Here is a 72,089-nt window from a genome sequence, read left to right as displayed (position 1 = left end):
GCAACAATACCTACCCAGATTCCATGGCAGGATTTCGACGTGGTCGATCATCGATTGACAACGTAGTCGACCTGGTCACCTACGTTCAACACGAGAAAGGCCGAAAGCGTCTCTGCGCTTCTTTGTTCCTCGACGTCAAAGGGGCGTATGACAACGTTACGCATGAAGCCATCCTCACCGCTCTCGAAGAGGTAGGAATAGGCGGTCGGATGTTACGTTGGATACGTAGCTATCTCTCAATGCGGTCCTTTTTTGTGAGCACCGAGGACGGCCAAACATCTCCACATTATAGCTACCGTGGCGTCCCTCAGGGCGGCGTACTCAGTCCTGTGCTGTTCAATCTTACGCTGATTGCCCTCCTTGAGCACCTGCCAAGCACAGTTAGGCTATCAATGTACGCGGATGATCTCTGCATTTGGACGTCCGCCGTAACACGCCTACAGTTGCGGGCGAGAATTCAAAGAGCTGCCACTCAAACTGCCCATTACCTCCGTAACAGAGGCTTGGAAATTTCTTCCGAGAAGTGCGCTCTCGTGGCGTTTACGCGCAAGCCTATGAATAACTACAGCGTAATAATCAATGGCCAAGCTATACCGTATATTCGATCGCACAAGTTTCTGGGTGTCATAATTGACAGAGACATATCATGGAGCCATCACGTATCGTACCTAAAAAAGCGGTTGATTGGCATTTGTCATCTGTTGAAGTTTTTCGCTGGGAAGACTTGGGGAATGTCCCCAAGTGCCATGCTACAGCTGTACAGGGTACTTTTTCTCGGCTTCCTGCGGTACAGCTTGCCTGCATTAACGAACGCAAGCAAAACAAGCCTACGAACGTTACAAAGTGTTCAGGCCCAGGCACTCCGGATTTGCCTAGGCTTGCCTCGTAGTGCATCGACGGCGGCTTCTATAGCGATCGCCGGAGACCATCTCATCAAGACACACATTGACGTTGAAACACTCAGGACACATATAAGGCATCTGGCTCGGACTCCCCGCCACCACCTAGCCTCTTTACCAGCAGACAGACCACACGCATCTTTTTGCCAAACGGTAACCGCGTATCGCGAGTCGTTACCAACATGCTTCATGCCCGCCGCGAGACCTTCGATTCCTCCGTGGTGCCTGACTCAGCCCAACATCAGCCTAACAATACCTGGCATCCGGAAAAAAGCGGAAATGTCGTCACCTGCCCTTAAACAGCTCGCTTTACTCCTGCTATATGAGAAGTACCAAGGCTATGTACACGTATACACTGACGGATCCGTTTTGCCAAACAGCTCAACTGCAGCAGTTGTGATACCGATTAAAGCCACAACAATCAAATTCAAGACCTCCCACCTTACGACATCGACGGCAGCAGAGCTCGCAGCACTTCGTGTCGCATTACATTTCATAAGTGATGAACGGGCACAAAAATGGACTATGTTCAGTGACTCCAAGGCGGCACTACAGTCTCTTCTGTCACCTTTACGACGCGGCCCGCACGAACAACTTGTATTTGAGATTGCAGAAGAGACGCACCATTTAACTGAGAAAGGGCATGAAATAACTTTTCAGTGGCTTCCAAGTCACTGTGGGATTATCGGCAATGAACGGGCCGATCAAGCTGCCCGTTCCGCCCATACTGAAAACAATCAACTCTTAATACCGCTCTCCAGAACTGACGCTGCACGGAAGCTCCGCGTGCTTGCTCGCCAACTCACCACGTCGCAGTGGAACAAGCCACACTTCCAGCACGCACGACTATATGCCCTAGACCCAACTCTCAGCCTTCGTATTCCCCCAGGACTTCGTCGAGGTGACGCTACCCTTCTGTGCAGGTTATGGTTGGGTGTCGCATTTACCTGTGCGTACGCGTTCCGCATAGGAATGGCCGACACCGCAGCTTGTGACCACTGCGGAAGTGATGAAACAATTAAGCATATTCTGTGCGACTGTCCACAGTACTGTTCGCAGAGACAGTCGCTTTGCAACGCGCTTGACAAATTGGACGACCGAACTCTTTCGGAAGAAAGAATCCTGCGCCACCGACAGGATTTTACGTTTCAGAAGAAGGCTGTGCAGGCGCTAATGCGCTTTCTGCGTTCAACCGGGCTATCAGAACGGCTGTGATAGGACGTCCTGCATGTGTGTGCATGTGTGCATGTTTTGTTTTGTTTTTATTTTATCTCCCTCTCTCTCTGCCCTCTTTCCGACCCCTATATCCCCACCCCTGCGCAGGGTAGCAAACCGGTCGCTCGCACCAGGTTAACCTCCCTGCCTCTTCCTTTTCATCTATTTCGCTCTCTCTCTCTGACGAAGCCACTGATAACATCGCTGATGTCGTTTTGTCAGACGGTAGGTGTTGGCGGCGCCATCAAGAACACCTGCGGCCGAACTTCGCCCCATTTAGTGCGCCTCCTGGACTGCCGCCTGAGCGACAGACTTCTTCACCGACGCCAGTGTTACCGCCTGTGTAACCAGCTACGTCAACTACGGAGTGCGTGTCGGAACGGGCGGGTGTGCAACCGGCTAAGCAGCTAGTTCCGCTACCCAGGAAGTGCGAGTCGGAGCGGCCAAATCCAGTTGCTGAGCCCTGTCCTGAATCATGCAGCGAAAGTGGAACAGCAACACGCGATCTGGTTGTGCCTACTACCCATGACAGTACGCCAATGCTGCGAAGAAGCACGAGGACAAGAAAACCAGTCGTGCGTTTCTGACCACGAAGGCCGCTGAACTATCGTTTTTTTGTTTGTTGGTGGGGAGGAGTGTAACATAGTAGCCACCGCTACACGCGCTGATATGTGATGTGTGATATGTGATATGCATCGTGTTGCGTCATCACCAGGTTGCTATAAAAGATGAGTGCGTAGGAAATAAAGGGCAGTGTCTTTCCACGGTATCAAGCGTGCTGCTTGTTCCTTCAGCTGCTCTCCGCGAGTTGGCTATGACACAACTTGTCTAAATTATCAGCAAGCGTTCGGTGCTATCACTTCCTCTTTTCCCGTCGTACGCTGCTGTTTTCCAATAATTGCGGGAGTATCTTTTGCAATAATTGCAAGAGACACAATCAAAAATATCTTAAAACGCAAAAGCGCTGTCGCGAGAGCAGCACGCTAGTTAATATGTACGAAACGAAGAACAGCCCAATAGCGCGCTCTTTGTTCTCGACGACGTCCTGCGTGGCAGGAGTGTGCTTCCCACACTTGGAGTGTTTGCGGCTTTTTCTGCAAGTTGTAGTTTTTTTTCCTTTATTTTATTTAGTTTATTTATATACACCAAACATATTGTCAGTAGGTCACTACAGATCATATATAATATTTTTTGGAGTTTTATGGAGCATAATTCATATGATGAAAACATTTGTCAAATATAAACAGTACATAATGATCATGCGCAGGCACCATACACAAGAATATACTGATACATAAGAAATGCGCCAATATTAAGTGCGGGTAAACATATGTACTTCATACGATCGCCACATTTACTAAGTATACACAATAATTTATCACTACACACGACAAATACGCCAGATTTAACTGGGTGGTAGGCATGTTGTCCTAAAGTAAAGTTAGAAATTTATTCAGCTCGTTACTACTATATATGCGTTCGCAAATACTACTATATATGCGTTCGCAAATCTATGTCGTTCTGCAATCGCTGGCTTGAAGAAAGGATATTAGCAATGTAGACGAAAATAGAGAAGTGGCTAGGAATATATATTTTAAGAAGTATAGCTGCTGAATGGAGAAAGATATGAAGGAAACTCACGATGAAGTACTGCGTCATTGAAAGTTCGGAGTAGTTTTCATAAAATAAAAACGAACAGAGAGGGTGAATTGCATATGAAAAGTGAAAACAAAGATGGCCGTGAATATTCGCTATGGTTAGCGAAAAAGAAATCACAAGGAATATTGGGTGCTATAACAGAAAGGACACCACTTTACAATCTGAAGCCAGAGCTGAATGAACGCAGATAAAAACACACTGCAGTAAACATTCACAAAAAGGAGGAGGCATGCTTCTATCGTAAGAAAAATCTGAATGCGAGGTGTACTGCACTGCATTGCGGTCCTTAAAGGGGAAAGAGCCGATCTCAAACGCGTTTACCGCGCTTTCATTTTCAGGTTGGCTTTGCTGCACGATTCGGTGACTTTCCTAGAAAAAAAAATGTTTAGTTGAATTACAGAAGGAAAGCACTTCATAACACCGTGCCAGTAGCGTTTCCTTGAATAAAGTGAATGTTCACGAAAAGTACCAAGACTAAATGGCGCGATGGTGCAAGCTGGCAGAAAACGTGTGTTCGACAATACTCGAGAAGCTCGTCGAACACTTTTTTTCTGAGACGAAGTTTACGAAATTACAGAAGTATGGCTTTCGTATTGTTTACGCTCAAACGGTCAACACCTCGAGCAGTGTGTCGGAACGGAAAGAACAACAACAAAAGATAAAAAAGGATATTTTTGACTAGAACAAAACGTATCCGACACTTTGTGCATTATTTCGTTCGGAGTGAAACCGAAATTTTTAAATTTTTTTTTCGTTTCACAAGAAAACTTGGCAATGCGGAACAACTGAGGTAATGCAACGTGAGCACTTATGCATCCCACTGGGTACAATATTTGCGCGTACCTCAGGCAGGTATTAAAAAACGAATACATGTTGAATTGTGTGAAAATCGAAAACAGTGGCAACAAGAGATTTTTATATTGACGCAAGTGGACTTTTGCGCGCTTTTCACGCAGGCCACCATGGAGTGGACAATGTCGGCGCTTAAGTTTGTTACCGCGAAAGCTGTTTGAGATCACAACAGCCGATTTTTGGGCCATAGCTGTCCGCCGCCGTCGGTGTGCGTAAACGCTGTCGCGTGAGATAGGAAAAAAACATGGTTGATCCCTACGTCATATGAATTGGAATAACACGAAAGTAAAACGTGCCCTTATAGAAGTAACTGAATGTTTACTGTACGTTGATATAAGATAGTTTACACAATGTATATTGATGTCTGGCAGCTAAAGCACTGTTTAACGTGGATGCACCCACTTTGATGCTTGGTGGTACATCTCCATGCCGACGACTAACGTCCACGTTCAGTGATTAAAAGAACCCTTGTGGTAGCTGTTGTAGTTAACAGTGAAAGTGTAATCAGAGAACGAGTTGTGATAGCCAGAAGAGCGTCGCATATAGGACGCAGAACTTGGTCGCCATCCTGCGGCATGTGAAAATGTGATTGAACACCACGACCGCACTATAGAGGGAAACGCAAAGCGCGTCGTGCCGACCCGGTAGCCCGGCCGCAGGAAGGGTCGGTTTCTTCGTATACCTCCCATAGGACGCGAAATTCAAACGCTCCGCCGACGCAAGCGCCGACAGCGCCGAGAGCGCTATTGAGGTACGCCCCTTGCAGAAGGCCGCCAAGCTCAAAGGGCGATGACGTAGCGATTACGTTGCTTACGTCGTCAGGGCAACAGTAACAACAGCCGCTCGCCTCCACCCCCTCTTCCTCCCTCTCCGCGCGCAGTTTTCTTTCTATTTTTTTTGTGCGCTTGCTTTTCCTCCTCTCCCATGCCGCGCACCGTTTTTTATTTTGTACGCTTGCTTTTTCTCCTCTCCTATGCCCCGCGCCGGGACTTTTTTTTTTTGTTCGCGTGCGCTCGCGCGCGTGCTGTGCTTGGCCGCGCATTCGCGTTTGCCCGCAGCCAGCATGTGCTAGAGCATAAAGGATGAATCCACCTACAACATTTCTGTTACCTCTTTTTATTGTTCTGTTTCCGAAACTCAAGATTTGCATGTAATGGGGCACGATACAAGTTCAGGAGAAGAACAGAAGGGAGGAATTCACAGTGTGTGCATGACTAAACACAAAAGTTCATTGTAAAATTTAGAAATTAAAAAATCGAACACATTGGAAAGTGTAGACCCTTTGACGTACACACATATAAGAAACACGATTTTCATTTGGTGCAATACCGAGCAAAGTGCAGAGGAGCCTCTGATGAGAGGTAATCATGTAGTTTAAAGAAATGTCAGTGCATGACAAAAACATAACGAAGCGCAAAATATGTAAATATCAAATAACATTGCAATGATTTACTTATTAACCGTTGAAATGATACGAAACACAAAACAACCACTTACATATTTGCTCAGATTTTGCACAAATATACATGAAATGCTGGACACCTTCACCAGATAAACAAAATGAAAAAGATAAGATTTAGCACAGTAAGTAGTACATTGCGCTAAAAAGAGCAAGACACAATATATGGTACTTGAACACTACTTGAAAGTTAGTTGGTGGCAACGGGATGCAGGCCATGGTCAGTTTATGCAGCAGCACATGACATTCGAAGAAAAGCGTGTTACTCAACGACCAGGTGAAATAAGCCTATACGCAGCTTTTCTTTCACCGCGAATACAATGCCTAGCTGAATATAACGCCACTGAAGGGAGGACGTCATGTTGGGTACACTGAGCACTTCATTGTGATAAACACAAACAGTAAAATACTGCATATAGGACATGTCTCATGCCTACACATGAATCCTTAGAGCGGTTTTTCCACAGGCAATAACAGAGACAATATATAAACACACAAACTACTTCTTCAGCCGTAAGTACATAGCATATTCACGCACCGAGAAGAAGCACTGGGGGCAGGGTAGAAAGCTGGCCCACTTGAGTTGCGGATCGAGACTTCGCAGAGCGCTGATTCTACAGCTGTTAACCCCTCCTTGGGCAAACGCATCAGTTCTTGCCTTCTCGAATACTCCGAAAACGTTTCCGTCCTGAAATAAAGCAACTGAAAACTATTAATTCCAACGATACAAATTACGCAGTCGCATGAGGCAAACGTAGTTTCGTCGTCTCGGCTCAGTGCAAGCTGCGATACATTAGGCAGTTTTAGAATAGCGTACGCTATTTTAGCGTTTGCAGCTCGCTATTTCCGTCACTACGGGAGCCCGCAAGCGGTTAGCGTACGACGCATGACAGTTGCGCGAAAAGCCAACGCAAAGCTTTTCGTACGCTATTCTAAAACTGCCTCAGGAACGCGTATTTAAACGATGGCGAGTGATAAACAGGCAAAAAAAGCAAAACGCACTTCCATCACGCAGTTCTGTCATAGACGCAAAAGTTAAACTATGAGTCTCAAGTTCTTTAATTTCATTCCATCTAGGAACAGCGATATTAACTGCAACATCGTGCTATTCACGATTCAGCCGTAATTAAAAAAAAACAATAACTGTGTTGTCCAACTAAATGTGTGGCTGCGAACGCAAGCCGCATGCTCACCTTTAGTTTTTCGGAACCTCGAAGAATCTTGCGGAACTCGGCCGGTCTTGAAGTATCCGTGCACCGTTCCATGATGTACGAATGGTGCGTGCCGTTAACCACCACGGCGGCAAGAGCGCACAACACGCAAACACCACGAAAACTCCACACGCCGGCCAAAGCCCGCTTCATGTGACGGAACATCACGAAACTTCATGTCAAGGCCAGCGACTAGGACGGGCTCCTGTATGGCGGCGACGGAGCACGGCTGACATAACGACCACTCCAATAAGTCTCAAGAGCGAACAATGACCCGCTAACCACAACGGAAGACTTGCAGGTGTCCGCCAAGCATAGCCTCCCTGCACGGCCAGCCTGGTGCCCGCTCTCAGCACTCGCTCCATGCTACAACGGTACTTTCGAGGAATTCAAAACTAGCGTCGCGGCGCGCGCGCGGCCTCCGCGGCCGGCGCGGGGTGCACGGCTTTGCCGGCACGGCGGCAGGCTGCCATTGGCTGCTGTAATTTTGAATCTCCATGAACACTAGCGCCAATTTCACCTTCAGTTACGGCCCCTTTCAAAAGGCCGCCGAACTAGCAAATTATTCAAGATGGTGTCGGTGACGTCATCATGACGTAATTCTTTGGGACGCTGGAGCGGCAGTGTTTCCGGGTATTGGCCGCAGTTTTTCTCGGGGCGAGCGCGTATGCGGGGAACGCCGTGTTAGAGCCAGGTGAGGCAGGCGCGCGTCGCAGAGCTATTTTTGGTTTGTTTAGCGGATTGCTATGAGCGAGGCCGACGCTTTTACGACGCTTGCGTTAAGGTCGCCACCTCAAAATTGTACTTCTATTGAAAACGCGCCGAATGGGACTAACCTATAACGCGTTGCAGGTAGTAATCGCGGATGCCACAGTAATGATGAAGTACTTTACTTTGCCGCTCCCACAGCGCGACACCACCCCCCCAACCGGGAGACTGGTACACATATAAAAGGCGCGTTTGAAAAGCCTCTAGCGTATGTGACCGTGGCGCAGTGGATAGCGCGCCCGGCATCTGTTGTTGTGGACCGAGCGGTCGTGGGTTCGATGCCCGTTGACGGAACTTTTATTCTTTGCCGTCTGATTGCGTACATTTTTTCGACGTCATTTCCGTGACGGAAATACGTCACTGAAGTCTTGGTGGTCCCCTGCATAAAACACTTTCGTGTTAAAAATTGGCCGCGCATCTGCGTGCTTCGCTGCAAATGTCGTCTAACGACGATAGAAGAGGCGCTGCGTGAGATATGGACGCCATCTGGCAATACGTCGGGAAACATGAGTGCTGTGCTGCCGGCTGGTAGTCCCGGCGCAGCAGCAGGCGAAGACCGGCGGTGACCAACGCGACCGGCGGGGACGCCAGCCAGCCCGAGCACGCGGTTTGGCGCGAAGCGCTGAAGCAGAGGAAACGTCCGCACTCAACGAGTACTCTCCACACACTTTTATTTACACGTCACCTAGGTAAAACAGGAATGCCAGAACAGCACCCCATGGGATTCGTACAGTGCAATACAGAACCGAAACCGAAACACAACAATGAGCTCGTGCAGAGGGCACGGAGGAAGGCACGTTTCAGCGCAGTCTCACTTTCAGCGCAGCTTAAGAAACTAGGGTCTTCAGAATTACGTATGTATGCATTTTCTATTAAAGGAACACACCACCTAATACTTACCTAGTGATGTTGCGCCTCAGATATGCGTAATGTTTGCTTTTTGATCGACAGTGTACACAAGTATGAACCTAGTCGGCCGTTCAAGATGGCTGGCCCTTCGACAAGTGGTTCAACTTTGGCCGAGTGGCTGAATCGAGTGACGGGCCGACAAACAGAAAGAGAGACAGACCAAAATTTCTCCGTTTAAGTATCCCAAGAAAGACTATCGTCTTTAAAACTTGGCTGATCCCCCTGTCATAGGAATCGGTATAACACGAAAGTGAAACATGTCTTCGCATGGGTAGTTGAGCGTTTATTGTGCATTGTTTCGCCACAATGGCGAAGGAATGATGATGATGATGATGATGCAAACTTTATTGGGGTCCAGAGAAGACGCAGGGGAGACCCCCACGTAGGAATGCTGTAGCAACAAAATATAATGTCATCCGAATAACGGCATGCAGCTCGAAACATGCAGCGCGCTCAAAAGCAGAAAGGATGCACGGAAACAACATATACAGGACGAGCGCGAACTAACCGTCAGAATTGTTACTTCTTTGCGTGTGAGCATCGCACTCTTTCCGGAAACGCGGCCACAGCAGCGAGCGAAGTGACCTTCGTTCTCTCTGAATCGTCAACGGAAACTTGTGGTGAAAGGACAAGACGTTACGAGCCGCCCCCAACATGATCTAAGCGCGTGCTCACGAGAGACACCCCCTGTAGAAGCGCGCTCGCATCGCGACGCGCAGGGGGTTGACCTTTAAAGCGGGCCCTGCACGCTCTTCGCGCCTTCTCGGTAGTGATAACAAGAACACGCTGAAGTCACCGAGCGCTGAATACCGCGAACGGTAAATGGTGTATATAAATAGGATGCTGTTAGTAAGCTTAAGGACGTGCGCTCTGTGGCCGTGTGGTTTCACGCCGTGCGCTGCGGAGCGAAGGGTCGTAGGTCCGACTCCCGGCAACGCAACTTTTTCTTCTAGTTTTGTTTTTCTTTGCCATCTGTTAGTATACATTTAACAACGTCATATCCGTGACGGAAATACGTCAGTGGAGCCGTGGTGAACACCGGCATATAACACTTTCGTGTTAAAAATGAAATCAGAAACAAATTTCTAGGATCGGATGGGACTTTAACCCGCGCCCTCTGCGTGGCAGTCGAGTATTTCACCACAATGCCACGTTGGCACCTGTAACTCCTTCGCAACAATACTCTATACAGGTGTCATGTCGGGCAAGGAATTGTGTTAACATATGCCATATAGCATGGCAGAAGAATAAAATAACAACCTGGTGTCACACAATGCGAATAGCGAAATCTTCCAACCCGTTACAAATGGCTCAGCTGTTTTCTTGATCGTCATCAGCCAAAGCACAAAGTGCACATAATGCCTTACAGATGTGTAGCGGGTGCTACGATTCTCCGAAGAATGACAAAAAAATGGCATAGTGGGTGCTTCGCTACACCAGAAAACTTATGATAATTTATAGCGCAGCGGGTGCTTTGCATGTGTACTTGTACTAGGTGCCCCAAGAGAGTATACAACGGGATCTAGACAGGCCGCTTTCCCAGATTTCGCTGTGGCTGTGCTGCGTGTTCCGCCAGGCCTGGCGATATTTTTGAATCAGAACAGCGGTCTCGCACATCGGAGAGTACACTCAATGACGTGCTGCTTCTGAGATTGGGATCACTCCCTTGACAAAAAGCATTGAACCCACTAAAAAAACGTTAATGACTTTTGAGAAAATAAATACGATGACATTGAAGGGTGTACTGGTTTGTGCTAGTTGGTAAGAATTCATGGTACAGTTACTTGCGCTCCTCTGAAGAACGTGGCAAGAACGTGTTTTAACCCTGTCACTCTTTTTAAAGAGGATGGCAAGTAACTAATGATATTTACAATGATTTTTATGATTACTTTATTATGAAATTTTTGCATAAAAAAAGAACCCTTACGAACCATTACGGAACATTCGTTTTTTGTTCCGGAACAGAAACGGAACATAACTTTTCGCGGTGGAACGAAACTAAAGCCGAAACGAAAAACATTTTGTACCGACATCCTGACCTGGAGACGCCTTATGCCTTGAAATATGTTATAACACACGTGGAGTAATGGTGTTCAGGAGCACGTGGCATCTACACTGCGACTACATAAAGATCGCCGGATTTAGATTGAGCGAAGAGAATGTTGCATCTTTACAACGACGCTCTACATGACTAATATCCCCGGATTTCTTCGACTGCAAAGCCATTACAGTAGACAGAAAACCACCAACGAATTCAAGCGAAAGGTGGCATTGAACGCATGGGAAGCACAGGCAATTGCAATTCTATATATGAACGGAAACACACTCAAACTGTCACTCCAAGAATGGAAAAGCCGATACAAACAAGAAAACCAAATGATAAATAAGTTTATCAAATTAAGCATAGGTTAGTTTTGGAATACGTCCGTAAAAGTTTCGAAAAACTTTTGAAGCTATGAAGCGTGGCATATGTTTCAGCTCCACTTACGTGAGACCTGTGGACGGGCAAAGCATGCAGTTCTCGCTCCTTCCGAGCTTACAGTTCAGCGTCCATCGCGGAACAAGCGTTTCCGGAGCCAACGCGTGCAATACGCTCCCTCGCGTCATTTGGCGCGCGCTGATTTGGCGCCGGTGAAGTGCCAGTGGGAAGAGCAATCGCGCCCTTGCTGAGGTGGTGGCGCCCTCTCGTGCGTTGAACCGGTTTTATTCTTTTAAATGAGAGGCTGACCTGCCGCAAGTTGTCTTCGTGTTAGACACCGCAATGTGCTACGAAGCATTGTTTACAGCAGAACACATGGCATTTTAAACCAATTTTGAGGGGGAATTTAACAATTTTCTGTTAAATATTGCGATTGCATTCTAATTATTTGTCTATAATAAATTAGTGTCAGTCAGTTTAGTTTATTCTGAACCGGTTTTGACGTATTATACACTTCTTTTTGACCATAGTCTGACAACTTCACTTACCGTGTCAACGACGTGAGACGCCAGCAAGCCGAGACTCTGAGGTGCTTCGCCCCTAAAATGGTTGACAATTCAACATACAATGCGCTATACTAGGGGAGAGCGCAAGCCAACCAAACACTGGAGTCTCATTGGAAGCGTAACGGGTTGTGCTTCACACAAACGTGAGCGGTTCACTAATAACAGTTGCTGGGGGTTGAAGAGGAATCGAAACCACGGCTTGATTATGAGGATCGTCATCGTATAGACTCCGGATTAGATTTGACCAAGTAGGCTTGTGTAACGTGCATGCAATAACTAAGCGCGCATGTGTTCATTGTACTTTGCGGCATCAGAAGTGCGGCCGCAGTGACCGCAAATAAGTAAAATTTTTCAAAGGATTACGAGCTGCACTACGGTTGAGAGACCTAGAATAGGGGGAGTGTCCAAAGCGCCACGCGAATACATGGGAGCCGCGCGGGCCTTTTGCGGTGAACTCCGGCGCCGCGGCGCTGCCATGCCAGACCCGTGGAGTTTCTCCGCGGCGGAAGCCGCGCCAATGCGTCGAGCGCCTGCTACGCGCCTGATATTTTGGCCGCTACTAGCCAAAATTGCGGGAATTTGGCCAATGTTTTATACTGCGTCACTGCAACGTAGTACTGCAGCGACTCATCGCACAGAGGACGCGTTTGTGCGTTGTGAAACGGGGATGTTGTATATTTCCTCTCAGCTGGTTTGTCACCGCAATGGTCTACACTTACGCAGCTGTTTGAGGAACGCCTTCTGCGCACTCCTCATCTTGAGAGAAGGCGCTTAATTTACTTTCGTGTGGAATGACGAACGTAGACTTGCTGTAGGAAAGAATAAAATGGAAATAACCAGGAGAACGTAGCAGATATGCGCGTAGTAAATGTCTAGCTCATGCTAACACGTTTGCACCCTTCGTATCCTTTCTTTTATTTTGTGCGTTCACTTTGTTTTACAAGGCTGCCTCGTGTGCTCTGCTGTTTCAAGCCTTTTCATGCGAAGCCAAATGTGTCAGACGGCTTGGCCGCTGTACCAAAAGTAAAAAAATTACTCGCGTAACTCGCGTCTCGTTCACTTGGTATACACGAAAATTGGCATGTAGGGGCACGCATGTATGTCGAACGCGACCGATAGGTCACAGCATCACTAACTTGACATGCTTGCCATTTGCGTAACGACTAACAATAATAATACGGCGTGTGGCGCGCAAACCCGCTTTTTTCGGCCAGAAATAATTCTGACGATGCGTGGTCTGACGATTTGTCTCCGTCAGGTGATCAAAACGCGGTGGTCACCAATATCGATGTCAACGTGTAAGACTTAAGTTATGTTCGGGGGAAGATTTCACCAGTACGGATCAACAGTGACTAATCGCTGACGGCGCCCGACGAAAAGGGGTGCTCGGAAAGGCCATTAGGCCGTTCGCCTCTACCCGCGCCTTTGTAGCCGAACCCCGCGACCTTTTGTCGACCGCTCCTTTCGCGGCGGAGTCACCCGTGTGGCGGAAGCGATCTCACGGAGACTGACAACGTAAACAATGTGTCGCCGTCGCGACGGTCCTCACTGAATGAGCACCGACGTGGTTTTGCAGTAATTGCAACAGGCGGCGGCATCTTGTCGCAGACAAGGCTCGAGACTGCATTGTAAACTGGGCACGTTGGTGGGGTGTATTTCAGTGTACTTTGAATGTGTGATTGATGGCGTTTTTAGTTGGCTTGCCGCATAGTGAAGGCAGCAAAGCGTGGGAACGCGGAGGCGGAGACACGTCTCTGAGAGAAACAAAGTTCTCTGTTTCATTGGTGGAGTATCGAAAACGGTTGGTCCCGTAAGGCGGTCTCAGACGAGACAGGGTGGATTTAAAGGAAGAAATAGGAGAGGAGAGAGCTTGGTGCTCGATGGAGAGGTTGCGGAGGGGACACAGGTCGTGCTTGGCGCCGACTCTGATCCAGGGATGAAGAACTTAGAGATATTCTCTTAAGGGCTTGAACGCTTGGTGCGGGCCCAGCCCAGTTGTTGTCGCGAGAGCTGTTCAGTGGCCGCTCCGGCCTTTGGTTTGTCTTACAGTGTAAAAGTGTATAAATAAACTCAAGTTTGCCAGGATCTGAACAACCGGGCCTGTCCAGTCCTTCAGCGTGTCGCCACGATCATCCGAACCATCGGGATCACCTCCATCGACCCATATTTAACTGGCGCAGTCGACAGGATGACGTGGCGGCTTCCTGGAGGACAATGAGACATCCCACAGTCCTGTGTATACGCACATAAACCTCAGAAAAGAGAGGTGGGGCGAAGAAAAATAAGGCACCTCGAAACGGCGCATGCAAGTATGCAGCTCGAGAAGGCTGAACCTGAGACAACACCGGCGGCAGTCAACTGAGCTGCAATCAAGATCGGCAGCGTCCTCTCCCCGGACATCGGCACCTCACCCGGAGCGGCTGGCGACTGCTGGAGCGACGAGTACTGCGAGAGTCATTGCACGACCGGCCGTCGTCCCAACCAAGAAGACAGAGACTGAACGGTGCGAATCCGTCCAAGTACATCAGAAAGCGGCTCCCATGAGCTGCTAACTGAGGCCTCGACGAGCAGCCAGCGTGGCGACGCAGCTACCGACAGAAATCACAGGTGGGTCCCTGTTCTGTTTTCTCCGGGAGCACCATGACGACCAGGGTGACCAGAAGTCAGAGGGCAGATGGGACTAGTGAGAACCACGAGCTAGATCGTGATGAGGCATCGGTAGATACTGATAGCGCAGATGTGCGTGCTGTAGAAAGCGCCGATCCAGCTGTACAAGTTCGTGTAAAAGAGCCAGAAATAGAAGCGCTAAAGCTCCAAATCGAGCTACAAAAATTGAAGCTTCAATCGCACACGAGCAATGAAGTTGGGCGGAGCGACAGGTGCACTTTGGCGCGGTATGCGGATCAGTTGCGAGCAGTTCTTCCGCCAATGCCAGTTTCCGATGAGCTCGTGCCGGCCTGGTTCCGGAGCGCTGAAAATATGTTGAGAAGCTGCGAGATCCCTGACGAGGTACAGGGCCCTATCATTGTGCCGTTCTTGAACGAAAATAGCCGCACATTGGTGGCAAATCGGGCAGATGACCGAGTGCTTTCGTACCACGAGGTTCGCGACCTTATCCTGCATGAATTAAAGCTCACCCCTGAGGAGTACAAGCGCCGCCTCTATGCCTGCCGGAAGGGAGATGAGACGTGGGGACAGTTCGCCACAAGGCTCGAGATTTTACTAGATTATTATCTCCGCAGTAGAGAGATTAGTAGTGTTCAGGAGCTGCGGGCATTGCTCATATCAGACCGAGTCGAGCAGCTGATGCGTGAAGACATGCGTGCGTATGTGCTACAGCACAAGACGACAGAATGGCTGAGACCTCATGACCTGGCGAAGCTAGCACAGAAATATGACGAAAGCACGGGTACTAGAAAGTCGAGTAAAACAGTCATGAGTAGCTCGATGAATGGCGAAGTGTTCAATCGCCGCATGACAGACAGGTAATTGCAGGGAAATGAGAGAATGGGTGTCCGATGCTATGCATGCGGCGAGAACGGGCACTATCAGTGGCAATGCTCACAAATGACAACTCCAGCCACGGAGCAGGGACAAAATCGTCTCCCTCAGGAGAGGCTCGCTGCGAGGGCAGCATGTGAACCGGCGGCGGAGAGCATAACAACCGAAATGGGCACAGCTGGTAGGTCGAGCTTAACATGAATAGAGTTGGTAAGTGCGGGGCGCAGGTTTAACGCGTGATTAGGTTCTGGAGCAGACATAACAGTGATCAGGGGAGAGTTAGTTCCGGAAGTAGCGAAACTCCAGGGAGTAGGGAAAGTGCGTCTGAGGGGAGCATTCGGGCAGGCTGTCCCCGCTGATTTGATGTACGTCCCTTTGGCACTGCACATTCCAGGGGGAGATACTACCCCGGAGCTGATGGAACTGTGCGCGGTTACTGAAAAAAAACGCCAGGCCTGCGCTGAAACCGCAGCACAGTCACAGCGAAAGCTGGAAGAGCGGCGTTTCTAGAGCCCGTTAAGCTCTCTTGGGGCTACAATACAAGTACACTAGAAAGGTACCCACTACGCCATAAATCACAATTTTTGTGAAGTTTGGAAGCACCTACTAAGCCATTATTTGTCATTCTGCGGAGAAGCGAGGCACCAGCTACACGTCTGTAAGGCATTATGTGCACTTTGTTCACGCGACGACTGATGACGATGAAGAATTATGGCTCAGCCCTTTGTAATGGGTTGGAATCTTTAAACGGCCCACCAGTTATGTAATTTGCATTGGGTGACGCCCGGTCGCTATTTCCCTCTCCCGTCATGCTGTATAACATACGTTGACGTGGGAAAGAGACGGGGGGGGGGGGCGAAGAACTTACTGAGACCCAGAGGAAGTGGATCATGCGCTTATGGGCTTCCTTGGCAACCAATCCAAGTGCACTTGCGAGGAACCCACTACGCTATAAATCATTGTAATTTTTGAGAAGCAGGGCAGCAGGCACTCTGCCATTTTTCGTCATTCTACGGAGAGCGTTGGTTCCTGCTAAACCCATGTAAGGCATTATGCGCACTTTGTTGATGCTGTGCCTGATGACGATGAAGAATTATGGCAGGGTCCTTTGTAATGGGTTGGAAGCATTCAACAACCTACTCGTTGCGCATTTCGCATTGTGTGACGCCTGGTTACAGAATTCGCGTTGTGCGACGCTTGGTGCTTATTTTACTCTTCTACTACGCTATATTGCATATGCTAATGTGGTTCCTTCCCGACATGAAGCCTGTATAGGACCTTTTAGCAAAGCAGTTTCAAGCACCGGCATGGCTCAGAGGTTGAATACTGGGCTCCCACGCAGAGGGCCCAGGTTCGAACCTCGTTCCATCCTGGAATTTTTTTCTTTAGTTTTTTTTCTTATTTCGAGCGATACTGGTTACGGACACTGGCGGCGGCGGCGGCGGCGGCGGACAACTACGGCGCCAAAAACGGCCGGTGAAATGATCTCATAACAGCTTTCGCTGTAAAACTCGCTGAAGGAGTAGACGCCCTCTTAACACCGGACATGCTAGAGAAGCTTGAGCAGATTCAAAGAAACTCGCGGGAACTGGCGAATCATATTGTGAGGGCGGAGCGGAATGCCGCCGAGGAAGTTGATCACGAAGATGAAGTGAGTGCTCAGGAGACGCCGGAGCACCGGCTAGATTCAATGGGGTCTACAATAGAAGGACAAGCAACGACGAATGAGGCGGGTAATGAGATGTTCGCAAAAGAGCAACGGGAGGACAGCTCCCTGCGATTGCCATGGGAGCAGGCACGTGAGGGTACACACGGAATGTTCATAGAGGGTGGGTTATTGCTCCACCGGGAACTCTTGAACGGGAGGCAATGTAATCAACTTGTCTTACCTGAAACACGTCGCAGAGAAGTGCTGGAGCTCGCTCATGATGCACCTTGCGGTGGCCATTTCTCAGGAAAGAAAACGAAAGAGCGCGTTCGTAGTGCATTCTTTTGGCCAACAATGCCGGCGGACATCAAAAAGCATTGTCAATCTTGCCTTACCTACCAGAAATTCGCGAGTAGAAAGGTGGCCGATCGAGTGCCAATCACCCCCCTCACACGACCGCAAACACCATTTCAGGTGGTATACATCGACTGTATCGGTCCCATAGAGCCCGCATCTTCACGCGGCCACAAGTATGCTTTGTGCATGATTGACTTATGCACGAGGTGGCCCGAAGTCGTTCCGCTTCGAGCTTTGACCGCGAGTGCAACTTGTCAGGCGCTGTTAGATATTTTCTCGCGGTACGGCGTACCTGAACTTATATGCAGATGATCAGGGCACGAACTTTACTGCAGCGTTGACTAAGGAGCTGACAGAAAGACTGGGGGTGCAGGTATGGTTTTCAACGCCAGAGCACCCGCAGAGTAACGTATTAGTGGAGAGGTGGAACGGAACATTTAAGGCGATGCTGAGACATGTTATACACGACCATGCGCGAGATTGGGACCGCTATATACCATGTGTCCTGTGGGCGTATCGCGAGATTCCTCATGAGATAACAGGCGTGGCACCGTTCGAGCTAATGTATGGTCGCTTGGCCCAAGGACCATTAAACATCCTACAGAAAAGCTGGACGGGAGATTGGCAGCCGCCAATAGGTCTAAATAAAAGTGCAACTGCATATTTGACGGAGCTCCGTGAGCGAATGACAGAAGCAGCGCGTGCAGTTGACAGCCGCGCGGAACGAATACAGCAGATGTACACTGAGAAGTATAACCTTCGAGCTAGGCCAAAGGAGTTTGACGCGGGGGAGCAGGTACTGGTTCTTGAGACAGGATACGTGGGAAAGATGCAGCCGAGGTGGAATGGACCCGCGGAAGTGGTGCAGCAGGTGCGGCAAGACAACTACATCGTCAGGTTTCCGGAAGGTGCGGAAAAATGGGTGCACGCCAATCACCTCAGAAAGTACTACGTCCGGGTACATAACGCGGCTGTAGGGTTTGAAACAGACGAAGAGTTCGGCCAGTTGGAAACAATTCCGGAGCGTAAGAGGAGAGGCAATGGCATACTTATAATACTCCAGGAAGGTACACACCTGTCGAAAACGCAGGCACACGAATTGAGTAAAGTATTGAAGAAGTAAGAGCACACCTTTTCAGAAAAGCCTGGAATGTCTAAAGTGGGTAAACACAAAATTACCCTGCTTCCGGGCCCGACGTCAGCGAAGTCCTACCCCTACCGTGTGCCGGTAGCGCTGAGAGCAGAAGTGGAAAGACAGGTATCCGAGTTGAAGGATTGGGGCTTGATTTACCCCATCGAAAGCAGCTTTGCGCACCCGGTTGTATGCGTTTCGAAGAAAGACGGTACAATGAGAATGTGCGTTGATTACCGCCAATTAAATACAGTCACAGAACCAGACAATTTCCCAATGGGTAAAACGGCGGAATTGCTTTATGAAGTGGCTAAGGCTAACTACATAACGCTACTCGACATGACTCGAGGCTACTGGCAGATACCGGTCGAAGAGAGCTCGCAGAAGCTTACCGCATTCGCGAACACAAGTGGTCTATACGCGTGGCGAGTAATGCCGTATGGGCTGCGGAACTCTGCCGCGACCTTCGAAAGGATTATTAATGAAATACTGCAAAGGCATAGAGGCTATTCGTGTGCTTACATAGATGATGTAGCAGTGTACTCGGAAAGCTGGGAGTCGCATGTACGTCACTTGGAGGCGGTGTTGGCCGCTATAGCGGAAGTGGGTCTAACGATTAACCCGGAAAAGTGCAGGCTCGCACAAGCGAAGGTTAGGTACTTAGGGCACATCGTTGGTTCAGGGTCTCACTCCCCCGACCCCGATAGGGTAAGTGCGATAGCGCAGTTGAAAACACCGCGTACAAAGAAAGACCTGCGAAGCGCGCTGGGGCTCTTCAATTATTATCGGGAATATATACCCGCGTACTCAGAAATAGTGCGCCCTTTGACAGGCCCGACAAACCGCCGTGTACCCAACATGATCCCGTGGAGCTTAGAAAGTGAAAGGGCATTTAATGCTATTAAGCTGGCCCTGAAGGCCGTGCCTTCATTAAGTGCTCCACACCTGGGTAGGGAGTTTGTGCTAACGACAGATGCTTCGGAAAGGGGTGTAGGGGCCTGTTTGGCTCAAGAGACAGATGGAGATCAGAAACCTATTGCGTTCCTCAGTAAGAAGCTCACTCCTCAGCAGGCTAAGTGGTCGGCTATTGAAAAAGAGGCATTCGCTGTTGTGTGGGCGCTTGGACGATTGGACACTTGGTTATTTGGCGCCAGAATAAAGGTGGTGGCTGATCACAACCCGCTGACCTACCTGACCCGCTCCATGTCATCCAGTACACGCCTGACGCGATGGGCCTTGGCATTACAAAAGTATGACATCACATTTTCTCACATAAAGGGGTCACTTAATAAGTGCGCCGATGCCTTGTCGCGGTTGGACAGCGGGGATTGCTAATGGAAGATAAGGGTGACTGGAGGGGAGGCCGTTAATATAAATTTTGTTTTTGGCCAGTACTTTAACACGGACACCGTTGTGAAATAAGAGTATGTTAGTTGTTTTTTTAGACTAGCCAGACAGCAAGAGCATTGTGCCTAAATGTTGACTAATTGTCATGGTGCTTCAAGGAATGTACAGGACAGGGTCCAACCTGCGAGGGACGTTCCAAACAGGCGCGGGTGTTCCTGCTTGAGTGCATTTTGGTGTGTGTGTGTGTACGTGTGCATGTAACAACACCCCTCGTGCGATTATGCGTGACTTCATGCGTTGGACTGAACACAAACATGAGGGAAGTGGTGCATCCGGCATGACGCTCGGTAGTGATGTTGGGGAATCTTCTATAACGTGTTTAGTGTTTGTCTTTGTGCGATGTTATTTGCTTACTTGCCTAAGTTGTGATGAAACTGGACCACAATCTCGAAACGTTGTTAGCGCCGTTGAGCGTGAATGCCCCCCCCCACCCCCCACCCCCGCATGGAATTTTGAAGTTGAATGTACAACAAGCGCACATACAACATTCTTGGTTTGGAAGGAGTTATGTTCGGGGGAAGATTTCACCAGTACGGATCAACGGTGACTAATCGCAGACGCCTCTACCCGCGCCTTTGTAGCCGAACCCCGCGACCTTTTGTCGACCGCTCCTTTCGCGGCGGAGTCACCCGTGCGGCGGAAGCGATCTCACGGAGACTGACAACATAAACAATGTGTCGGCGTCGCGACGGTCCTCACTGAATGAGCACCGACGTGGTTTTGCAGTAATTGCAACAGGCGGCGGCATCTTGTCGCAGACAAGGCTCGAGACTGCATTGTAAACTGGGCACGTTGGTGTGGTGTATTTCAGTGTACTTAGACTGTGTATGTGATTGATGGCGTTTTTAGTTGGCTTGCCGCATAGTGAGGGCAGCAAAGCGTGGGAACGCGGAGGCGGAGACACGTCTCTGGGAGAAACAAAGTTCTCTGTTTCATTGGTGGAGTATCGAAAAGGGTTGGTCCCGTAAGGCGGTCTCAGACGAGACAGAGTGGATTTAAAGGAAGAAATAGGAGAGGAGAGAGCTTGGTGCTCGACGGAGAGATTGCGGAGGGGACAGAGGTCGTGTTTGGCGCCGAATCTGAACGAGGGACGAAGGACTTAGAGATATTCTCTTAAGGGCTTGAACGCTTGGTGCGTGCCCAGGCCAGTTGTTGTCGCGAGAGCTGTTCAGTGGCCGCCCCGGCCTTTGTTTTGTCTTACAGTGTAAAAGTGTGTAAATAAACTCAAGTTTGCCAGGATCTGAACATCCGGGCCTGTCCAGTCCTTCAACGTGTCGCCACGATCATCCGAACCATCAAGATCACCTCCATCGACCCAAATTTAACTAATTACCCATACATTTTGAAGAACTGACCGCATAGGTAAAATGTATGCGAAAAAGTACACGAAAAAAAAACACGGTCCCTTATGCAAATCGCCTGAGAGGAGTCGTAAACGAAAGCCATCTTCTTCTTTTTCGTCAGTTGATGCATTAATAATCCCTCGCCCCTCTCCGAAAGCTTTCTGCACAAAACGTGGTTTCGGACTGCCCACAGGATCGAATGCATTGCAAGATTTCTGCACCTCCCTTGCTTTTACATTGCCTCCATAATCGGCCACAGATCATGGAGGCAATGCAAAGCGACCGTATGATGTGATGGCGTCATTATATGACGTCACTCAACGTGACGTCACGCAGACGTCATAGTGACGTCACAAATTTTGTCGATCTGTGACGTCATCACGTGATGATTTTGTGCATCACTCATGTTGGCGACGCGGGACGCCGACGCTCAATTTTCGTGTTTGATGAGGCATCTAAGGCTTCTGCGTCTAAAAGAAACAAGACAAACCAAAGTAAATGGAACGATAACAGTGCAACATCGTGTATGCCTCACTTCATGTTACGAGCGATCGCCCGAAAACAAACCTGATTCTCAGCTCAGAGCAGCTCATCACACGCTTCTGTGGGACAAAAGAGGCTTGCTTTGCCCGTCTGGTCATCTCTTTACATTTATTAAACAGGGGACTAGACACGCTGTTTACGTACCCTAGAGCTTCAACACGAAAGCGTGGTGGACGCTATATTGAACTCATCAGGAAAAAGTGGGAAATTGCGGTCAGGTGCCCTGTTGACGCCCATTCAATTGCCGTGAAACAATTGTATTTTAGCTAAGTACTCTTACCCATGTTTTTCTAGTCTCTGAACCGCGCGAACTCTAACCTCCGAGAACCGTGAAAACATCTGAAGTTGAGAATGCGAACGTTTCATACTGACGTTCAGCGATCTCTGTAGACGGAAACAAGACCGACGCATATATATATATATATACATAATACATATATATATATATATATATATATATATATATATATATATATATATATATATATATATATATATGATCGCATGTTGCATTTTTTCAGGCTAGGTACACAATCTCTGTATTTTAACAACTTTCTGAAGTGATTGACAGGTTACACTTTCATATTTGTAAATTTCTTACCGTATTTTCGTTCAGGGAGCTATTTATCTTGTACAACAAGAATGGGGTTATTTGTAATTTTAGCTCATGATATCTGGATATTTGTAAAGTACTTTTTATATTACGCCTTTTATATAAAACTTGCGGAATAACGTTAGTTTACCTGGCATTGCTTTTCTTTCATGTGTTTGCGCACGGTGAGCATTGTTGTACACTACCTCAAAAGCAAAAATTAGCCAAGAGCGTTGCGGTCGTAAGGCAGTCTCTATTGCTTCTTTTGTTTCACTTACGTCTTCCCGGTGTGCTTTGTCCACGATAAAGTGCTAGGGTAGGCTAACAAATTGTCGAATAAAGTGGTGTACATATGGCTAGCAGATCACTGGCGACCATGAGTAAAAAGCTCGTAGTGTGAAGCGGTCTCGTAGTGTGAAGCTGACTGCGCGCGCAATTTACTTTTTTTATTACTCTTAATTCCTGCATGCGTGATGCTATTCCCGATTACCTTTGAGAATAAGATTTTACTTCTTTCCTTGTGCGTGTTCGTGTTTCACGCACGCACCAACGTTCTCGAACTCCATCACCGGACCTAAGCCACGCTGATGCCGTTTCACACGTGATTGTTTTGCGTTCTGTTGTTGCTCCAGCACTAACACAACGCTTAAAGATAGATAAGCTCCATTCCGCACCACATTATAAACATTAGGTAGACTTCAAGTGCCCTGTGTGGAAACTCAGCGGAAAAAACTACAGCGCGTAGCAGACCATCGCTTTACGCGCGCTTCCAAGAGCGCGGAAAGCCCACGCGTCCGGCGTAGCAGCGGCGCGGTGCGGGAGTTCACGACAAAAGGCGCACGCGGGAGCCGGCGCTTTGGACACTCCCCCTATTCTAGGGCACTCTAACCGCTCTAACTACGTTAGTGTGCTAAGCTGTCACTGAATTGTGAAGCGGCCTTCCCACTTGTGGGCGCTCAAGGAAAGGGCGGAGCGGTGCGGCATAGGAACTGCGAATGGAGCCAACTCTACAAAGGTTCTCAAGTAAGGTCACTAGTTTTACTGACAAGATTGGCACAAGTTTCTCTATCTTTTGTTTCTAAAGTAGGAGACTAAGGTTCACACCAACACCATTTTGGAAAGTCAGGAGAAGACATCAGTAAAAGAAACACTGAGCTATAAAATAGGAATTAGAATTTTAAACCATAAAGTCTCTATTTAGCCTAATGACGACGCCTTAAAGGTTAACAACTGCCTTACAAATAAGACGGAAGGCTTGCTAATTATGGATGTTTTTCGTGATGGAGTGTGGAAGATCCGACGCAGGTTCCAACACAGACTCTATGAGAGTGAGAAAGAGAGCGAGTGAAACTTTATTCAAAAGAAAGGGGGATCTTAGAGCCACTATGCCTGGGGATTTTACGTCCAGGGTTCCACTAGCCTTGGCCGCCCGCAGGACTTGATCCAAGAGCGCGAGCTGCACTCCCGGGTCGCGTATATGAATTGCTGGCGCCGCAGAGCACGCGAGTAAGAAAAAAGAGAGAGCGAGGAGACACCCAACGGTGGCCGCCGGGATCTCTTGCTCGCTATTAATTCTTTTTAGGTCACGTGACTGAGCCCACGTGCGTTATCGAACGCACGCTCGCCCCCCTCCATACCGCAGATCCGCGCATCGAGGGCGCGTGTGAGTGGTTTTCAATAGGGTGATAGTTTCGATGAGCATAGTGGTTCCGTCTCTCAACGTGAAGTGCCTCCTCGTCCACCTGTGCACGGAAGGCGACGCGCACGAGTAACACGTCAGAGAATAAATACGGCATGGATCGGCGACAGGGAAACTGAAAACCCGAAAGCGCGTCCAAAGTCTTTGCCATGTTAGCTTAATGATTACTTTAATGACGTAGGTTTGGGCATGTTGCTGTTCCATTGCTGGTTCTAGCGCATACACGAGACAAAAACAAGTAACACCGACGAATACAGGCGCTAACTTCCAACAGATTTATTTTCAAAGCGTCACACTCATATATGTGGGACTGGTGAAAGACCCGAGCAACACCCTGGACAAGGGACCCAAACTTGGAATGGAACCTAGATTTTCTCCTCGAGCATTGTTAATATTAGTCAGAGATGTTTCAATGTGTGCTGAAGGCCTTGATGTTTGAAGGTGTTTTCGGCAGGCGTTCATGCGGTATCGCGGGCAAAGCTCCCCAAGTCAAAAACTTTCTTCGGGATAATAGCCTAGCAGTCGTTCCTGCAGACAATGAAGGCTGTTTGGTGGTTCGTCCGCATGAGAATTCAAAAGTGAAGGCCAATGCAGCTATTATAAACAATAATATCTGCGGTTTAACGTCCCAAAACCAGGATCACCGTAATCTGCCACCATTACATCGTTATTTTATGTACTATTCTTTTTGTGACGGCATTTATACCACTTGTTCTACATATTGCACTGTCCTTGCTTCACTTTTGAAATTGAAATCATGTCTTCGGTATTTTGCTAACATTTTTTCTTGTTTTCTTTTCGAGCATTGCATAATAATGGCCATGCTGTTATCGATGGTTTTGTCCCCCCCCCTTATATAATACCTTGAAAAGGGCGTTAAGGGTCAAAAAATGATGATGATGATATGATTACGATAGACGCCGTGGTGGAGCGCTCCGGAAATTTCGGCCACCTGCGGTTGCCAGTGCAGCTATTGGATGTGCATTCTTAACTAAAAATGATGTTTCACTGAAGAAAGTAAAGAGCAAAGTAAAAGATGAAGTCAATAGCTAAACCACAGCATACTCGCTCGCGATATCGGCAGTAAAAGAGCATTGGTTTATTAAATGTTATTTTTCGTGAAGACCCATAAGTCAGAATGGCCGTTGCGTATCATCGTGTCAGAATCAGGTAGATGAGAAAAGTCTGTTGGCCTTTACATTCAAGACAAGTTGAAGATACTGAGCATAGATGATCTGTTTTTGACGAAGAATTCTTAGCTAAGTGATTAGTTATCTTCAAACTGAGTCTTGCAACAACTTCCGTGCTTTCTTGATCGACGTCAAAGATCTGTATTATTCCTTAACCCAGAATGAGCTGCTTTCGTGCATTCAAGAATGCATGGAGGCTTATGATAAATTCAAATTGATAAATACTCTCTTGCAAGGGTTTCGTGAATTTCATTCTATTTCCACGCCATATTTTCTGAATGTGACGGAAATATTTTTCTTCAAAAACAAGGAATTCGCATGAGTTCATGCAGCTGCGCCCATCCTTAGAGGTCTGTATCCAACTTATCAGTTCAAATGTCAAGAAAGTGTACCAGTATTTTGACGATTGCCTTCTTTACTGGATACAACCAGATTTGATATTGACGTGTCTCAGCTACTTGATGCTCTTACAAAGTGCCTTCATACGCTTCTTTTACCCATGAAACACCGGGAATCCACAGCCTCAGATATCATACGGATGGGTTTAGCAGGTAACCACGTGTGTTGGTAGAATGAGTGTAGAGACAATAAGCCATTTCTGCCATTTTTGTCGGGTCAATCTAAGCTCGTAAAGAGGGATATAGCTAAGCTATCTGTAACGAATGCGCTTCGCCACTCCTTCTATCACACGTGTCCTGTGGTTTTGCGCTGTTTTTGTAATCATGTACAACCAACAAGCCCAGCTCTCCGCACTTTTGGAAACATTGATAGTTATGACAACGTTTCACAATGACAGCGCTGAGAAATTTACGAATCTCTAACCGTTTGCAAGTGCGGTTTGTAGATTCCTACGACTGCATGTACTGCAGAAAACATACGCTTACTAGCGAAATGACCATGCATGGTGTTGAAGGGTTACATGTTAGCGCAAACTATGAAGAAATGCATGAATAAGAAGTAGGAGAAAGGAGAAAGGTCGGGGGCAGAAAGGTCTGCTTTCTCCCACTTTTTACTCGTGCCTTTATTTCATAGTTTGCGCTAACATGTACCCCGTCGAATTCAACGAACTCGCCGAGCGACATGTTTTGCTCATACATAGTGTTGCACGCGCAGGCGATCGCCAACAGATCTAGCTTGATGACCTTGAAAACATGTGCCGCAATGCTGTCACGAAGGCCCAACCGCATGCACGCGACTTTTGAGCGACTGCGACGAGCGACAGCGACAAACGGGCTCCGTCGCGCTGTTGCGTCGCGACGGGAGCACCAACATGTCCGCGACGTAGTGTCACGGTTGGTCGATTGAAAACTACTGCCTACGCGCAGATACATTGCGAAAAAGAATTACATAATATATGAATGGCGACATGCCACATTTATTATTGTCTTGTGTGAGATAAGGAAGCCATAAAAGTGTTTCGTGACCTTCTTTTTTCGCAATCTTTTGTTTCACCGCGACTGCAGTATTCGCTGTGCTCTCGAGGGGGAGCCCGGAAGCGTACGCTACTACGTCGCACTTTGCAAGCTGCGTTATGTTAGGGTTAGTCCACGAGGCATCTCGACAACGTTTCCTCTTGCTCTCATGGAGCGTTTAAGTAAAGCCGCAGCGCCTCACATTGCTGCCTCGCAAAGACAAGGGATACTTCACACGACGACGATGTTGACACGGCAGCAAGCGACCACCAGTGCAACATGCTACCACCGAAACATGAAAACTAACCGTTGATGTGGTCGGGCGTTGCCTGTAGGACAGAGACCAGCCAGGCCTTAGGGAGAAGTAGAGCTCAGGAGCTGGAGCTAATTGCAAGAACGTTTATTTACATGACTATTTGGTAGCGTGTTTTCGGAGCGTCTCGACGCTCGCGCTATAGAGCCTTGGTCTTCCAAGGTTCCATGTTGGAGAAAACCATTGAGTTCAGGACAGTCCCATCAACAAGTTGTCTTCATCTCTGCCACCAAAAGGGAAAGGACCAGCACCGCCACCTTCCCACTCCAGGAAAGAGAGAAGCGGCGCACCCGGCTCGACGGACGGCGCCCGGGAGGTAGCAGAAGAGACACTAGGGCACCATACACAGTGAAATGATCGCGGAGGCGCCAATTCCCGAAAACTGGGCGTATTGTCAGGTGCAGTCTTTCCTTGCCTCGATAGCGGCGTGGGCTCTGCGTACAGCCAGCCCCTGGCCGGGCCACTAAGCCATAAATGCACCGAGGAGCGTGACAAATGTTCCCGATGAGGAATCCCAGGCGCTCGGCTAATTGTCCAGTACATCTCGCAGAATGCTGAACAAAGTAGTACACAAGTGACAGGCTTTTCTGAGCAGCCATGACGGCAAAGAGATCATCACTTCCGGGCCACAAAACCGTAAAACTCGGTCGGGTGTGTCCAAGGCGATTGACGTGGGGAACTGACAGCTTGAAAGGGCTCAGGACACCACTGCCGTGTTGTCGCCGTATCAGGTGCTCTTCGGGGAACGTTGACGATGCAGAAAGCGGGGCAGAGACCGTCAAATCATTCCCACGATCCAGCGGCGCCAAGCCATAAAATCCGATCATAACAGCCCGTCCGCCGCCCCAGGAGGTCTCGAAGGGGATGCAGCACCAAAGCACCCCGGAGAGGCCGCAGATCCGCTCCCTTGTTTTCGTTCTTACGTAGGCTGAGCCCTAGTTTTGGAACTGAGAAACGACTTGCAAGTACCGGAAATGAACCAGCCAACCTCAAGCCACAGAAACCAGAGAGCACCCAACTGACTTTCAGAAATGTCAGGCTACATTCTCTAATCAAAACCTCCTCGAACATTACGCTTGCGCGCTCACTCGGGAAAGTCACGGATCAAATAACAAAAGCCATAAGCCACACAGACCCACTAAACATGAACGACATCATTAGCCTAACGTTTTTGTATTATTTCCAGAGAAAGCCACATCGACTAATGCACGCAGGTGCTACGGGCGGTACAAAAACTAGAGGATGTGATTTATAAAATAGGCTAAATGCATTTTATGAACACAAAACGCAAAAAAATGTATGTAAAGTTACTTTGGTGTTAAAGTGGATAGGCACGGCTGAGAGCAGCAGCGTGTCCGCGATCTTGCCCAACATCGTGGTCCAAACAGCACAGCTCAGCTTTCGGATATGGCAAATTTTCCCCATCAGAGTTTCGCCGGCGGCACGCAACTGCCCCGGAACATCCCTGAGATAGCTCAAACACTTCTTCCAGCTGAAGGAAAAGACAGCAGTGCCTACTAGATAGGGAGGTGCGTAACCTTGATTGCCCTCAAAAACAAGGTCCATAATTCGGAAGCAGAACGATGCGTACTTAGATTCGAATGTAAGGACAATGTCGGGCCCTGTGGCCTCGTAAGGCACTGAAAGCCAGGAAAACAGAGTAGACGGCAAACAGGCATTCCAGTTTGTCAGGCTGACAGCACATAACCTTTCTGAAGGAGGCAACACGAGGCTGGACTCCCGTGTTCGCTTGAGCCTCACTACCTCGCTAGGGGGTTTCCGAGTGACTTGAAAAGTTCGTCGCCAGCGCATTCGTCGCGGCTATCGACTTGTGGGTCAGCCGCGTTTAACCCTTCCCGAATCGCGCAGCGCTTCATCTCAGGCGAGGACTCTGAAGCCATCGGACGCGTCAAAGCTGCAACCATATGCTCACCAAAACAAAAGCCCTTCTTTCTCAAAAGCATATCCGAGTCGTTATAAGGGGGATAATGCTTGGGAAGATGTTGTGGCACGGCCGCGTCCGTTGCGAGCAGTCCGACAGGTCCTTCACTCTCCGCGCGGCTGTCAACTTGCGGATCAGCAGCGTTTACATTTCCTGAATTGCGCTGCTCTTCATGTCAGGAACGGACTATCAAACTGTCGGACGCGCCAGAGCTTCAACCGTATGGTCACCAAAACAAAGGCCCTTGCTCAAAATCATATCCCAGTCAATCGGAGAGGGATTATTCTTGGGCAGGTTTTGTGACACGGCAACCTCCATTGTGAACAGTCCGAACGGTCCCTCAATCTCCACTAGGCTATGAACCTGTAGATCATCTCGTTGAACAATACCAACGTACCATGCGCGCTTTTTTGCTCTCGGCTTCGGACTGGCGCTGTAGGCGTGGGCCATGTGTGCACCCTGAGGTGCTCAGATATGCAAGTCGAGCTCTACTACGGCCACCAGGCTCGCCTGTCCATTCACCAAACCTTACCGCGCCACCTGCTGCTGGTTTACGCGACTTTCAGGCGTTCACTCAATACTTTCAGTCAATTGTTTAATCTTTTTCTAGTGTCAGTTATCCGGGACCTGCTTCTGCACATCCCCTGTTGAAAGATTTACCACACGTCTCCAGCAATGCATACGACGTTCACATATCGCCGCGTTTGGATGACGAAATAAGGACGCGTTGGACGCAATGAAAAAGAGTTCGGCCCCCGGGCCTGTCGGACTTCCTGTTTAGTTTTACGTACAGTTCTGACATATCGCTGGCCCATTTATGTCACGCGTCATTCGTAAATGTTCCCAATGATCTTACCTCCCGAACTGTTTCTATAGAGGCCGTAATACACTAGTTCCCAAGAAAGACCCATTGTACACGCGACCGGAAAATTGGCGCTCTATTACCCTTCTTAATGTAGATTGCAAACTCTTGGCCAACATCCCGGTGCGCCCAATCACTCCGTCTCTTACATCAATAATCGCTCCCCACCAGTTTTGTTCCATTCCAGGGCGAGAAATTCACACCCATACATGGTTAACGCCCGACATCGTCCAGTACACCACTGGCTGATGTGCCCAAGGGCTGCTGGTTTCCTTAGATCAGGAAAAGGCTTTTAATTTCATTGAGCATGACTACTTACTAAATCTTTTATATGCGTTCGGCTTCCCGGACAAATTCATTCGCCTTATTCACGCCATGTATACCAATTCAGAAAGTACCATTTACCTAGATTCCAGTGAGATTCACCCCTTTCAAGTCACGCGAGGGGTCCGTCAGGCGTGTTCTATCCATCAATTCCCTTTGTCCTTGCATTAGAACCCTTCTTAAGGGCCTTAGAGCGTGCCCCACATATTCGACGTTTACCCCTACCTGGTGATAAGCAAGTAAGGTCACTGCATATGCTGATGATATTACCCCATATGTCCATAATGAACAGTCGCTAGAAGATGCCCTTTATACTTTTCATCATTTCGGCATGATCTCAGGTGCAAGGTTAAATTTTCTTAAAAGCCCTGATTTCTTTATTGGCAATCCCAGCGGTCATGTCAGTATGACGTCGCCTTCATAATGGTATCCTACCACAATGATCCTCGGCGTAATATTTAATGCATTCCGTGTACATGACAACACCTGGTCATTCGTGCTACAAACACTCTGAATGATGTCACAGTTGCCAAGCAATGTGATTTCTCCTGTTGGAACACCGGTGCATATCTCAATCGGTTTATCTAGGAAAATATTGGTACATTTGCCATACTGTAAAACGCCGCGTCTCAAGGAAAGTGTCTCGTCTCAAGGAAAGTGCAAAGTTGCATCAATTTGTTTTTCTGGTCTGGTGGCACATAATTATTACCTCCTCCGACGTTAGCTCGACCGCGAGACCGTGGCAGGCTTTGCGTTTCCTGATGTTTCTTCCACCGATTCTATCTTAGCGACGGTACGCCCGAACAGACCCTGGCGCGTTACCACCCTGGGCCATTACTACGTGTCTTGATACCGGCTAACCTTATAAACCGCAATCGCCAGTCAACTCAACTACCGTTTTTGTATCTAGCCCTTCTGACATTTCACCGACGTCTAGAGGCTACATGCCCAGAGATAGAGGTCACGGACGCTAATGTGCTGGACACAATGGCCGCCCTTCTGCTGCCCTTGGTTCCCCAGCACCGTCAATCTATAATGAACCGCTCATGGAAACGAATAACTGTAGCTGCGTTGCCAGGTCATATCCGTGACTTTGTTTGGCGGTTGGGCTAGGGCCTACTCCCCGCTCGACATCGGTTGCAGCGTTGGCAAGAGGTGCGCGTCTCCACGTGGCGCAACTGCACTGCGGGTGAATCTAATCGTCATTCGACCATTGAATGCGCGCTGTTCATACAGGCTTCCGTGAACAGGGTGTGTGACCATTCGTGGCGGACGGCCGATAATCCGCGCGGGCGCTTCTCAGCGCATTTAATAGTTGCGGGGCTGTTCAGCCTTTGGCGAAATAGACGCGAGGCCGTGGCTGGAAATTGCCGCCGGCGTGCTTTGTGGCCGATATTGGGGCGAATGAGACACGAGACCCTCGCTTTCCTCTCTGAGGAGCTCTTCTTTCTAGGGGAGTGGGGGTTTCTGCGACATTGGTCGTGCCCCTTTGTCGACGTCGAGCACAAAAGGGTACAACTTACTTTTCGACCGACGTGGTGCTATACAGCGCCCATGGCGTCGTTGTTGATGCTCTTGTGTGCCTACCCTCAAGATCCGTGTTTATCACTTTCGTCTGTAACCCACTGTGTTTCACTGCATCTATTGTGTCTTCTTATCCATTGTCTCATGGTATTCCACTGTGTTGTTTTGTACTCCATGTCACACCTTAGTCATGCATATTAGTCTAATGATATGTTCGCTACAAGATGGTGATGTTTGACGTGGCACATAGCTGTACCGATGTGTATGGACCCCTGATTACCATAGCGTTATCAAGTTTTTTTTTTGTAAATAGTGTAAATACACTTTTTCTAAACAGTTACATTAACCTATCGTTGTATCTGGGCTGGCAAAAAAGAAATATAGAGCAAATCCACACGTTTCATTTTTCTTTCATGTAGGCCTACTTACTCAACAACGCCAAGTGATCCGGGTGGAACGATGCAAGTCACGGCAAAGAACAATGAACGCTATATTATAGGCTTCGTAAAAGAACATCAGAGTATATAAGCATGCTTTAAAAAGTTTGAAATGGGCACGGAAATAAAATGCTCGAAAGTGCTTTAGAGCAAAACTTGACCCATGATATTAAGTTGTTGCCCTTTAAATATAGGCGTGCGCGGGGTTCCCCATCAGGGGGGTGAAGGTTCATCGCAACGCCCCCCCACCCCTACTAAGTCAATCTGCGAGGCAGATTTTGCGCTGCCCCCCTCTTAGATAACTTGGGGGCTCAATATATGGGGCACATTTTGCACCCCCCTCTTAGGTGACTACGAGGGGCGGTCGCTCCCCTGCCCACCCCCCTGTGCGCACGGCTATGCCTCTCAAGACGCACTTCTAGGCAAAATTAAATAAAGAGATTTTTGTAACGGAGATTGACTTAATAATGCTGTCCTGTCATTTTTATTGATCAGACGTAAAAATACTTCAGCGGAACTCACATGGTTTGTTGTAGTGATTGCTGCGGGTGCGTTTGATGCGATGTAGGAGATGGCACGTCTTTGGCTCCAGCAGTAGTATTCCGTGTTCATTGCCACTGCAGTTGCGCCACACCGTACTTTCAATCGTCCATTATTTACGTTGTCCTATGGTAGAGTACCCATATTTCTCTGAATCGTTTGTAACTCAAGCGCGTCTTTGATAATTGTGTATAGGTACAGCTGCATTCAACTGCGACAACTATACAGACAGCCGCATACAGCTCTTCCTTAGTAAGGCACAAATTAAGCTAGCTCATTTCACCTTTTCTAGCACACCACACATTCTAGACACTGAGCTCAATCGCTCCCTTGACAGAAGCAGTTCCATAGTTAAGTACATATTTTTATGTACTGCAGTCCACAAATCGGGCTATGGCGTATGAAAATAAATTAGTAAACAAACAAATGAACAATAATATTATCAGCACTGTGCTCGCACCCGGTTGGAGCTCCGCCTGACAATGCACTCTCCGCGAAATCGGCTTCCTATGGCCTTCACAGTGGTACCAACACTGAGTGCCACTCTTGTTCCTCTGCCAAGCATATCCGGTCGAGCACTTCCTTCCTGTTTTGTGAATATTCCGAACATGTCTTCTAAAAAGAAATGACGGTTATAGTTTAAGTTAAGAGTTATATTAGATACATTAGATATGGTGGCAAAGCTTAACTCAATATGAGAGCCAAGTAACTGTCAGGAGAGTTATTGGGAATTTATTGAGTTCATTGCAGCACTTGACGGAGGAGATCTCTACCAGCCGCCTCTTTGTACGTGGCCTCTGATATTCGTTTCGGCAGCGCGCGGAAGCACAATGTTCACCGAAGGAATACACAAGGGTTCTGAGAAATTGCAGTGCAAAAAACACACGGACGCAACGAAAACGACAATGACGAGGGCTCAACGTGCAACGGTTTTTATTGTAAAAAATACGCACGCATATATACTTGCCGTCCGACACAGACAACATCAACTACACATGCGTAAGTATGCCGCGTCTCTATCTCAAGGCTCGTTCACACCGGAGGCGGAGCGGCAAAGCGGCCAAGCGGGCTTTTCAAAGCCGCGAGGCGGCGGCCGCGCGTACCTGTTCAGACCGCACGGCTCTCTTGGCTACCCGCGCGGCCGAAGAGGCGGGGCATCTCGCGATTTTGCGCGCGCGTGTCGCCATCTCGTGGCACCCTCTGTCTCTACCCTCGCCACCAGAGCGCCAGAGTACTCGAGCCGGCTGCGGAGATCTCGCGCCATATCTGACTGCTGCTTCACGTGCTGACGCCTGTGATACCTGTGATGAGTTCAGACGAAGAGGATATGCTCAGCCTTTTAACGGTCGCGTCCTTGCTGACGCACCATGAACGGCTGGAAGCGCAAGAAAATACACGCCGCCAACGTCGCTGGTGGGTCCGTCCCGCCCTGCAACAGCGAGCTGCAATGGGCCATGCGGACGTTTTGTTGCCGCACCTTCGGTCTCGCGACATAGAGTACTACAGAGAGAGAGTACCCATAATGAACTAATGAGAGTTCACTTAGTGTTTTAGTGATGTGTGCAACTGTAAATAATAAGTTGTACGCGTTGTTCATGGTGCCTGGCACATGTGTTTATTCTGCAGCTATTTGAGGATGTCCCCGAGCAGCTTCGACACTCTGTTGGAAATGCTCGGGCCAAGGATCAAGAAGAGTGACACGAACTACCGAAAGACAATCCCTGCAGAACACCGGCTAGCTCTAGCAGTCAGGCAAGGGTGGTTCATATCAGACGCATTTTGCGCCTTTAAGTGCTTGTATTTTTACGTCATGCATAGAAATGATTGTTTTATCGTCATCGTGCAAAGCGACTTAACAGGGCTGTTCCCGAGCAGTTTTTAATTTAGCTATGTCTGTTGCTTCAGGTTCTTGGCGGCAGGGGAGACGCTACGCTCGTAGTCGTTTAATTTTCTGTCGGGCAGATCGACGGCCTGTGTCATCGTCTCTGAAGTATGCAGGCGATTTGGGACATACTTGGACCCATATACGTGGCACTTCCGTCAACTCAGAATGAATGGTCAAAGGTAACCTGTCAGTTCATGCTTTATGTGGTAACTGTCTCTTACAAATGTTGGCCTGTACTAATTACATTGTACGTCGATATGTTGGCCACTGTTTAGTTGACATCAGTATGAATGAAACCTCACTATTATAGTTTCATATGTAACATCTCTCTTTAAAATTCTTTAAGCGTCACAATTCGTTGCTTTGTATGACCTCAATTGCAGGTTAAAGGGGCCCTCCAACACTATTCAACCCCCCATTTTTTACTTGCGGGTTGCGTAGACTGATGGCTGGGGATAATTTTAGCATAAGTTTAAGCACCGATATCAAATTATTTAGTATTTTAATCACGCGTTGAAGTCGCTACATTGCTGCTGACCGCATCAGCGCGTAGTGGCGCTTGCCAGAACTATTGCGGGCGGAAATGACGAAGATGGGCGCTGGCCTATGATTGGATAAATGTAACGTTAGAAGTAATAACGGCGTTGCATCAAAGTTGAGATTACTATTGTGTTTCGTTTTTCTTTTCTGTGCTTTTTCAATGAACTCCAAATAGCCGCCGTCGCAACAAAAAATATCACTACAACCACAAAGTACGACAGAGGCGCCGGTTGCCATTTCGCCTCTGGTTGCTCTGGCTTTCTTTTTTTTTTGCCTGCGCCGGTCGGATGTCCATATGAAACGCTTGCCCCTCTTCCTTCTTTTTGCGTCTGTACGTTTGCGAGCTGCCTCTTTCCGCATGTGCGGTAGGCTCATGATTGTTGTTGAAACGGTGCAAGTAATCCTCTTCGTTGAATTGTTGTCGCTGCACACTTGTAACTCGTCGGGCTGCTCACCGAACAACCCGCGTAGGGGCGACCGTGTTTAACCGCCCATGCCGCTCCACAAATTCCCTTCTCAGAATGAGAAGAGGGAATGACATGGAATGTCGTTGTAAGGAACAGCAGACAAAGCCTCCCCAGCCTCGCTACGAAGCAGTAGCGCCCGCTCAAGTTCTGACAAGTCAGGAGGAACCACGTTTGTTACTATGGCAACGACGTCAACAATACGTTGGGAAGGAGAAGCAACAATGGTGTGCGAGCTTCCCCTACGTAAGAGCTTTCAGCCCATTTCATTGGAGCGCCATCCGACGTCACAGCAGAGAGTGAAATGTGGTCACGTGACCCCGCGAAAATCGAGTTGAGGGCAGGCATTTTTTTCTTGTATTTTGAATTTTCTAAATTGAATAACTTCGTACTGCGTGCCGCTATCGCTGCCGTTCTTGCTGCACTAGTTCGTCCGTACTTCAGTCTACGCAATCCACGAGTAAAAAATGGGGGGTTGAAGAGTGTTAGAGGGCCCCTTTAAGAGAGACTTCGAAGAGAAGGTGGGATATGCCACACTTCCTGGGTGCCATAGACGGCAAACATGTGAACGTGGAGTGCCCAGCAAACTCGGGAAGCCGAGACAGGAACTACAAGGGTTCATTCAGCAAATCAGTGATGGCAATTAGTGATGCAAACTACAGGTGCGTGTCAACTGATGTGGCTTTGTATGTCGGTAATTATAGTTTGAGTAGGTGGCCCAGTTTATAGCGAATGCTGTGTGAATTTCCAAATGGAGGCTCAGCCACCGGTCGGCATGGTTCTATGCTATCTTACCGACAAATTGTATTCCACGTGTACTGCTTGTATCAAGGCACAATTATTCACCATTTACTTCTTTCGTTTCCCACAATACAGTAATCAAACTGTACTTGCTGAAGAGGAGTCATTCGTGAAAACATAAATAGTTAGCCTAAAAATCAATGTGAAAGCTCATAGATCCCACTCATGCAAAAGTACACATAGTTTGGCAGTAATGAAAAAATAACGGTCAAGAAAAATCAGTTTTGCTGTACCATAGTTGTATGCTAATTATTATGCTTAAATTGGATAGATGCTTTGAAGCCACTAATGTATGTTCTAGCGAGTGTTTTTCGCATTAACCGATATTGCTTATCAATTTGTTTAAATTCACACCATTGGAATCCTGATAAACGGTGCCTGTCAAACATCAATGCTAACATTTAGAATGATTTTTTTACATTGTAGCTTCCTGTATGTTGAGGTCGGCCACAACGGAAGTGAGTCAGATGGTGACATATTCAGTAGAAGCAAACTGCAACCCATGGTGGTTGATGGCACTCTTGGAGTTCCGCCAGACACAAGCCTTGGAACAATTGGCAATGTCCCGTATTTTTTTTTGTTGGTGACGAGGCATTTCCTCTAAAGACCTACATGATGCGGCCATATTCTATGAAAAGTAAGTGGAGATATTATAAATGCACATTTTGTTTATAGTAGAGCCATGGCCTTGCCATTGTTAAACCAATAATGCAATTCAGCATACCATTGATCACTTGATAAAATTGCTTTGCTTCATGTTGCATATTTACTAAGTATTCATTTTGTCAAGAAATGCGCAAGTGAACTTGTGGTATACAGTGTAAAAAGACATAAGAAATTAGTGCCTTTGGCGTATGTATCAGCACTATTGACAATTTAGAGTACAAGTACCTACAATTGATTTGCAAGTTAGCGCCAAAAGAACGTTTGTTTTGACGAAGGATTGCTACACAGCTCTAATGTTTGTTTTGTTGAGGTAATATCATAGAAAGCATCAGAGGAACTATGCACTTTAGTGTAAATTGAAGATATCAGTGTTAAGAGAAAAAGTACAAGTGATTGTACAGAACAAATTATGTCATATGGGTAGACGCGTGTGGTGCATCGTATTTTTAGCAAGTCAGCTTCATTGCAAGACATATGCTTTCTTACAGGTCTTCATCCTGTTCTCACTGGGAGCACCACAGCTTCCACAGCCCAATCCTCCACTACACAAAGCAGTGCAACCAGCCAATTTGAGGCGCTGCATCAAAAGAGGATATTTAATTATAGGTTGAGCAGGGCTCGTATAGTAGTCGAAAATGCTTTCGGTATACTCGCTCAGAAATGGCGAATTCTTCGTCGCCCCTTTAAAGCTAAAGAAGAAAACATCAGAAAAATTGTGTCTGCCTGTGTGGCTTTGCATAACTTCCTTCTGAAGGAGTCGCCTGCTTCGCGAACGATGTACTGTCCTCCAGGCACCACAGACAGTGAAGACTGGCAAGGCAACCGAACAGATAGTAGCTGGAGAAGCGATGGTGTAGTCAACGGCGCACTGGCTACATTACCCGGCACAGGATGCAACTCGGCAAGGTAAGCACAGCTTAGGTACAAGTTTCTTTTGCATGCATCTAAGGTATAGCCGTATCCCAAACCACATTGGGAAATTGTTTTGCCTCAATATCACGATTGTCTCGAAATATCTTTTTACAGGCTTGCTTATGCCATTCGCGATAAGCTGTGCAGACATTTCATAACAGAGTACCGGCTGCCATGGCAGATGAAACTCGTGAAAGACTGCAGATGGTAACCAGACAAGTAAGTTTACGCTTTATTTTCACAGCTTGGACAATATCACGGTACAAAAGTGCTACCAAAGAAGTGTAAACAGCGTGATACAAATTACCAAGCTATTTTTCTAACGCTGCCTTTCCGCTGCCTATACTTAATAATTGCGTACCAAATGGAAATTCGGTTCGAACTATTCATATCTGTATATGAACATGCAAACAACGTATTTTCGACACAAATATAAGCAAAAACAAACAGGCGAAACCATCCGAAGTCATGTCAACCAACACGAATTTTTATTATGAAAACACAACTTCTGTTCAAAGAAGGAACATTTTGGCAATATTGGCAGTCCAGTCGTTCTGAAGTTTCTCGCTCCATGGCCTCGTTCACCTGATTGTACACTAAATTTTGTACTGCATTCATTGTATCGAACTGGTCGTCTAAAGACAATGTACGGAGCATCCCAACTATGGTAAGTCCAAAATGGTAGAGGACATCTTTTTGTTGCTCTCGATTTTCCTGCGACGTTTTAAGGTGGCTCAGACATTCGGCTGCCAGGTCCATAGATGTTGGTGTTTGTTCAGAAGGTCTGCAAATAAAAAGATGTGTGTTTTCATAATGTCCTGCACAGAAATAGGTCACAACTTACGTCTTTCGGTTTCTTGATGTTCGACGTGACTTCTGTGATCTTGATGCACTGTTGAAAAACTTAAATTAATCAATGCATTTCCCATTGTTTGAACACACCATGTGTAGCAACAACAATACTGTCCTTGCCTTTTGTTCGCCTCCTCCACTTCTGTTTCAACTGTATCAGTCTCTGGTGGCCTGCATGAGCAATTGCCGAAATTGTCAGCTGTGTAGCGCTTCACAAACCTATGTGAAAATACTGAGTGCTTTGATTGCATAAGTTAACCAATAGAAAATGTAAAACCATTACATTTCAGAACTGTCAGTCGTTGCAGCTCGACGACCACTTCTCTCGGATGAGCTGCTGCCACACCTCTCCAGGTCCACTGCATTGTCCTCAAAGATGTCGTTGCACAAAAACTCGTCTTCGACTTCATCTTGGCTTGTGGCAGGTTCCTCAGAGTGACATTCTGACCTGCATCAAGCATAAATAAACTCCTTTTCCATGTGAACTCCAACAATGTCCTAATTACTCTTGCCACATGTGTACAGTTGCAGCCCAATGAGTTTCAACATGTTGTCAGAGCTCAAAGTGAGGTCAGCACCGCAAAGCAGCGCCAACATAGCAATATTTGCTGAAGCATACACTGTTTCTGCTACTGGTATTCTCAAAACCAATTTAACGTTTAGCAGCATAACCATCCAGGCTTGGGGCCCCTTCAACCGTGGACAAAGTGTTGCAACTCATATTGAGCGCGACTGTAATTCTTGCAAAGCAGGAGAAAGCAACTAGTCTTTCAAATTACACGGGTACAGTATGACATCACATACTTAAAAAATTTTTCAACGACGGATACACTATACGATTAATTTGAAGTTACTTACCCTCTGGTCTGTTGAAAAGTGATGTTGCTGCATATGCTGTAAGAACAGTTTGAAAACACAAAATGAGCGTACTCATCCACAAAATGCTGTGATTTCACAAGGCAGAAGTTACCATATTTGGTGTCGTAGCATCTAACACTACGAGCTATAAACGACAATAAATTGGCACAACCATGTGCAAACTAAGAAATTGGTGTAAGGAAACTTACATGGGCTCCTCGTACACTTTCTCCATTATTGGCAGCATCGCCTCAAAATGCTTCCACTTAACGGAGGGAATGTCCTTGGCTCCGGCCCCACGTTTGCTTTTGTCCCTGATTTTGGTTTTCAGTTTTGTAAAGGTGTCTTTGAGGTTTTTAAACTTTGTCTGGCAAGTTGCAGCTGCAAATGAAGAAAAACATTTTCACAACACAGTACAATGTTGCACAGCTGTGCAACTCAATGTGAAGCGATACATCTCCCATTTTTTGAAGCACAACTCAAACATAGCTCTTTTTTTTCGTGCATAAACTGTAGTGATTCGGCAGGCACACTCAACAAAAGTAACAAAAATAAATATTAGGCGCGCCATATTCTCTCTGCAATTAGACGCAAAACAGAAGAAAACGGCACTTAATACATCTGTTTGCATTCACGTGTGCGAGTGTTGCACCGACCGCTGAGCTGTCAGAAATTGCAGAATGGAGTTCGGCAGATTTAGCGTTGTTTGGTGTCATATCGAGGCTTCAGATAACACAAAGCTGGAGCGAGTCGTGCCGTCTCCTGTTGTGTGCGCGGGCCGACGCTGCGGGCAAGCCGCCTGATACGGCGAGCGCGCCGAACTTTGCCGGTTTTTGAATACTGTTATATAGCGAAAGCGCAGTGGTTGTCCTAGGAAACGCGCAACTCCACAAGACTGTCGGACTTCATGGAGAGGTTTTGCGCATACAAGTTATACGCCGAAATATCTCGTACTGGCCGTTGAAACACACGCAACGACGAGCCAAAAGAAATAGGCTCTATTAGCTGAGCGTAGCTTACGTAACAGCCGCTCGCAGATGTAGCGTCCCGAGAGAGTGCATGGAACTGCATAGATTTCGTGTTCTTGACGAGCGCGTCTTGCCGAGACACGGTGAGCTTGGCTGCATAACGACGGCGGAACCAAGTGGACACAACTTCAAGCGCCGGTCAGTTGGCTTCAAGTGCGGAGCCCGAAATGTGTTCACGTTCCGCCGTTCGCACGATCGTTCTGCGCACGCACACTGCAGTTCTGCGTGTTTGTGTGTTAATTGAGTCACGCGCACTAGAGCTCCTTCTACGCGTTTATGTGGAAATCGCTAGCATTCGACGGTCTCACCGGGGCGGAACGTAGATGCCCAGCTAAAATACTATCAACGAGTTGTTGTGCACTTTCCAGTCACACCCAAATCCGTCGCAATCTTCATCCATAGCTCCTTTTTGTACTCTACTTCCTTGCAGCGAGGCAGCGACTTAACGTAAAGCACCGGGTACTGCTTAATAGCATCTAATAAAAGCTCCGCACAGAACAAAGCCGTTTGCTCAGACATGATGGACGCCATTTGCATTATTTCAACCGGATGTGTACGTCAAGGATATACATCAGCGCCACCGCCGCAGTGCGTTTTGATTGGCTGCGGCAAAGCGGCGAGCTTGGGCGGGCGGCAAAAAATCGGTCCGGGGGCGATCGGACTAGCCTCCTCGTTTTCCGCCCGCTTTCGCCGCCTGGAGAGGAGGTTTTCCCCGCTTTGCCGCTTGGCCGCTCCGCCTCCGGTGTGAACGAGCCTTAAGAGTTGTATGGATGGCACGCTTACACATACCTCACAGAGATCGGAAATGCCTTTGAGTCTACGATTTCTCGAGTAATGAGCGTTTTTCCTTTTCTTAAGGACAGGAGTGCCTTAGGCGGGATGACCAATCCTGGTACTTTATATACAATGGCCAGCCAGGAAACAATGAAAATTTCTTCCCTTGCGAGCATTTTTCACGTTGTTGACATGCTCCCTCAAACTACGTTCACGCATTTTTCAGTTTGGCCAGCATTCACTTTTCCGCACTTTAAAGGAATTTGAAACATCACCCCGTCTGCGCAGCCAACAAATGGCCGACAGTGCTTTATGCCGCAGACCTGCTGCATCCTTGCCTCCGGGCACGGCCGCTACATAAAAAAAAACAGGTGCGGCCTGCTGCGTGATGCCGAAACGGCGTCTGGGGCCTAGTTCTCCTTGCGCCCGCACTGGCGCCACCACACTGGTACAGCTGTTCACGGATAAGCGCTTCGACAGCCGCGTTTGTACGCCCGACACTTACTCCAATCAGGCCGTAGATAACGCGTTTTATAGTTGCACATTACAGGTTGAATATTGAAGTCGTTATAAGAACTGCCGATTACCCCACATATGTGAACAGTTTGCCATAGGAGTACCAGTGTTTTGTAGAGTGGGCCTGCATACTCTCCACGAATGCTGCCCGTTTGACTCACCTGAAATGAAACGTGTCACTCAATCACTGATCCCGTTAATGGGAAGGCAGTCGTCGGGCAGATTCCAAGGGCTGACTTATCGGCCCACCGAAACGCACCACGAAAGCAAACAAAATTTAAATGTAGGTCCTGTTAGTGCGCCAACAAATGCCGGTTGTGGTCCAAAGCAAGAGACAAGTGTTGACAACACAAACAAAATATATTCTCAGTTAGGGCAGCACGAGCATCACGCAAACATCCACACTCGGTAGGTATCAATTACAACTCACAACATCGCTTAGTGGTGTTTAAAACAACGGGAACAAACTTACCGTGCTACAAATGCACTCTCATCCATTAGAAACTATCCAAGAACACTTAAACGCCTTGAATATTCACCAAACGTGTGCAGCCCACAATTCTTCGAACGTTTCCGGAATATTTCTCTTGCAGGAAACACTCAAACGAACTCCAGCTCTGGTCACCGTCATTCGGCGACACTCTTCTAAACAGTGCTCCCACGGTGTCATCCCTACATCATCCAAGATCGACTGACCGCACTACACGACTCATACGAACATAACTTCTTCGCCTACTTCACCATACCGTCCTACCCTCCGCCGTTTCTCCTATGGATCCTTCCCAGTTTCGCGCACATTCCAAGTGATTGTTCGGCTCGTAGCACGGTGGTTGACGGTGGTTTTTTTCGCCCGTGTGAGCCAGTTGGCGCGCGTGACGGTGCAAGTTGTAGCGAGCTGGTTTCTTGGCCCGCGACACTACAACTTGCACCGTCACGCGCGCCAACTGGCTGACGCGGGTGAAATAAACCACCGTCGACTTATCGGCCTACCGCTGCAACAGAGCTGCCGAGTCGCGGCCGCAACTGATTTCGTTCGCTCAAACCACGGCTGAGGGGCAGCATTCTCGCGGCGGGCAAATGCGCTAGTCACGTGGTTCTTATGGCATTTCGCGGGCTTTCTTTGCAGCTTGGAACAAATGGTATACGTGAGACTTTCCTTATCGCAAATAATAGATTTGGGGTTCCTGAAGACGCTCTCGAACTTTGCAAACCGCATTTCTTGCCTACAGTCAATATTTAACAGTTTTATTAAATAGATAATTAACATACGAGTTAATTACCAAACGAAAAATTGTCTGTAGTGCGCAAGGTGACTGTCAGTAATTTGGAAGTGATTTCACTCGCCCGCTTCTAATATTGTATTTTCTAACCATTGGCTAAAAATAGCTGGGACACCCGGTATAATGTCCCGTCATTTCGAGCAAGCAATAAACGACATATTTCGATTGTATTTTTAATTTTCGCCTACGGTGAGTCCTTGAGCATGCTTAATGAAAGGCGAAGGTCTGCTCTGCAATAACATCTTCAAAAGGCCCTTAACGCAAAATATAACCCATAATACTACGTTGTTGCCGTCTCAAGACGCATGTGAAACAAACATTAGATGAAAGAGAACTTTTTCGCGGATGATGACTTAACAATGTCGCCTCAGCATTTTTGTAGATAAGAAGTTAGCGATATACTTGTCTAAAACTTGCAAGGTTTGTTAGAGCGATTACTGTGGCTGCGTTTTTTCAGAGGTAGGAGATGCCATGCATTCTTTGGCTCCAGCAGCATTGCTCTGGCCCTTGTTCTGGTTCTTAATCACCATAACCAGTAGAACAACGTGGCGGGTTAATAATACAGAGTTCGTCATCTCTACTCGAGCAGCTATGTCGGGATCCCTCTATCTGCGAGCACGCGCCCATCTATGGTACTAGCAACTAATGCTGGAATCGCGTGCCGCGTTTCAATATTGTTACAATATACAAATACTTGAAAAAGACTTGCAGAACATAGAAATGCTTTTAAAGAACTTGCAAAACATATAAATGCTTAGAAAAAGCTTTAAAAACATAGAAAGGCAATAACCTGACGAAGATGGGCATCAGCTTCGCTATTTCGACGGCTTTCAGAAGCTGGCTGGATTTTCTTTAATTTATTGACACGCGATGGGTCTGAGCTCCTGCCACAGGGGTATGCCATGCTAATGAATGTTTTTACTTTATTTGTATGTTTTGATGTGGCCTGTTGATGTATGTGCCATTCTCGTTGTATTGTTGCCATGTATTTCTACAGCTAAACTGTCTAATTCTACCATGTACAATCGTCGTCGTCAGCGTAGTAGTAGCAGTAATAGGCGTCCCGCAGAGTGGAGGGGGGGGGCGAATAGATCAGTAAATAAAATACAATGATAATGCTCGAAATAATGATGATGATGCTAAATGGTGATGATTATTATCGGAATGATGATGAAGCTAACTGGTGATAATGATAGGAAAAATGATGATAATCTTGCTCGCTCAATCGCAAACACTCGCTCGCTTACAGCTTCGCTGTATGGTGGAAGCGCGTGGCGCGATTTCAGGCGCTATTGACACGTGGTCGGAGGGACGCGCGCGTTTATTTGACGAACGGCATCGCAAAATCGCGTCTCTGCGTCTTCCTACTCTGAGTGGAAAAAAAAAAATTGGGGGACGCCTAAGCTTCGCCTTTAAGAGTTGAACGCGATAGCGATATTCTGTTCCTAGTGCGCAGTTCGAACACTACGAGTGTTTAACAGAATGCGCGCACTAAGGTGTGTGCCTTATGTAATGGGTAGCATGCTTTAAGCCAGGAGCAATTATGCGCGAGAAACTTTTTCGAAGGTGCAATGCACCCACTACGTGGTCCTAAGGGTATACGCGCAGTAATGTGTGTGCCTTTTGTAATGGGTGGCTCTCTTTAAACCAAGAAGTCGTTATGATATTGACATGGTGTGACGCCCGATGGCAATGTGCGCTTGATCCACGCAATATTGCTGCGATATTACATCTCGTACTGTGACACCTGTAGACAGGACGCGTATTTTTGGGAAGCATGAAAGTTACTTCCAGTGAAGCTCCCACGTGGTCTTAGGTCTTCGCAGAAACAGGCGCAGCTCCGTAGACTTATCGCACGAAAGCGCCTCGACTTTGTCGCCATTCAGGAGACAAAGATCGAGAGTGACGAAGAGACTGAGAGGGCCTTACGCCCTTTCCTGTGTGACTATAATATTTGTGTTTCACATGCAAACGGTTTATCTGCGGGCTGTTGGTTGTTTCTGCGAAAAGGCCTACCCTGTTCAGCCATTACTACCAGTGTCGATAACGAAGGCAGATATATCTGCTGTGACTTTGTATTGCAAGGGGTGCCATGGCGAATCATTAACCTATATGCGTTTAATGAGGTTTCACAGCGCCTTGATTTATTCAACAATTTATCTGGCCTAATTGTTTCTGATCGATGTACTGTGTTAATGGGAGATTTCAACTGTGTGTGTGATCCTAACGATCGCAGCAATCCTGATAGTCGACGAGATAAGAGTGGCGAGCTTTTGTCTGACATTGTAGCTAACGCAGGGCTTATTGACATAGATGCTTCGGGTCACGTAACTGCGTATACCTGACTACAGGGAGGCTCTAGAGGTCGCTCCATACAAAATAATATACACGTCATGCGTACAGTTCTTCAGTACTGCTACAGTTGTCAAAAACAGCTGGCAATGTTGCAGGTAGACCTCGCAAAAGCTTTTGATCGTGTGAGCCATTCATTTCTTTTTTCTCTCCTTGAACATGCCAATATTGGTTCCAGGCCATGATGTGTTGAAACGAGTGCAAAAAATGTATATATCTCCCAATTCAAAAACATTCTTCTATAAACTCCATTCTGAAACACTCCCCGTAAAAACATGGTTACAAACAAAAGGCATTTTTGTATCGTCGGTCAACTGCCGTCTCTGTGATGTACCTGAAACAATAGAGCATTGCTTCGTGAGCTGCAAAGATGCGATTCTTTTCTGGGATGTCCTTCAGCGAACTCTGCAGAAAGAATTTGAAATTAATTCGTACACTATTCGTTATTTGATGCCAACGCCTCTTGATGAAGTGCCGTACGATATGTTCCTTGTTATTGGTATGCACAGTTTGTGGAAGACGCGAATGCAGGACCGTAACGCAGAGCCGATCACCTCGTCACGTATACATTTCACCCGAATGGTTATTAATTTAAAAGAAGTTTACGACGAACTTGATTGCAGACCGGACTGGTACACAATATTGGTGAGGTGCTTAGCCTCGCCACCTTTTCTGTGCAACACCTGATGAAGAACTCTCCCTGGAATGAAGGATAAGTTAGTCTTACAGTTTTGTGGAAGTGCTTGTACTTTCATTGTCGCTAAGTGACTGTAGTAGTGTAACTCTACTGTTGTGATACTGTGTACTATTTTCATGCGCATTCTATTAAATACCATGATCAAAAAAAAAGCAGAGGCGTGGCTGTGTGGTAGAACATCTGCTTGCCACGCAGACGGCCTGGGTTCGATTCTCACTCGGACCCAACATTTTTATTATTTATTTTATTTGCTGCTTTTTCCATTTTTCGCTCACGGACAAGATGATGATTTTTCGCTCACAACCAACGGCCCCGACGCCGACGGCGGAATTTCTGCGATACGAGCTCTTTAACGCTATCGCGTTAAACTCCAGCCAGCTCCACCTCGCGAACACTGTCGAAACAGCGAAGCTTTTGCCCGTCCTTCATGCGGCTGTATCGTACTTATCTGTTTTTCAAGTCTTCCCTGCGCTGTCTTTTAGCTTCGGCCTCCCTCGCAAGAACATCGCGGCTGGCTCGGCGACGACATGCCCTTTCTCGCGTCAGCTGTCGGTGACGCTCAAGTAGGCTGGCTTCTACATCGGGAGAACGAGAAACGTTATCCATTCGGAAAGCGCGAATTCCTGAGCACTGACACTGACACGCAATTTTACACTACATTGCGCCTCACCGTCACCCCATCTTGGTGCGTTTCTCGAAGGTTCACCCCTCAACATCTTCCGCCGTTGCCCTCGCATCTCGCAGCACGCCCTCGCATATCGCAGCATGCCGTCGCCTCTCGCATTACGGCGCAGCCCTCCCCTTCCTAGCGAGCCTGACTCTCGCCACAATGCAAGGCCATAGACCACGTGATCAATTCTACGCCGAACCCGGACATGAAAGCCTCGACTGAGAACACCTTCGCTGTTAAAAAAGATGTTTTTGCAAAATCAACAAATATCAATCAATTTATCAATTTATAATCTGCCATGAACGGCTTCGTGCAGATCAGTCATCAATTGAAATAGTTGTGTTTCACAATAACGAACCCGAAGGAAACAATGCTGATTACTGTTCAGAGATCATTCTGTTAACAACAGAGATCAGTGAACAGAGGTCATTCTGTTAAGATTACCCGCCGGACGCGATCGAATAGTCAAGTTTATTCTATTGCTTACGGGAGCACCAGCGACAACGCTGGAAGGTTCGACGACTGATGTATAAGAGACGACGCGTTCCACCGACGGTCAGATTACTCGACGGCCGACGACTGTTCTCGCCGCTATCAGTGCGCAGCCTGTAACGCTTGTATTTTGAGTTTTGATCTTCTGGGCACCAGTTCACCCAAATAAAGAGCCCCGTATTTCCCAGGCTTGCTGCAGCATTATTCACCGTCACAACCACGTGACAATGCTATCGATAGTGGTGTGAATAATGATGAATAATGACGCCGGCCATATTGCCAGAATATTTGCGATAGCCTACTGTCAGCTTCGCTTAATTTATGAGGAATTTTTGGTGATAGATATACATTATTTATGCTGTGAAAATGCCGGAATATGTTCATCAATAAATTCACATCCAAAAGCAACCTCTTACACCTTACAATTAAGAAACTTAGTTCTTGATATTTTTCCACTTCTCTTCCTCTGGTTTTTTACCACGGCTTTTACCACGGCCACGAGCTCTTCCCCGGCCAATCGCGTGCGCGGACGTGGCAGGCGTGCACATCATCGGAGAATTTTCGATGCCCCGCACACCATCGCCACATTCCCCCGTTCGGCACATGTCTCGTGCCCCCTTACTCACCACAACAATACAGATATGTCAACGTTTTTGCCCTTCAGCCTGCTCCTTCATCTCCACTATGTGCCATGTGCCACAGGTGATACAGAGTCTCAACCAACACAGTGACCACGAACACACACACACACATTGACACGCAAGGAATGTGATAATAATAATTGCTGGGGTTTTATGTCCCAAAACCACGATATGACTATGAGGGACGCCGTAGCGAAGGGCTCCGGAGATTTTGGCCATCTGGTGTTCTTTAACGTGTACAGAGATCACAAAGTACACGGGCATCTAGCACCAAATTCGAACGCCGCGGCGGGGATCGAAACCGCGACCTTCGGGTCAGCAGCCGAGCACAGTAACCGCTGCACGACCGCGGCGGACGCAGGGAAAGTAAGGAAGCTGAAGACAGACCACCCCTGGAATACACTCAACTATACCATGCACTCGTCCACGTGGTCCGTAACGTGTACCACATGGATTACGCAACAACCTCCGTCAATGCTTCCTACAACAATTCAGCCGAGAGAACCAGGCCTCTCATCATTACTGGTGACTTCATCATTGATTTATCAAGACCCGACAACGCCTGGTCCCTATAGTGCGTGAAAGACGGCTTTTATGTGGACAGGGCATCAAAAGACCTCGCTGCCACGTCCAGGACAGGAGGCATCATAGATAATTTTATCGAAATAGGCATCAAGGATTTCCACCAGCTGTACTATATACCTCGCACTTCACTGCAATTAGACCCCTCGTAGCCGCAATCATGAACAGATCCGAATAACAAGTCCAGTCCAGCTACTGGGGCGCACTGATCACGGTGACGATGACCTTGTTCAAGAACTGTCAAGAACCCCTTGCACACATGCACACGGGTTCGTGCGTGCGTACGTTCTCCGTCATAAGGACACGTATAAAGATAACAACTGAACTGCAACTGTGACTGTAACGTACGTGCAGTGCGCCAGCGCGTACCGCTCGGCTGTGTATAGGAAAACTTTCCTGAATGAAGCTTAGTTTCGAGTAACGCCTGTCCTGCCCATCTGTGTTCCTTGTTGCTCTTGTTCGGATTCGCGCTATCCAGAATTGAAGAATATAAGCACTACATATCAGCTTACCGCGGCTGGTGTTGGCAACACCGATGTTGCTGTTGGCACCGTTGCGCAACTGTAAACAACTGGTAACATAATGCATGCAACTCTTCAACATATGAGAGTGCGTATACCACTTCAACATTTCTCTAGCGTCATTCCGTAACGTTTCGCTCAATGTGAAAAATTACACCACAGTCACCATCCCGCGCATGCTTCGCATAACACCGATTCCCACGGTACGTGGGATCTGCAGAATGTTTATAAATTTAGGCCTTCCCAATTTTTCGAAAACGACGCTTCATCCCCATTTACAGTGTCCTAGGTGACGCACAAGAGCATGTTTTTACGGAATGAAATCGTATAATTGCGACCTTTCCTGGAACGTAGCTTTTGTCTACGCCTTTTGCGCTGTTTTAATATGAACGCAAACCAACTAGCCCAACTCTCCCTTTTGCTTCTATCTATCTATCTATCTATCTATCTATCTATCTATCTATCTATCTATCTATCTATCTATCTATCTATCTATCTATCTATCTATCTATCTATCTATCTATCTATCTATCTATCTATCTATCTATCCAGCTAGCCGCCTACGCCTGGGCGCTCTCATGGTCGTCTCCTTAACTTTGCACATACCAATATTTGCATGGGAGGGAATCAACGTATGTCGAACACGATGAACAGGTCTTTACATGAATAGAGTGAGATACTTATCGCGGACGTCAAACCCTGTGCTCCAGTCACGTGTGGCACACACCCGTATACCACGGCCCCTAGAATGCGGGTATGAGCCACTGGTGATTCACAGTTTCTAGCAACCCAGCAATGGCGATAAGAGACTTCCAATATCTATACGCGATCGCGTTGTAAAGCTTGCGTCGCAGCAAATGCGGGGCAGGCGTCGGCAGCATTTTCGGGGAGAAAAAGATCGGAGGGACGCAAAGATTGGAAATGACGGTTAAAGCCCAAATCGAACCCAGGTATTCTGCGTGGCAGTATAGTATTTGTCCACAGAGCTACGCAGGTGATTGAAACTCCTTACCAGAATTATCATATAAGGGCGCCATATCACACCAACGTCAACTGTCGTTTCATTGTTCGCTATCGGCGTTTGTAACGAGGTAATGAAGATTCCGTATTAACTCCTATGACTCGCCAAACTATGATTAAGCATTGCTGAATCTGGAGGAATACGGCAAAATCCGCTTTTATGATGCGCACACTACCGCACCGTAGCCTGCAGTTGATTTCGATAAAACGGACTTCCGTGGTGAGTACCGACCCCACGTCGGACCAGAGGATACTCTTTATGCGTCAGCGTAGTCGACGCGCCTGGTAAGCGCATGATCAATCCCGTAGTCGGAAAGGAGGAAGGCGAGGGGTAGGGGGCGGGGTTAGGCTATGAAGAAACCCCCTCCCCGCTAAAAAAAAGTTCTTGTTTTCTTAAAGAAATAGGTACTTTCCTCGAAATAGGTGCTTTCCTCAAATAGTGAAGGCCTACAGCAAGTGATCCCCGCCCCCCTCACCGCCCCGAAATAATTCCTCCCTACTGGCCTGCCCACGATATACTCATAAATATTCAAAATGCACAAAGAAGTCGGTCCAACTCGCACCGCTTGACTCAAAGCGATAAAAAAATCGCCATAAGCCGCTAATCGACTACTGCATTGCATGACATCGAGTCCCAAATTAAGTGGGATCTGCCGAAATTTTTCTACCGAAAGCTAGGGACACAAATACCCTGTTGAGGGATCACCCACGTGAATTACGCAAAGCTTCTTGACGTCAGGAAAATGACACACTGTAATTTTATGGGGCATATATGCAAATATCTCTGGAGCTTACGTTTATTTTACAGCGAAAGCTGCTATGAGATCATTTCACCGGCCGTTTTTGGCGCCGTAGTTGTCCGCCGCCGCCGCCGCCGCCGGTGTCCGTAACCAGTATCGCTCGAAATAAGAAAAAAAAACGAAATAAGAAAAATATTCTAGGATGGAACGAGGTTCGAACCTGGGCCCTCTGCGTGGGAGCCCAGTATTCAACCTCTGAGCCATACCGGTGCTTGAAACCGCTTTGCAAAAAGGTCCTATACATGCTTCATGTCGGGAAGGAACCACATTAGCACATGTAATATAGCGTCGTAGAAGAGTTAAACAAGCACCAAGCGTTGCACAACGCGAATTCTGTAACCAGGCGTCACACAATGCGAATTGCGCAACGAGTAGGTTGTTGAATGCTTCGAACCCATTACAAAGGGATCTGCCATAATTCTTCGTCGTCATCAGGCACAGCATCAACAAAGTGCGCATAATGCCTTACATGCGTTAAGCAGGTATTACGGCTCTCCGTAGAATGACGAAAAATGGCACAGTGCCTGCTGCCCTACTTCTCAAAAATGACAATGATTTATAGCGTAGTGGGTTAGTCGCAAGTGCACTTGTATTGGTTGCCAAGGAAGCCCATAAGCGCATGATACATTTACTCGGGGTCTCAGTAAAATTACAATGATTTAGAGCGTAGTGGGTTCCTCGCAAGTGCACTTGTATTGGTTACCAAGGAAGCCCATAAGCGCATGTTGCATTTACTCGGGGTCTCAGTAAAATTACAATGATTTAGAGCGTAGTGGGTTCCTCGCAAGTGCACTTGTATTGGTTACCAAGGAAGCCCATAAGCGCATGATGCATTTACTCGGGGTCTCAGTAAAATTACAATGATTTATAGCGTAGTGGGTTCCTCGCAAGTGCACTTGTATTGGTTACCAAGCAAGCCCATAAGCGCATGATCCATTTCTTCGGGGTCTCAGTAAAATTAGGATGATTTATAGCGTAGTGGGTTCCTCGCAAGTGCACTTGTATTGGCTGCCAAGGAAGCCCATAAGCGCATGATCCATTTCCTCGGCGTCTCAGTAAAGTTCTTTGCCCCCCCCCCCCTCCCGTCTCTCTCCTACGTCAACGTTTGTTATACAGCATGGCGGGAGAGGGAAATAGCGACCGGGCGTCACCCAATGCAAATTACATAACTGGTGGGCCGTTTAAAACTTCCAACCCATTACAAAGGGTTGAGCCATAATTCTTCATCGTCATCAGGCGTCGCGTCAACAAAGTGAACATAATGCCTTACAGACGTGTAGCTGGTGCCTCGCTTCTCCGCAGAATGACGAATAATGGCTTAGTAAGTGCTTCCCAACTTCACAAAAAATGTGATTTATGGCGTAGTGGGTACTTTTCTAGTGTAGTTGTATTGTAGCCCCAAGAGAGCTTACAACGGCTCTAGAAACGCCGCTCTTCCAGCTTTCGCTGTGACTGTGCTGCGGTTTCAGCGCAGGCCTGGCGTTTTTTAAATGCGAAGCATTTCTTAGCACACCTTTGGCACTTTGAGCGTTTCTATCTACGTATCTATCTATCTATCTATCTATCTATCTAGCCGCTTACGTCTGGGTGCTCTCATGATCCTCTCCTTAACTTGGTGTAGACCAAAATTAGCATGGGAGGGTAAAAGGATTTGGCGAATACGATTTTTGGGTCATGACATGAACAACGTGAAAATCCTGTCGCGTATGTCGTCAAACCCTTTCCACTAGACACGTGTGGCGCATACCCGTTTACCACGGGCCGCGGTGTACTGGTATGCGCCACAGGTGATTGACAGTTTATATCTACCCAGGAACGGCGCGAAGAGACATTGGTAACTTAAATGCTAGAGCGTTAAGGAAAATCAACATCGGCAGCGTTCACTCGACGAATGAAATAATGAAAATTAGGAACCCAGCAGCAATCGAAGCCAAGCATTCTGCGTGGCCGTCAGGTATTCTACCACTGAGCCACGCCAGGTGAATAAACTGGTTTGGAAAGACAGCCTACGCATGTGTAATATCGGTGCAACGTCAGTTGTGGTTGTCGTGCTTGCTATCTAATTTTACAAGGAGCAATGAACACTACATGATACTGCTACGATACAGGCGTCATATCAGATTAACGTCTGTGGTTCCAGTGTTGGCTCCGCTTTTATAGCAGTCTAATAAACATTACGTTTGTATTGCTATGATTCAGCAAGCTATATTGAAGCATTGCTCGACCCCGGAGGAATACATTAACGAAAGTTACATATGATATCCTCATCACCACACCGTAAAGCGCACTTCGTCCGCCAGAACGACGCAGTGTCCTCTTCATTCCTTAGCTGGGCGATGGTCTCATGCTCACCGAGGATGATGCCATATTCATTGACAGCTGCTTTGTAGACTAGGCTACGTAGGCAACATACGCCCAGGTAGTCTACGAATACGACAAGCACCTTCCACTGATATTTGTCTACGTAGCACTATCCAGGCCGACCAGCCTCGACGACCTATACCTCACCAACGCGAAGGGTGGCTTCAGGTTCCGACATGTCGCCGGCTCTATCGACAGACAGTTTGTCGACGAAATGACCGAGGCATCCACGAATTCCAGCAGCTCTACTATACCACATACTTCAAGACACATGGACGCCTCGTCACCACAATCACGACTGGATCCTCTAACAAGTCATGACCAGGTGCTGGTGCTCACTGACCACGGTGATGATGCCCTTGTTCAAGAACTGTCAAGAACTTCTTCCACACATGCACACGGGTTCGTAAATTGTGCGTTCGTTCTCGGGACACGTATATACACTACATTTCAGCTTACCGCTTCTGCTGTTGGTAATACCCAGGTTGCGATTGGCAGCGTTACCCACCCGTAAGCAACTGGTTATATAACACATATATGGCTTTTCAGCATATATGTGTGCGTATAAAATTTACACAAATATTTAGCGTCATTTTGTAACGTGTCGCTCCGTAAAAAAACAACGCCACAGTCACCTTCCCGCCGCATGCTTCGCATAACATCGACTGCCACGGTACGTGGGATCTGCCGAATTTTTTTTTAAATGAAAGCCTTACTGTCTGCGACCAAAATACAGTTCGCTGGTTTAGCGTGTGCATAAAATGATATACCGAAAGGTGCCGGTTGAGAATATATAGATTGCGATTGTAAAATGCGGAAGTACGCACGTATTATGTGATGACTTCAGTTACAATATTGCTTAAATAGCGCGTCGAAACGCCTACAAAAACGCAGGGTTCTGAGAAATTTAAAGTCTTGCCCTCGAAGCGAAACATTGACAGTTATGAGAACGTTTGACAATGACAGCGCTGAGAAGTTTACGAATATTTAAACGTTTGCAAGTCAGGTTTGTAGATTCCTATGACTGCATGTACTGCAGGAAACATACGCTTACTAGAGAAATGAGCACGCATGGTGTTGAAGTAATAGCATGCATGCAAAAGTAGTAGAAAGCAGAAAAGTAGGGCGCAGAAAGGTCTGCTTTCTCCTACTTTTTACTCGTGCCTTTCTCGCATAGTTTGCTCTAAAATGTACCCCGTCGGTTTCAACCTACTCGCCAGCAACAAGTCTTACTCATGCATGGTGTTGCACGCGCTGGCGATCGGGAACAGATCTAGCTCGATGACCGTGAAAACATGTGCCGCAAAGCCGTAATGAAGGCCCGACCGCATGCACGCGACTTTTGTGCGACTGCGACGAGCGGCAGCGACAAACGGGCTCCGTCGCGCTGTCGCGACGGAGCCCGTTTACTACTGCGTGCGCGCAGGTAAATTTCGAAAAAGAATTACATAGTAGACGAATGGCAACATACCAAATTTATTATTTTCTTGTGCGAGATACGGAAGCCGTAAAATTGTTTTGTAACTTTCTTCTTTCGCAGTCTTTTGTTTAACCGCGACAGCAGCATTTGCTGTGCTCTAAAGGGGGAGCCCGGAGGCGCACGCTACTACGTCGCACTTTGCAAGCTGCGTTATGTTAGGGTTAGTCCACGAGGCACATCTCGACAACGTTTCCTCTTGCTGTCATGGAGCGTTTAAGAAAAGCCGCAGTTCCTCACATCGCTGCCTCGGAAGAAGAAGGGCTACCTCACACGACGTCGATGTCGACATTGCAGCAAGCGGCAACCAGTGCAACAAGCTACTAGCTAAAGATGAAAACTAACCGTTGACTAACCGTTAAGGAGAAGTAGAGCTCAGGAGCTGGAGCTGATTGCAAGAACGTTTACTTACATGACTATTCGGTAGCGCGTATTCAGAGCGTCTCGACGCTTGCGCTCTAAAGCCTTGGTCTTCCTCAGGTTCCCTGTTAGAGAAAACCGTTGAGTTCAGGACAGTCCAATCAACAAGTTGTCTTCATCTCCGCCCCCAAAGGGGAAAGGTCAACCACCGCCTCCTTCCCACCCCAGGAAAGAGAGAAACGGCGCGCCCGGCTCGACGGAGGGTGCCCGGGAGGTGAACAGACGACACAAAAGGGAGCCATACTCACAGTGAAGGGATAGCGTTAGCGCTAACTCCTGATAACTGGCCGTGTTGCCAGGTGCAGTCCTTCCTTGTTTGGACAGCGGCGCGGGCTCTGCCGACAGCGAGCTCCTGCCCGGGTCACCAAATCCTAAAGGCACCGCGGAGTGCGACAAATATTTCCGATGAGGAATGTCAGGCGCTCGGCTAATTGTCCGGTGCATCTCGCTGTAGGCTGAACAAACTATTACACAAGTGACTGCTTTTTCCGGCCAGCCATGACGGCAAACATCTTACTTCCAGGCCATAAAACCGTCAAACTCGGCCCTGTGTGTCCGTGGCGATTAACGTTGGGAACTGACAGCTTCAAAGGGTTCAGGACACGACTGCCGTGTTGTCGCCATATCAGGTACTCTTCGGGGAACGTTGACGACGCAGAAAACAGGGCAGATGCCGTCAACACACTCCAACGATCCAGCGGCGCCAAGCCGTGCAATCCGATCATAACAGCCCGTCCGCCGCTCCAGGAGGTCTCGAAGGGGAAGCAGCGCCAAAGCACCCCGGAGAGGCCGCAGACCTGCTTCCTTGTTTTGGTTCTCACGTAGGCTGAGCCCCAGCTTTGTAACTGAGAAACGGCTTGCAAGCGCCGGAAATGAACTAGCGAAACTCAAGCCACAACAAACAGAGAGCACCCAACTGACATTGACAAATGCCAGGCCACAATCCCTAATCAAAAGATCTTCGAAAATTACACTTACGTTCTCGCTCGTGAAAGTCACGGATCAATTAACAGTCATAAGCAACACAGACACACTAAACATGAACGACATCAATAGCCTAACGTTTTTGTACTATTTCCAGAGAAAGCCCCATCCTCGAAGGCACGCAGGTGCTACGGGTAATACAAAAATGAGAGGAAGTGATTTATAAAATACGCTAAATGCATGTTATGAACACAAAATGCAAAAAAGGTATGGAAAGTTACTTTGATGTTCAGTGGATAGGCACAAGTGGATAGGCACGGCTGAGACCAGCAGCGTTTCCGCTATCTTGCCCAACATCGTGGTCCAAACAACACACCTCAGCTTTTGCGACATGGCAAATTTTGCCCATCAGAGTGTAGCCGGCGGCACACAATTGCCCAGGAACATCCCTGAGATAGCTCAAACCCTCCTTCCAGCTGAAGGAAAAGACAGCAGTGCCTACTAGGGTGTGTAACCTTGATTGCCCTCAAAAAGAAGATCCATAATTCCGAAGCATAACGATGCGTCATTAGAGCCGAATGTAAGGACAAGATCCGGACATGTGGCCTCGTAAGGCACTGAAAGCAAGGAAAACAGAGTAGCCGGCAAACAGGCATTCCAGTCTGTCAGGCTCACAGCACATAACCCTTCTGAATAAGGCAACACTAGGCCGGACTTGCGTTTTTCCTTGAGCCTGGCTAGGGGGGTTCCTAGTGACTTGAAAATTTTGTTGCCAGCGCATTCGTCGCGGCTATCGACTTGCGGGTCAGCAGCGTTTCACCCTTCCTGAATCGCGCAGCGCTTCATCTCAGGCGAGGACTCTCAACCATCGGACGCGTCAAAGCTGCAATCGTATGGTCACCAACACAGAAGCCCTTCTTTCTCAGAAGCATATCGGAGTCGTTATAAGAGAGATAATGCTTGGGCAGGTTTTGTGACACGGCAGCGTCCGTTGCGAGCAGTCCAACAGGTCCCCCTTTTTTCACTCACGCAGCTGTTAATTTGTGGATCAGCAGCGTTTAGCACTTCCAGAATTGCGCTGCTCTTCATCTCAAGAGCGGACTTACAAGCTGCCGGACGCGTCAGATCTTCAACTGTATGGTCACCAAAACAAAGGTCCTTCTTGCTCAAAAGCATATCCGAGTCATTCGAAGAGGGATTATGCTTGAGCAGGTTTTGTGACACGGCAACCCCCGTGGCGAACAGTCCGAACGGTCTCTCAATCTCCACACGGCTATCATACTGTGGATCAGCTCGTTGAACAATACCAACGTACCATGCGCCCTTCTTTGATCTCGGCTGCGGCCTGGAGCTGTAGGCGTGGGCCATGTGTGCACCCTAAGGTGCTCAGGTATGCACGCCGAGCTCTACTACGTCGGCCAGGCTCGCCTGTCCATTGAGCAGACCGTACCGCACGACCTGCTGCTGGTTTACGCGACTTTCAGGCGTTCACTTAACACTTTCAGTCAGTGGCTTCATATTTTGCTAGTGTCAGTTATCCGGGACCTGCTTCTGCACATCCCCTGTTGAAAGATTTACCACGCGACACCAGCAATGCATACGACGTTCACCTATCGCCGCCATTGGACGACGAAATAAAGGACGCGTTAGACGCAATAAAAAAGGGTTCGGCCCCCATTACAAACAAGACTTTGTAATGTACATTACAAACTCTTGGCCAACATCCTGCTGCTCCGAATCAGTCCGTCTCTTCTATCAATAATTGCTCCCCACCAATTTTGTTCCATTCCAGGGCGAGAAATTGATAACCATACATGGTTAACGCGCGACATCGTCCAGTACACCACTGGTCGATGTGCCCAATGGCTGCTGGTTTCCTTAGATCGGCAAAATGTTTTTGCTTTCATTGAGCATGACTATTTACTAATGTTTTACATGCATTCGGTTTCCCGGACAAATTCATTCGCCTCATTCACGCCATGTATACCAATTCAGAAACTACCCTTTACCTAGTTTCCCGTGAGAGTCAACCCTTCTATGTCGCGCGAGGGTTCCATGAGGTGTGTTCTATCCGTCATTTTTATTTCTCCTTGCATTCGAACCCTTCTTAAGGGTCTTAGAACGTGACCCACAGATTCGACGCTTACACATACCTGGTGATACGCAAGTAAATGTCACTGCATATGCTGATGATAATACTCTCTATGCCCATAATGAACAGTCGCTGGAGGATGCCCTTTATACTTTTCATCATTTCGGCATAATCCCAGGTGCAAGGTTAAACTTTTTTTAAAAGCCATGATTTCTTAAAAGCCATGAATCGCAACGGTCATGCCAGTATCACTTCGCCTTCAGAATAGTATCCTACCACGACGATCCTCGGCGTCACTTTCAGTGCATTCGGCGTACATGACAACACCTGGTCATTCGTTCAACAAACTCCCGAAAATGATGTCACAGTTGCCAAACAATGTGATTTCTCCTCTTTGAACGCCGGTACTTATCTCAATCGGCTTATCTAGGAAAATTTTGGTACCTTTGCCATACTGTGAAACCCCCGCTCCGGGACTCAAGAAAAGTACAAAGTTGCATCAATTCGTTTTTCTCGTCTGGTGGCACAGTATTATTATCTCGTCCGACGTTAGCTCAACCGCGAGACCGTGGCGGCTTTGCGTTCCCCGATGTTTCTTCCACCGCTTCTATCTTGTCGCTGCTCACTTTCTTGAGAATACTAAGTAGTGACGTTACGCTGGCACAGACCCTGGCTCATTTCCACCTTGTGCCATTACAGCGTGTCTTGATGCCGGCTAACCTTATAAACCGCAATTTCCGGTAAACTCAACTACCGTTTTCGTATCGAGCCCTTCTGGCGTTTCACCGACGTCTAGAGGCTACGTGACCAGACACAGAGGTCACCTAAGCTCATGCGGTGGACACAATGGCCGCCCTTCTGCTGCCCTTGGTTCCCCAGCACCGTCAATCTCTAATGAACCGCCCATGGAACGGATAACTGTAGCTGCGTTGCCAGGCCATCTCCGTGACTTTGTTTGGCGGTTGGGCTGGGGCCTACTCCCCGCTCGACATCGGTTACAGCGTTGACAAGTGGTGCGCGTCTCCACGTGCCGCAACTGCACTGCGGGTGAAACAAGAGGTCATGCGACCCTTGAATGCGCGCTGTTCAGGCAGGTTTCCATGGACAGGGTGTGCGACCACTCGTGGCGGACGGCCGATTTCCGTGCGGGCGCTTCTCAGCGCTTTTAATAGATGCGGGGCTGTTCAGTTTTTGGCGAAACAGATGCGAGGCCACGGCTGGTAATTGCCGCCGGCATGCTTTGTCGTCGATATTGAGGCGAATGAGACTGGAGATTGCGTTCCTCCCTGAGGAGGTGTTCTTTCTAGGGCAGTGCGAGTCTCTGCGGCATTGGTCGTGCCCCTTCCTTGACGTCGCACACGAAAGTGTACAACTTACTTTTCCACCGGCGTGGTGCTAGACGGCGCCCATGGAGTCGTTGGTGATGCTCTTGTCTGCCTACCATCACGATCTGTGGTTATCACTTTCGTCTGTAACCCACTCTGTTTCATTGCATCTATTGTATCATCGTATCCATTGTTTCATGGTATTCCACTGAGTTGTTTTGTACTCCATGTCACATCTTACTCATGCATATTAGTGTAATGATGTGTTCCCTACAAGATAGTGATGTTTGACGTGGCACATAGCTGTACTGATGTGTATGGACCCCTGATTACCATAGCGTTATCAATGTTTTTGTTTTTGTACATAGTGTAAATAAACGTTTTTCTAAACAAGTATTTTAACCTATCGTTGTATCTGGGCTGGCAAAAAAGAAATATAGAGCAAATCCACACGCTTCTTTTTTTCTTTCATGTAGGCCTGCTTAGCCAACAACGACAAGTGATCCGGGTGGAACGAGGCAAGTCATGGCAAAGAACAATGAACGCTATATTATAGGCTTTATAAAAAAAAACATAAGAGTATATATGCATGCTTTAAAAAGTTTGAAATGGACACGGAAATAAAATGCTCGAAAGTGCTTTAGAGCAAAACTTGACCCATGATATTAAGTTGTTGCCCTTTAAATATAGGCGTGCGCGGGGTTCCCCATCAGGGGGGGGATGAAGGTTCATCGCAACGCCCCCCAGCCCTACTAAATCAATCTACGAGGGAGATTTTGCGCCGCCCCCTCTTAGATCACTTGGGGGCTCAATAAATGGGGCACATTTCTCACCCCCCTCTTAGATGACTAGGGGGGGGGGGCGGTCGCCCACCTGCCCCACCCCACTGTGCGGACGGCTATGCCTCTCAAGACGCACTTCTAGGCAAAATTAAATAAAGGGATTTTTTTAACGAACATTGACCTAATAATGCTGTCCTGGCATTTTTGTTGATCAGACGTAAAATACTTGAGTGGAACTCGCATGGTTTGTTGTAGTGATTGCTGCGGGTGCATTTGATGCGATCTAGGAGATGGCAAGTCTTTGGCTTCAGCAGCAGTGTGCCGCGTTTAGTGCTAGTACTCTTACAGCCAACCGTACTTTCAATCGTCCATTATTTACAGTGTCCTGTGGTAGAGCACCCATATTTCTCTGAATCGTATGTAAGTCAAGCGCCTCTTTGATACTTGTGTGTAGGTACAGCGGAATTCAACTGCGACGACTTTACAGACACCCGCAAAGACTTCTTCCATAGTAAGGCACAAATTAAGCGAGCTCATTTCAGTTTTTCTAGCACATCACACATTCTAGACAGTCATATCAATCGCTCCCTTGACAAAAGCAGTTCCATAGTTACGTACATATTTTTATGTACTGCATTCCTCAAATCGGGCTGCGGCGTATGCAAATAATTAGGTAAGCAAACAAACAAATGAACAATATTATAAAGCAGCACTGTGCTCTCACCCGGTTGAAGCTCCGCCCGACAATGCACTCTCTGCGCAATCGGCTTCCTGTGGCGTTCACAGTGGCACCAACACAGAGTGCCGCTCTAGTTCATCTGCCAAGCATATCCGGTCGAGCACTTCCTTCCTCTTTTATGAATATCCCGAATACGTATTCTAAAAAGAAATGACGGTTCTGGTTTGAGTTGAGAGTGATATTAGATACATTTGATATGGTGGCAAAACTTAACTCATTATGAGGGCCAAGCAAGGAGGTTAAACCTGCTTGGGGCCAAGTAACTGTCCGGACAGTTAATGGGAATTAATTCATTGAGTTCATTCAAACATTGTGAGGAGCTGGAATCGTTGCACCACTTGACAGAGGAGATCTCTACCAGCCGCTTTTTTGTAGTTGGCCTCTGAGGTCCGTTTCGGCATCGCGCGAAACAGAATGTAAAACGAAGGAATAAACCAGGGTTCTGAGAAATTGCAGCGCAAAAAACACACGGACGCAACGAAAACGACAAGGACTTGGGCTGAACTTGCAACAACTTTTATTGTAAAAAATTACAGAGACATTCGTACTTGCTGTCCGAAACGGACATCATCAACTACAAAGGCGTAAGTACGCTGCGTCTTTATCTGCGAGGTGTATGGATGGCAGGCTTACACATCCTTCCCTGACATAGGAAATACGTTCTGCTTCTACGATTTCTCGAGTAATGCGGGTTTTAGCTCATAAGCACAGGAGTGTTTTAGATGGGATGACCAATCCAGGCAGTTTATATACAATGGCCAGCCAGGAAACTGAAAATTTTTTGCCTTGCGAGCATTTTTCACGTTGTTGGCATGCTCCCTCAAACTATCGTTCACGCATCTTTCAGTTTGGCCACAATACACTTTTCCGCACTTTAAAGAAATTTCATACATCACCCCGTCTACACATCCAACAAATGGCCGCCGGTGCTTTATGCCGCAGACCTGCTGCATCCTTGCCTCCGGGTCAGCCAATCTGCAGAGATTAGACAGCCTGTGCAATGCCCTGAGTATGACTCGCGTTATACCGGTGGAACATCATTTCAAGGTTGCGTGAAATATTGTGCATACACATAGAAAGAGAGAGAAAGAGAAAAAGATAATCAAATGAGAAAAAAAGGCAAGGAGGTCAACCAGAATAAGTTACCACAGCTGCCTTCTGCCTGAACGGTGCGCTGGATTCAGACGTTTAAGGTTGACTGCGCATTTTCTCGAGAAGACTCTCTGCGACAGAAATGAGGAGGGGCTGGGTATACCCAGCGTTGACCATTCTTTCCGTGTGAAACTATGACTTCTGAAAAACCTTCGCGTGCGTCTCTGTGTCTGTGCCTCAGTCTCTGTGTGTGCAAGTGTGTTTGTGTTTGCGCTGTAATTTTTTCAACATTATGTACCAAGAAAGCACAACTGGCCACTCTAATGCACCAATTAAGGCACACGAATTCCGAAGTGCGAGTACCACTAACGGACACCTTAGACAAGGATTAGGGTGGCCTCCACAATCTTTTTTTTTTGCGGGGATATTTCGTTTATTTCGGGGACATTTCGTGCGGCCTGAGAAAAGGGGGTGCCGTTGCTCCTCAGTTGGTGTCACGAAGCTGGTAGTGTTCACTCAATCGAAATTTGCGAAAATGTGTTGTGTAAGCAGTATCGTTAAGAAATGTCCTGTCATATTGAGCAAACAAAAAATTACAGCATATCCACGGAGTGAATGATGATGAGTGGGCGAAGCTGCGGAGGTTCATCGGTAAACCGTGAATCTTCCGTGAATACTGCCCAGTACATCATCACCGACGTGAGATGGGGCGCGTTTATACTAAAGGTTCGATGAGTTATGACGACTTGCAGCTCATTTTATATTACATGTACGCTGTGAATTTTCATTGTTTAGAAAAGCATTGCTTTAGAAAACATCTGGCGTCTTTCGTTAAGCAGCTGGCGTCTTTTCGTTTTGCTTTAGAAACATCTGACGTTCTTTCGTTTTGCTTTTAGAAAACATCTGGCGTCTTTCGCTGGTTTATTTCATCAATCAACGGTGTTTTGAACAAAATTTTTATTGTTTAATCACGCACAGGAGAAATCTCACCACGCACTACCTTGGAGGTAAACAATGGCTGCTATTGGGAATGAGAGACAGAAGAAGTCGGCTTTTAGCTAACACTTACACTTCTACTTCTACTAACGTTTCCTACTGGAGCATGCCAATGGCTGCTAATGGGGAATGAGAGACAGAAGAATTCGGCTTTTAGTTAACGCGCACGCTGCGAATTTTTTATTCTTCAACAACGCACAGGAAAAATCTCCCACCGGCACCACCTTGGAGGTCAAGATCTGGTACTAGCGTTACGACTGGTTACGCACTACTACGAGGGACGAACGGGTGCCACCTTAAGGAGCTTCGCCCCTAAAAACATACTTCGATTTTATTTTTAATTTTCGCCTACGGTGAGTCCTTGAGCATGCTTATGAAAGGCGGAAGTCTGCACTGGAATAACATAATCAAAAGGCCCTTAACGCAAAATATAACCCGTAATACGACGTTGTTGCCCTCTCAAGACGCATTTCAAACAAACATTAGATTAAAGAGAACTTTTTCACGGATAATGACTTAACAATGTCGCCTCAGCAGTTTTGTAGATCAGAAGTTAGCGATATACTTGTGTAAAACTCGCAAGGTTTGTTAGAACGATTACTGTGGCTGTGTTTTTTCAGAGGTAGGAGATGCCGTGTATTCTTTGGCTCCAGCAGCAGTACCACGATTCCTGTTCTGGTTGTTAGTCAGCAGTCAATCGCCATAACCAGTAGACTATTGTGGCTGGTTATTAATAAACAGTTCTTCATCTCTACTTGAAGTATTACGTTTCCTCGAGCAGCTATGTCGGGATCTCTGTCTGCGAACACGCGCCCATCTATGGTACTAGCAACTAATGCTGGAATCGCGTGCCGCGTTTCAATAATGTTACAATATACAAATACTTAGAAAAGACTTGCAGAACATAGATATGCTTTTAAAGAACTTGCAAAACATATAAATGCTTAGAAAAAGCTTTAAAAACATCGAAAGGCAATAACCTGACGAAGAGGGGGCATCAGCTTCGCTATTTCGACGGCTTTCAGAAGCTGGCTGGATTTTCTTTAACTTATTGACATGCGATGGGCCTCAGCTCCTGCCACAGGGGTATGCCATCTTAATGACTGCCTTTACTTTATTTGTATGCTTTACCTATTTGTATGTTTTGGCGTATTTGTATGTATGTTTTGATGTGGCTTGTTGATGTATGTGTCATTCTAGTTGTATTGTTGCCATGTATTTCTACAGCTAAATCATCAAATCTACCATGTACAGTCGTCGTCGTCAGCGTAGTAGTAGCAGTAATAGGCGTCCCGCAGGTCGCGTGACCAAAGGGGGGGTGGACGAATAGAATAATGAATTAAACAGAATGATAATGCTCGAAATAATGATGACGACGCTAAATGGTGATGATTATTATCGGAAGGATGATGAAGCTAACTGGTGACAGTGATAGGAAAAATTATGATAATCTTGCTCGCTCAATCGCATACACTCGCGCTCTTACAGCTTCGCTCTAAGGTGGAACCGCACGGCGCGATTTCAGGCGCGATTGACACGTGGTCGGAGGAATCCGCGCATTGATTTGATGAACGCCATTGCAAAATCATGCCTCGGCGTCTTCCTACTCTGAGTAAAAAAATTCAGCCAGCTGCACTTCTCGAACACTATCGAAGCAGCGAAGCTTGTGACCGTCATTCATGCGGCTGTATCGTACTTATCTGTTTTTCAAGTGTTCCCTGCGCTGGCGGTTAGCTTCGGCCTCCCTTGCACGAACATCGCGGTTGGCTCGGCGACGACATACCCTTTCTCGCGTCAGCTCTCGGTGACGCTCAAGTCGGGTGGCTTCTTCATCGGGAGAACGAGAAACGTTATTCATTCTGAAAGCGCAAATTCCTGAGCACTGACACTGACACGCAATTTTACACTCCACTGCGCCTCACCGTCACCCCATCTTGGCGCGTTTCTCGAAGGTTCGCTCCTCGACATCCTCCGCCGTTGCCCTCGCATCTCGCAGCACGCCCACGCGTATCGCAGCATGCGCTCGCCTCTCGCGGCACGGCGCAGCCCTCCCCTTCCTAGCGAGCCTGACTCTAGCCACAATGCAAGGCCACAGACCACGTGATCAGTTCTACGCCGACCCCGGGCATGAAAGCCTCGACTAAGAACACCTCGACTGAGAAAGCCTTGACTGAGAAGGTTTTGGCCCTTCAGCCTGCTCCTCCATCTTCACTATGAACCGCGCGAGCGGGTAACCACGTTTATTCTGCAATGAGTTCGTGCTATTGATTTTATACTATCGCTATCGCTATCGAAATTCATTACCATCGAATTTTTCACTATCGATAGCGCTATCGATAGTATTTTTACCATCGATAGCTCGATACTGACTATAAACTATCGATAGTATCGATAGTACTATCGATAGTTCTGCATCACTAGTGCAGACGCTTGTTTGGTTTCTTACATTGCCGCCAGACGACGCTGATCTCCACGCATCTCGGCGGAATCTTTTGATGCTGGCGTTCCCTTTTAACGAAAATAGCAGTCTGGCAAACAATGCGCGAAAACGCCACTGTTTTCTTTCCATCTAGGTGCACTTGCGATCATGGCAACGCGGGCGTTCTCCGCGCGTCGCGTTTTTCGCTCGCGAAAAACGCTCCATGCGGTTCCGCCTGTCCGGCGTTTCTCGCGGCATGGAAGTGGCGTCTGGCAGTGTATAACCCTGTAGGAGGTGACTTCGTGCTCTTGGCCGTTGACCATGAGCGACCTTATGGCGAGATATTTCGTCAGGCGGTCATAGCTCTCCGTACTGAGGGCAACTGTGTTGGTGGTGGGGTTGATCGTAACGATGTCCTGACGCATCTCCATGGTGGCTGGAAGACCGGCCGCCGTAAAGAATAGCTTAGAAACTTGGAAGTGACTGAAGCGGGAGGCGTTGAAACCTCCGCGATTACGAAAAATAGCCTTGTAGGAACCTTCGGGCAGCTTGGGAGGTTTCACTTTGTTTTTCTTGGAGAACATTTGTTGCCATACAGCAGCTTTGGCAGTGGCAGCGATGGCGTCCTTATGAAGTGAGTCTTGTTATGCGGCGTCGTAGATGCGCGTTTGTCGCTATTTGAGCATCTCCTCTGGGGAAAGGTCCTCTCCTTCTACCACCTCAACCTGGCTCATGACCACGGTGTAAGAAAAATAATTATTTTTCTTACACCGTGCTCATGACGCACGAGGCGTGCAACGCCTACGGCGTCGGAGACCCACCAAGCTCTCGTAGGCGGGAAGCACAGAAGTCAATAAAACGTGTTCTACTGCACAGATCTTTTCAAAAAATGTCTCAAAACGTAGGCGAAAGCTTCACACATCTCGTGGAAAAAATATCACAAGGATATCGCCTCATGGTAGTAGATTCCGGATGAAATTTGACCATGTAGGCCTGCGTAACGTGCATGCTAAATCTATCCACACATGTGTTCATTGCACTTCGCCGCATCAGAAGTGCAGTGAACGAAGTATTACTACGTTAGAGTGTTAGGCTGTCCCTGAATTCTGAAGCGGCCTTCCAGCTTGCGGCCGCTCAAGAAAATTGCCTTGCCGGCGCAACTCCAAGGCATACTGCAGCTGGCACCAACGTTACTAGAACAAACTCAGTTTCAAAGCTCCGTATCTCCGCCAGCGGAGGAGGGTGGTCCGAACGGCGGTCGCGAGAACTAGCGGCGCTGCAGTTCCGTCTTGCGCCACTATCGGCGCGTCGTCTGCTGCCACGGCATAACGCTGCGGTCCGCCGCGCAGTTGCTCGCGGCAACTGCGCGGCAACTTTCTTATTGCACTAGTTAAGTGGATACTTAGGTGGATATGCATAAGGTCGTCTGTATGCATTGGCCTGCGTGCGTTTTCATTGATTGGCTAAGAATCGATGTTCGGTCTATATTGCCACGACCACTTCTTGTTTTATTTTGATGTACTATTCGGGTTTGACCAGCAAGGACGGTTATCAACAATCGACGCTGTCCGCGAAGCAGTGTTCGAGAAGCTTCGCGATTGTAGTATATCGTTTTGTTAAGATTGCGCGCCGCACGCGAATGTTCCAGCTTTGTCGAGAGATAACGCCGCCATCAGCGATATCGCGGGAAAGTTCGATAGCGCCTGTATAAAATCCGACGCGCTTGACCGCTTGTCAGTTGATCGACGGTCGACGCTCTGTTCGCCGCTATCAGTGTATTGCTGTAGTTTGACTTTCAGTTTCCCGGAAACAAGTTCGGCCGAATAGAGTTTCATCTCGGACCTGCTGACTGCTGCCTTCGTCGACGTCACGACTCTGTGACAATATTTGAGCTGTCTACATTGCGCTTAACTTCCAAGCATAGGAGTTTCTAAGCGAATGAGGGTTTTCAGCGTAATTTTTATAACTACCACCTCAATTTTAGCCGCTGCCGTCTTATCTAGACCAAGAACAACCCAACACGTTTGTAAAAGCCTTTACAGTGTACAAAGAAACGTACTTACTCGAGATACAGAAACGTTCTAGAAAAACAGTACTCATGTTTCTACAATTTATTGAAAAAAACTTTCTCGAAAAACAAGACACGTTTTCGCGAAGGTTAAAGGGATACTGACCCAAAATCGGAAAATTTTACGAGAACTCGGTAAATGAAATCTCAGTGAGCGATTACATCGAATAGATGTCGTCTCTGAGCAATTTTTTCAGCCGATAGTTGTATTTTCGGTGTCTCATCTTTCTACGTCGCATCCTTCTACGGTGCCTTAAACAATTCGAACAGATCGGCCGTGATGTGAGCACCGAGCAGTTATTTGCGCGTGCTCTGTCGCTGGAACAGTCGTCAGTATTCAACTTCAGTTTTTCAACTTCACCGAGCAGATGTTCCATGCCCGCAGCACTTCTTACACTGTACGACAGCCACGGGCGTCCGGAGGGGGGTGCAAGGGGGGGCAGCTGCCCCCCCTTGGAATTTTGGATAATAATTTTCTATGCAGTAGCAGTAAGCTACACAGCTTGATTAGCACATTCCAGTCCCGCATATCCGCGTGAAACATCATTCAGGATTACCAGACAACTTTGCACGTTACATACTGCTATGGACTAATCTTGCCGGTCATGTCACGGCAATGAAACAAAAGCTACCTATGCTGTATGCCCCCCTCCCCCTCCCCCACCCTCTGCTGATGCACCCCCCTGGAAAAAGTTCCGCGGACGCCCTTGACGACAGCCGTTTGCGTTTGGTGCTGTAGCCGTTCACTACGTAGTTAAACTGCTCGTCAACTACAATTACCTTTTTTGCACAAGTAAGTCTCTGTTCCCGGAGACACGGTACACATAGAAAAGACGAGGACCAGCGCTGGTCCTCGTCTTTTTTATGTGTACCGTTTCAAAGTTTTGCGCTGAGCAGCCCGTTCCTGAGCCGGCGAGTGTAAAATATTCCGCACATCTTGTTCGATATCTCGTTGTAAAATCTCTCGAAAATCCACTGCTTCGAAGGCATGGCGACAGCTGAGAACTGATCGAATGTCAGTGTGATGCAACTCTCAGTCTCGGTAGCGTATATAGGTAATCGCCTGCCTTTCGTTTTGCTGTTCTATTTCTGGCGGCTCCTCCAAACTGGGCACTGTGCTTTCGCGGGACGCCGTGCGTTTTGGGGAGGATTTGCGCCTAAACCCCGAACATTTTCGCTTTGAAATGTGGGGTGCAAGTGCCGGGAACAAGCGCGGCACGGTACCGGGCGCGAGTTCCCACTTTCCACGTGGGATCAAAACTTCTTGTCCCGCAACGACACGACGATAGTGCTTTACAATGTCGTCACTCTCAAAATGAACGTTACAGACCTTGCATTTCGCAGTAAGCTTTCTATCATTGCGATGCGAAGCTTGAATGGCGTAGGGTCTTTTGGAGGTCCGAAGAAGTGTCATGAAGCGGAGTCGTCGTTGCGGTAGCCGCTCTTACAGCCCGGCGCAAAGCAAGTCGGCATACCGCACTGTGAATCTGTTCGCCCTCGTAACGCTTCGTACATCATGCACGTGTCTTCGTACAAGACGCTAAGCCTGGTCAAGAACAGTCGCAAAAATGGCGAGCTAACAAAGCGCAGACGACGCTGTAACCCACGTGCGCTCGTATGTCGCCGGCGCCGATCACAACAAGCGCCAGCCGCGGGAGCTAGACGTGACTGCAGCGCCACTAGTTCTCACGACCGCCACGCGGACCGCCTCTCCGGCGGAGCTTTTAAACTGAGTTTCTTCTAGTAACGTTGGCTGGCACTGCGAATGAAGCCGACTGGACGGCGGTTCTCAAGTAAGGTCGTTCGTTTTACTAACGAAAGTGGCACAAGTTTCCCTATTTTTTGTTTGTAAACTAAGAGGCTTAGGTTCACACCACCACCATTTTCGAATGTCAATAGAATACATCAGTGAAAGAAGCACTCATCTATAAAATGGGAATTAGAATATTCAATATTAAATTGTCGCTTTAGCCAAATGACGGCGCCTAAAAGGGTAACTGCCTTACAAATAAGACAGAAGACGCGTATGATGGACGTTTTTCGTGACAGACGGTGCGGGAGATCAGACGCAAGCTCTAACCACGGCCGCTGAATAAAAAAAAAATCACAGCATATCCACGGGGTGAATGATGATGAGTGGGGCGAAGCTACGGAGGGAATCATCTGTAAACCGTGAAACTCTTCCGTGAAATGCGCCCAGTACATAATATAAAGAGTATGAAAGATCGTGTATATATTAAACATCAAACTTTTATTGTACTGTTGGTTTACGTGGTCCCTTCATTATCACTTGTGATCGGTGAAATGCAAGGAAGAAGTCCGCTCCCAAGCGAAAGAGCGCCAAGAGCGACCGCATTCCCCGCTCGCCCTGTGCGAATTAAAGGCAAGGCTAGAGGGAAGACAGGACGCGCGTTCCACGACGCGAGGTCGGTAGCATGCCCAACGAAAGCCAACGGAACGCGATAGTGCAAGTGCTCCGGCTTCGCATCGCCTCATGGTTTCATTTAGCGTCCCAAAACCAAATATATTGCTCAAGGTGTGCCTTGCGTTTTTCGTAGAAATAATTTCTTTATCATGTACATTAAGACGAAAAGTTGAAAGCTCACTAGAGTGTATCGCCCGCAAAGTATGTCTTTTAGTGTGATTTAACTCTCGTACGGCAGGGTCCTCACGCCGTTGCCGGTCCACCTCGCCCGTTGACGATCGGGCGAGGTGGCTACGTACAACTACTACTACTACACTTTAAGAAAAACATCTGGCGTTCTTTCGTTCTGCTTTTACAAGCCATCTGGCGTCTTTCGTTGGTTTATTTCATCAATCAGCGGCGTTTTGAACAAAATTTTTATTGTTATCACGCACAGGAGAAATCTCACTAGGCACTACCTTGGAGGTAAACAACTGGCTGCTAATGGGAATGAGAGACAGAAGAAGTCGGCTTTTAGCTAACACTTACACTTCTACTTCTACTAACGTTTCCTACTGGAACATGCCAATGGCTGCTAATGGGGAATGAGAGACAGAAGAATTCGGCTTTTAGTTAACGCGCACGCTGCGAATTTTTTATTGTTCAACAACGCACAGGCGAAATCTCCCACCAGCACCACCTTGGAGGTCAAAGCGTAAGACTTGTTACGGACTACTACGATGACGACGACTACGAGGGACGAACGGGTGCCGCCTTAAGGAGCTTCGCCCCTAAAAAAAATCACAGCATATCCACGGAGTGTATGATGATGAGTGGGCGAAGCTGCGGAGGTTCGTCGGTAAACCGTGAATCTTCCGTGAATTCTGCCCAGTACATCATCACTGACGTGAGATCGGGCGCGTTTATACTAAAGGTTCGATGAGAGTTATGACGACTTGCAGCTCACTTTAATTTTACATGTACGCTGTGAATTTTCATTGTTTAGGAAACCATTGCTTTAAAAAACATCTGGCGTCTTTCGTTACGAAGCTGGCGTCTTTTCGTTTTGCTTTAGAACCATCTGGCGTCTTTTCGTTTTGCTTTTAGAAAACATCTGGCGTCTTTCGTTGGTTTATTTCATCAATCCGGCGTTTTGAACAAAATTTTTATTGTTTAATCATACACAGGAGAAATCTCACCAGGCGCTGCCTTGGAGGTAAATAATGGCTGCTAATGGGATTGAGAGACAGAAGAAGTCAGCTTTTAGCTAACACTTACACTTCTACTTCTACTAACGTTTCCCACTGGAACATGCCAATGGCTGCTAATGGGGAATGAGAGACAGAAGAATTCGGCTTTTAGTTAACGCGCACGCTGCGAATTTTTTATCGTTCAGCAACGCACAGGAGAAATCTCCCACAGGCACCACCTTGGAGGTCAAGATCTGGTACTAGCGTTAAGACTGGTTACGCACTACTACGACTACCACTACGACTACGACTACGAGGGACGAACGGGTGCCGCCTTAAGGAGCTTCGCCCCTAAAAAAACGAACGATTGTTCGTTAAAGTTTTACATTCACCCATCTATCTTTTGGCAGCGGCGCTGTACAGCACGCTTACAGGTGTGTCTTCATGTGAGTATGCCTTTCTCGCGTATAGTAGCAATAACCGCAAAGGAAACCATACCGATACGTCATCTGGCTTGTCTTGCACATAAATAGCCGAAATGCAATCACAGGTCAACGTGAGGCGACTGTAATGACCACTAAAACGAATGCACGCAGCCGGCTGGCCGCCCGTGCGAGCGGGTTTTCTTTAACGTTGTGCAGCGCTGCGGCGCCGGAAGCAAGAACTAGCGCTGTCACCGGCGCAAAAGAGCGTTCAGTAGGCCGCACCTCTTTTTTATTTAGCGGC

At 47.6% G+C, this 72,089-nt stretch overlaps 1 pseudogene; it reads left to right on the top strand.

The window, feature by feature from the left end:
• Window positions 1-34,359: 34,359 nt before the first annotated feature.
• On the top strand, window positions 34,360-37,098 carry LOC125760078 (uncharacterized; annotated as a pseudogene).
• The last annotated feature ends 34,991 nt before the right edge of the window (window positions 37,099-72,089 follow it).

The sequence above is a fragment of the Rhipicephalus sanguineus genome, chromosome 10 (genome assembly GCF_013339695.2).
Source record: "Rhipicephalus sanguineus isolate Rsan-2018 chromosome 10, BIME_Rsan_1.4, whole genome shotgun sequence".
NCBI classification, from domain to species: domain Eukaryota; kingdom Metazoa; phylum Arthropoda; class Arachnida; order Ixodida; family Ixodidae; genus Rhipicephalus; species Rhipicephalus sanguineus.
Note: the sequence above shows the minus strand (reverse complement) of the source record. Positions and strands in the feature narration are given on the sequence as shown.